A 72089-nucleotide genomic window follows, 5' to 3' on the forward strand; every position below is an offset into this window, starting at 1 on the left:
AAGGTTAAAGGCCTTGTTCAAAGTCATATAGCTAATTTGTAAGGATGATGATTCTACATGGGACAGAACATATAAGCAATGTGGGTCCTTTATTTGTCTACTCATTTATGCTCTCTACAAACATGAATTGATCACCACTTTTATGCCAACCACCATGCCCTGTGCTGAACTGTGCCCTTTACCATTTCTGTTAACTCAAGGCGTTCTTGCATCCTCGTTTATGTTGGCTTGCTCTATTGCTGGTCTAGGTGTAGACATAAGTAAAGCCAGGCTCATAAGCATAATTTTCAGGGGCTCACATCACTACTTTTTCTGCACAATGACATCATCCAACAGGTAGGTTATTATAACAAGTACAACATAGCATCTAACGGTACACTGGAGGCAAGACCAAGTTTGAATATCCAAAGTAGAAAGACATATTGAGAAATTTAGAAGTATCTATACTGCTTTAATTAAGAAGAAAGTACTCTTTAATGGTGTTAGTTTTTTACATTGTTATGAAACTTAGAAGACATTTCTTCAGGTGTTACCTCCACTTGGTGGCTCAGGCAGTAAAGATTCTGCCTGCAATGCAGAAGATCTGGGTTTGATCCCTGGGTCAGAAAGATCCCTTGGAGAAGAGAATGGCTATCCACTACACTACACGCGGTGGCTGCGGCGGAGAGAGCGGCTGAGAAGAGCTATTCCAGGCCGGAGGTCAGGGGCGGCGGCTGAGAGGATCTACCCCACGCCCGAGGTCAGGAGTGGTGGCCGAGTGGAGCTACCACGCGTTGGAGGTAAGGGACGGTGGCTGTGCTTTGCTGGAGCAGCTGTGAAGAGAGAACCTGTGTCCAAGGTAAGAGAAACCCAGGTAAGACGGTGGGCACTGAGAGAGGGGATCAGGGGGCAGACAGGCTGAAACTACAGTCGTGGACAACCAGCCAATCTGATCACATGGACCACAGCCTTGTCTAACTCAATGAAACTAAGCCATGCCGTGTGGGATCACCCAAGATGTACAGGTCATGGTGGAGAGGTCTGACAGAATGTGATCCACTAGAGAAGGGAATGGCAAACCACTTCAGTATTTTTGCCTTGAGAACCCCATGAACAGTATGAAAAGGCAAAAAGATAGGACACTGAAAGATGAACTCCCCAGGTCAGTAGGTGCCCAATATGCTACTGGAGGTCAGTAGAGAAATAACTCCAGAAAGAATGAAAGGATGGAGCCAAAGCAAAAACAACACGCAGTTGTGAATGGGAATGGTGATAGGAGCAAGATTCGATGCTTTAAGAGCAATATTGCATAGGGACCTGAAATGTTAGGTCCATTGAATCAGGGCAAATTGGAAGTGGTCAAACAGGAGATGACAAGAGTGAACATCTACATTCTAGGAATCAGTGAACTAAGATGGACTGGAATGGGTGAATTTAACTCAGATGACCATTATATCTACTACTGTGGGCAGGAATCCCTTAGAAGAAATGCAGTAGCCATCATAGTCAACAAAAGAGTCTGAAACGCAGTACTTGATGCAATCTCAAAAATGACAAAATGATCTCTGTTCGTTTCCAAGACAAACGATTCAATATCATGGTAATTCAAGTCTATGCCCCAACCAGTAACACCGAAGAAGCTGAAGTTGAACAGTTCTATGAAGACCTACAAGACCTTCTAGAACTAACACCCAAAAAAGATGTCCTTTTCATTATAGGGGACTGGAATGCAAAAGTAGGAAGTCAAGAAACCCCTGGAGTAACATGCAAATATGGCCTTGGAGTACAGAATGAAGCAGGGCAAAAGCTAATAGAGTTTTGCCAAGAGAATGCACTGGTCATAGCAAACACCCTCTTCCAACAACACAAGATAAGACTCTATACATGGACATCGCCAGATGGTCAACACCGAAATCAGATTGATTATATTCTTTGCAGCCAAAGATGGAGAAGCTCTATACAGTCAGCAAAAACAAGACTGGGAGCTGACTGTGGATCAGATCATGAACTCCTTACTGCCAAATTAAGATTGAAATTGAAGAAAGTGGAGAAAACCACTAAACCAATCAGGTATGACGTAAATCAAATCCCCTATGACTATACAGTAGAAGTGAGAAATAGATTTAAAGGACTAGATCTGATAGACAGACTACCTGAAGAACTATGGATGGAGGTTCATGACATTGTACAGGAGACAGGAATCAAGACCATCCTCAAGAAAAAGAAATGCAAAAAAGCAAAATGGCTGTCTGAGGAGGCCTTACAAACAGCTGTGAAAAGACGAGAAGCGCAAAGCAAAGGAGAAAAGGAAAGGTATACCCATTTGAATGCAGATTTCAAAAGAACAGCAAGGAGATAAGAGAAAGCCTTCCTCAGCTATCAATGCAAAGAAATAGAGGAAAACAATAGAATGGGAAAGACTGGAGATTTTTTCAAGCAAATTAGAGATACCAAGGGAACATTTCATGTGAAAATAGGCTCAATAAAGGACAGAATGGTATGGACCTAACATAAGCAGAAGATATTAAGAAGAGGTGGCAAGAATACACAGAAGAATTGTACAAAAAAGGTCTTCATGACCTAGACAATCACGATGGTGTGATCACTCACCTAGAGCCAGACATCCTGGAATGTGAAGTCAAGTGGGCCTTAGGAAGCATCACTATGAACAAAGGTAGTGGAGGTGATGGAATTCCAGTTGAGCTATTTCAAATCCTGAAAGATGATGCTGTGAAAGTGCTGCACTCAATATGCCAGCAAATTTGGAAAACTCAGCAGTGGGCACAGGGCTGGAAAAGGTCAGTTTTCATTCCAATCCCAAAGAAAGGCAGTGCCAAAGAATGCTCAAACTACTGCACAAATTCACTCATCTCACACACTAGTAAAGTAATGCTTGAAATTCTCTAAGCCAGGCTTCAGCAATACGTGAACCGTGAACTTCCAGATGTTCAAGCTGGTTTTAAAAAGGTAGAGGAACCAGAGATCAAATTGCCAACATCCACTGGATCATTGAAAAAGCAAGAGAGCACCAGAAAAACATGATTTCTGCTTTATTGACTATGCCAAAGCCTTTGAATGTGTGGATCACAATAAACTGTGGAAAATCCTGAAAGAGATGGGAATACCAGACCACCTGACCTGCCTCTTGAGAAACCTGTATGCAGGTCAGGAAGCAACAGTTAGAACTGGACATGGAACAACAGACTGTTTCCAAATAGGAAAAGGAGTCCATCAAGGCTGTATATTGTCACCCTGCTTATTTAACTTATATGCAGAGTACATCATGAGAAACTCTGGGCTGGAAGAAGCACAAGCTGGAATCAAGATTGCCGGGAGAAATATCAATAACCTCAGATATGCAGATGACACCACCCTCTGGCAGAAAGTGAAGAAGAATTAAAGAGCTTCTTGATGAAAGTGAAAGTGGAGAGTGAAAAAGTTGGCTAAAAGCTCAACATTCAGAAAACGAAGATCATGGCATCTGGTCCCATCACTTCATGGCAGATAGATGGCGAAACAGTGGAAACAGTGGCTGACTTTATTTTTCTAGGCTCCAAAATCACTGCAGATGGTGACTGCAGCCATGAAATTAAGATGCTTACTCCTTGGAAGGAAAGTTATGACCAAGCTAGATAGCATATTAAAAAGCAGAGACATTACTTTGCCAACAAAGGTCTGTCTAGTCAAGGCTATGGTTTTTCCAGTGGTCATGTATGGATGTGAGAGTTGGACTATAAAGAAAACTGAGCACTGAAGAATTGATGCTTTTGAACTGTGGTGTTGGAGAAGACTCTTGAGAGCCCCTTGGACTGCAAGGAGATCCAACCAGTACATCCCAAAGGGGATCAGTCCTGGGTGTTCATTGGAAGGACTGATGTTGAAGCTGAAACTCCAATATTTTGGTTACCTGATGCGAAGAGCTGACTCATTTGAAAAGACCTTGATGCTGGGAAAGATTGAGGGCAGGAGGAGAAGGGGACGACAGCAGATGAAATGGCTGGATGGCATCATCGACTCAATGGACATGGGTTTGGGTGGACTCAGGGAGTTGGTGATGGGCAGGGAGGCCTGGCGTGCTGCGGTTCATGGGGTTGCAAAGAGTCGGACATGACTGAGCTACTGAACTGAACTGAACTGAACACTATTTTTGCTTGTACATCCCATGGATAGTGGAACTCTCAGGCTACAGTTGATGAGGTCTCAAAGAGACATGACTGATCGACTAATACTCTCTGTCAACCCCCACCAAAATTCATGCTGATATTAGTGGGTTGTTGGAATATTAAAATAAGAACAGTGCCCATGGGATGTGGGAAAGAACAATGCTGAGTCTAGTTTAGTTGTTACATCAGACTTCATAATTCCCAATTCTGGCTGTATGTTAGAACCTTCTGGGAGCTTTAAAAAATACAAATGCTAGGGTTCCCCATCGAGAGATTCCAATGTAATTGGTTTGAAGTAAGGTTTGGATGTCAGAATTTTTTTAAGTCTAACGTGTAGCTGTATTAGAATGCACAGGTTGAAGATACTATTAGATGTAAGTTTAGAAAGAAGAAAATGAAACTCTTTCATCTATGGTAGAAGAATTTGACTTTGTAGCCAAAGGGGAGTACCATATTGAACTAGGGTTTAATTAAGATTAAGCCGATGACGGGGTATAGAGTGGAGGGAGTGTGTGTGGGGGGCATGCGTGTAGATACAGACTGAAGGCAGAGAACTGCTTATCAGACTCTTACAACAGAGCAACTGGAGGTGATAAAGGTCTGAAATGAGGTTAAAATAGGGAAATAAATGCAAGGGAAAGAAAATATTTCCTTTCCAATAGGAATAGGAAGTAAACAGAAAAGAGTATGTCTTTTCTCCCTCTTACATCTTCCTCTAAACTCAATTAAATGTTGTCTTTCAAATTGCTTTTGATATATTTATATTTTTTCAATGCAAAAAGAATACTTTAGTTATTCATATGAAGTGACTATTACTTCCCCCAAATCATCTCTAAAAGAATACATTTTGTACATATTTTAATGAATGGTTGGAATTTTTCAAAATATATGCTAACTTATCTAAATCTTAATGAAATCAACATGTATTTTCTCATATCAAAGCTTCTTTTGGAATAGATTGCAGAATCTATACCTGCATAATTAAAGATCCCTGAAGGGAGTTCATATCAGGAAAAGATCTTAAAAAAAAATAAATGAAAATGTGTATTTCTGGTGTGTCGTTTCTGTGCATCAAACTCAGGCAGCCCAGAAACAGAAGATTATCTCATAAAATTAAAAAGTTTAGTACAGCTTGTAGTTGTGAAGCTTAAGTACAAATTTCTTCATCTTAAAATAAAGAAAAGGAAGTTAAATTATTCTCTGACTCTCAGACTGGCTGTATGTCAGCTCCTCCCTTCTGTTATGGTCCCTCCCTTCTTTCCTCCAGAATATTGACCTGTACATTTACAGGGGTGGGTCTCTTTTGGGGTGGCTTCTCTAGTGGGAAGCCTTCTATGACCACATAGCTCCCCAAAACCTCTGAGCTCCTGCTACCAGATGCATTTTTCCTCAATGTCACTATCACTGTCTGTAATTACACTACCATTTTGTAACCAATTGACTAGGGTCCATCTCTCAGACTAGACCATAAGCTCTGTGATGGTAGGAAATGAGTCTGCTTTGCTTACTTCTGTATTTTTAGCACCCAGAGAAGTGATGGACACAGAGCAGATGCACTAGGGTCTGACATTTAAGAAAACAGAAACCACACCAGTTTCTGTTTTATAACATGGATAATTTAACATGGAAAGACATCATAGCACACAACAGAGTGCAGAAAAGTGTATCTGAAGCTGAGAGTCAATAGCCGGTAACTAGCACACCTAGAAAAGTGCCTAATATATCGGGATCATTGAATACATATCTGTAGAATAAATGAATGAAAGAGTTAGGATACATCAAATTAAAGAATAAGCTCAAAATAAGATAATAAAAATGGAATGTACATGACACATCTCATGAGATAACATACAAATTTGAAATGAAGAGTCTGAAATCTGAATTTTAACCCCAGGGCCATACCCATTTAGCTATGTGTCCTTGAGGAAGTCACTTAACATCTCTGTGTCTTGAATGCCTTCTATTTACAATGTGGTATTGGACAACACATCCCCAATGTCTTTTCTAGCTTTGAAGCTGCAATCTCTTTTAATTGATTCCCTAAGATCTCTGAGCTGTAGTAAGAAAAATTGCAATATTGGGAAATGTGAATGAAGAGTAAATCAAATTTGAAGACACTTATTCCTATCCCAAGGAATATGTGAATGTTCCCTTTTCTGGATTTGCCCTGGCAATTTATACATTCCCACATTTATACACAACTTATCACTTTGTATTTAAGAGATCAATTTAATTACCTTTTGGTTTCCCTGTTATTCTTTGAAGTCTAAGACTCCGATATTTTTAATTTTTGAACTCCTAGTAGGATCTGATACATGATAGTGCTTAATGGAACAGTAGAATTTAGTGAGGGCTTCCTTGGTAGCTCACCTGATAAAGAATCCATCTGCAATGCAGGAGACCTCAATTTGATTCCTGGGTTTGGAAGATCCCCTGGAGAAGGGGTAGGCTGTCCACTCCAGTATTCTTGGATTTCCTTGGTGGCTCAGATGGTAAAGAATCTGTCTGCAGTATGGGAGACCTGGGTTCGATCCCTGGGTTGGGAAGATCACCTGGAGGAGGGCATGGCAACCCATTCCAGCATTCTTGCCTGGAGAATCCCCATGGACAGAGGAGCCTGGCAGGCTAAAGTACATGGGTTTTTCAAAGAGTTAGACCCGATTGAGCGACTAAGCACAGGACACAGTACAGAATTTAGTGAAAAGCATTAGCTAGGGAGGTAATTCTCTTCAGGATTAGGTCAAATTTCAGGCTTCTCAATGAATCTATCAATACTTAGGTTATGTTTTCTATTTACTACTACCAATAACAATAGTTTTATACCGAAGCATTAACAGTGTCTTCTTTGAAATCAAGAAGCCTTACATAGATGAAAGAAGGGAGAATATGGGAGGGAAGAAAATCTTGAATGAATTAATCCATCCATCAGAGGCTCTTTATACCTCTCTCAGACCATGTCCAATATAGGATTTATAAAATAGCCAAGAGAAACTGCAATGCATAACACTGAAGAGACTTATAGTCTAGCTGGGAAGGTCACCACAAACAGTACAAGACAGAATCTAAGTATGTCAGAATTCTGTTTTTTCTATCTTCAAAATGATTTGGAACCTAACCACCAATCATCACCACCACTGGCTAGTTCAAGCCTCCATCATCTCTTGGCCTCCTCACTGACCTGGCTGCAACCACCCTTGATTCATTTCAGTCTGTTCTCAGCTCAGTAGCAGAATGATCCTGTTAAAGTCATATCAGATCATTTGTACTTCTCTGTATAAATCCACCAACACCTCACATCTCATTAAGAGGAAAAGCCACCATGTTTACAATGCCTTTTCAGTAACTTCTGAGGACCTATTTCTCCAACCACCTTGGCTATTGCTCTTTTTCGCCCTTACTATTGAGAGCTTCCCTGATAGCTCAGTTGGTAAAGAATCCCTCTGTAATTCAAGAGACCCTGGTTTGATTCCTGGGTCAGGAAGATCTGCTGGAGAAGGGATAGGCTACCCACTCCAGTATTCTTGGGCTTCTCTTGTGGCTCAGCTAATAAAGAATCCGCCCGCAATGTGGGAGACCTGGGTTTGATCCCTGGGCTGGGAAGATCGCCTGAAGAAGGGAAAGGCTACCTACTCCAGTATTCTGGCCTCAAGAATTCCCTGGACTGTATAGTCCATGGGGTCGCAAAGAGTCAGACACAACAGAACGACTTTCGCATTGAAAACCAAGAGTCTCGCTCAGAGATGTACAACCTCTCTGTTAAAATTGGAAATTTTGCAGATGGCAGACAAATAGTTCAAGGCTCAAGAATGCTTGGAATTTGATGTGTGTGTGTGTGTGTATTTCTGCCTTTGTCTAAGGGGAGCTGTGTGCATGGCATTAGAGTCAGACACATATGAGTGACAATCTTATTTTGCTACTTACTAGATGTGTGACTAGTTATCAATATCTCTGAGCCTCAGTTTCCTTTTCTATCTAATGGGTATGATCACATCTCCTCTTGGGTCTTTCTGCATCTTAAATGATACCATGACCATTAAAAGGATTTAGCTCTTCATTCACCACAGTAGATGTACAGTTATTACTAGCTGTTTCAGTTTGATGTGTGTCAAGATTGACCCTTAAAGTACAAAACGGGGATGGAGTTGGGGGGGTGGTAAATGTTCAACGTAGGCTCATTAGAATGGTAGCTCTGATCAAGGGAAGGGCCTGGCCCAGTGGAGGTGGGCTGGGTAGGAATGGGTTAAAAGAGTTAACAGGCTGACCAGCTGCACAGTTCTCAATCAAGGGCCTGCATAAAAAGCCTGCAGGGGCAGAAGAGGGGGCTGGCCATGCTGAGTGCCTTCGGAGGCCAGCAGCTGAGAAGTTGCTCATCTCTTGGTTCAGCCTGTTGTCAAACCGTGGAGTGGGGGTTTGGGTGGGTGGGGGAGTCTGGCCGGCCTTTGTTATAACCCTGAGAGCGAGCGGGCAGTGTTTTATATTGAGCCTGACAAATAAAAGGCCAACCTGAACCATCTGGTTCTGGAACATATGGGAAACACAGATTTCTATTGTCAATGACCAAAATATTAGTCTATTGAATCTTAAGGCATTTGACTATCAGGGAGAATTTGAATAATGGAATAAGTAGTTCTTAGAATAATCACTCTGTTGAGGGGAAGAATAGAAGAAAAGGTTTAGATGTCGCACACAAAGTGATTATTGATTTTGGTACAGTGCATCTCATTGCAGGGCTCCCAATTGTTTAGAAATATTAACTCACTGATCCTTAGAGTCTCGCTGAGTGGGAGGGCCGATTGCTCCAGCGGGAAACGAGTGATGCTGAGAAGTTGGGAGACTGCTATTCTTGAGCAGGGTGGATCAGGAGTGATGGTGGGACTAAAGCCCGGCCCCCTATTCCTCTTTTTATAGTATGTCTTTGGCTCATTGTGAAACAAAGATTAAACACAATAATCAGAGCCTGTTTTTAATTGTGCCCAAACAAGAGCCCTTGAAAGGCCTGCTGGTATGTAGGCAATTAGTTTAAAAATGTATCAAATCCTTTGACAATCATTCAGGGATTTTTATTAACAAAAATTTTTTTCTGTTGCTTTTGAGGTCAGATTCTTCAATGCTTAGGAACAAGATGGGACAAAATGAGTTCAAAATTCAACTATAAAAGCAGTCTGACAGAAAAATAGCATAGGTTGATCTTTCTGGCTTTAAACATAAAACTTTGGACCCAAGTTTGTAGTTGAAGAGGAGAACACAAGAATAACTGATGAGAAGCCCATTGGATATACTACAGCTTGATTTTAGCAACACATTTGGAAATTCTTTAAACGTACCCTTCAGTCTAACCTAAATTAACTTGGACAGGCTCGAACATGGCATAAGGCTTTACAAAATCGATTTTTAAACAGTGGGGGCAAATTCTAACATATCCAAAAGTGAGGTGGCACACAGAGGGCAAAGCTGGATCTTCAGTGTGGCTTAATTGTGTTGCTAATTGATAAAGAGTGCGAAGTGACATCTGCAAAGACAGAAGGGTGACAAGTGCCAATACTAACCAAGTGTTTAAATAAAGAGGCCCAGAATAATCAGAAATATTAGCAAGAAGTTAATGGGCAACAGCTTGAAAGAGTACAAATACATTTGTGAGGGTCCTCTAACATTGCAGATGTTCAACCTGGGCAGACTTTGTCATGACCGGGAGCAGTCAAGGAGATAATAATAATGTCTGGTATTCATAAAGCATCTGTCTTTGGGGATTTCAAAGCGCTTTGGGTGTGTATTATCTCATTCAGCCCTGCTCCCTTTTGTCTGGAGTAGCCCACATAGTGGCCATAGGGGATGCGGCCAGCACGCCGGCTGGAGACTTTATCTTGTGTTTAATGACATTGAGGCAAAGTGTCTGGGGCAAAGGGCATTTCAGGGAACTGAGAGGCCCAGCAGTTTTGTACTGGGAAATCTCAGACACTGGATGGTGGCCATTCACATCTTAGTTCTTTGCACATAATTTGGATAGGGGATGAGGAGGTGAGGGGAGTTGAGAAGCCGAGGATATGTATTATCTTGAAGATACGTATTATCTTGATGAAACTGAGGCTCAGAGAAGATGGCAGTCAAAGCGGGGGGGGGGGGTCATGGAATGGAACAGAGGAGACAGTCAACTCTGGCAGACTGTCCTGGAGAGTGGCAATGTAATTGAGTCCTGCATTACCAGGAAGATGGTGATAAGTTGGAATCAGAGTGGGACTAAAGGGACTGACTTGTGACTAATTGAGCTGGTTGTGGGGGGACATACTAAGCCCACAGGCAGACGAAGGATTATCGAGAATGATGCATGAGTTAATCTGGGAGTAATGGGAGGGAATAAAGAATGCTTTCCAACAAAAGAAACCTGCTGGGTGGTGGGGCTGCTCTAAGTCCATATCCTGTTTTTGATTGAAAATAGCATGTATAATAAGACCTAGCCTTGTTTTCTGATTGAGGCAACCCATCCTGCAGTCTATGATCATGATACAATCAACAAACACCTTGCAAAGGTTTGTGTGTGTTGTTCCTTACCATACAGCATCCAACAATAATGAAGAAAGATCACACTCTACATGATCCTTGTGAAATGCAGGCTCTAGCTGGTGCTTTTCATAGAAAGGATGAGAACAACGTCACAAAACCAATAATCATTTTTTGTCTGGCGTAGAGTCAAACCTTAGCCTCCTGATTTTGTATTTTCCCTGAAGCTCTCAGGGGAAGGATAACTGACACATAGAGAAGTAGAGACTCTGGTGATGCTGAAAAAAGTTGAGCAGTTTTGCCCTAAAATTATATAAAGTCTCTTGATTCAGGCAGAGCTGGTAAAAAAATTTCAGAAATAAACACTCTTATGATTCTTTCAGGAAATGGTGTCTATAGACGATATAAGTCACTTCCTATAAGATTCTGCAGCGGTCTGGCATACATCCTTCCTCTTTGTACTCATAGGAAAAGCAACTGATTAGAGTAGGGGAAACAACCGTCAAACAGCCTGTTACACAGAGAATGCACAGAGACAATTAATGAAACGTGATCAGTCTGGACATTTTTCATATTGCAAGTGGAAACGTGCATAGGATCTTATTACCTAATAAACTCCTGAGTACACTGACAAATTCTGAACACACTGCTAACTATCCTGGTGCATACACATTTGTTTCTTTTTCAAATTTTTGTTAAAGACATACAAAAAAGTGCCCCTAAACAATAAGGAGGGTTCCTCACAGGCCAAACCCCATGAATAATGTATTATAATGGTTCTCTTATGATGCAGTTTTTCATCACTGACCTTGCAGATTTTATCCAAAGTATGCCTGACCTCCCAGGGTCGTGCCAGGGAGTCTGTGCTCAATTTCTAAACATCAACAGGACTGCTCAGACATGAAATCGCTATGTCCAAAGAAGTAAAGCCAGTTCCTGGCTGTTTGAAAAGAATCCCCTTCTGTGTTGTAATTTTTTTTATTTTTTTGGTATTAGAGTTATGATTTGATAAATTTAAAAAATGAGCAAGTCATAATGTGTAAACCATTTCTTCAGTTCTCTTGCTCCATCCTACTCAAATGAGTTGGCAGTCTTTCTAGGCTGGTTCAGACTTCAACAATTACAGCCTTCCAAACTAATTAGGAGCACAACGTTATTGGACTGGCGGAATTTGGCCGCGATGGATAAAAATAAGAGTTCAGAACTATCTGCTACGAAAATGACTGGAAGTTTTCAAGGAATCGCAGTCATAAACCATCAGCATGGCCCTGAGCAAGCAACCCGGCTTTCGTTTCTGCACCTTTCTTCATTTTTCATGCTGGTTTGCTAGAAGAAGCTTTCTGGGCCAAGACAATGCCACCTGCACTTGGTCTAATTTACAGAATCAATGCATCAATACCTTTATTATTTCCACTATAAAGAATCTTCAAAATTTGTGAAAGTTCTGAAGTTAAAACATTATTACAGTTGTCTCTATTCCATTGTGATGCCAGATTCCTTTTTTCCCTAAAGAACTGCTTTGATATAATTTCTGAAAGGACAGATTTACCCTGAATAAAAGCTTCCCAGGAACAGTTCATAGACTGAAGAGAGTCCATACCCACTCATTCATATTAATAATTCTGGAGTAAACTTTAATCAGGAATTGACAAACACAGCCAAATAGAAGTAAAATATTAGGTAAAGTGTTGTGTTTATGAAGAAAGTGAGGGCTCAAAAAGTTGAGTGATTGTCTCCAAGTTTCCATAACTGCAAGTAATAAAATTTGGCAGAGAAGATGACTTTTTCCTTCTAGCTTGTCATCCACACAAAAATAAGAACACCAAGGCCTTTTACTACACAAAACAGAAACCCTGGACCTGCCTATAAGTGTGGGAACGAGCATGAACTGATTCATTTTAGTTCTTGTAGCACAAGATTTCATCACTGAACAGTGGGAAACACCATTGCCTGATTCGTAATGCGATCTTGACATGCCCACAGGATGGAGGTAGACTGAGGCCACGATGCATCTATACTCATGCAGGTACTATTTTCTCTAGTACATCTTTTCACTCTCCTGGGTACTAACTGAAATTGTAAAAGTGAACACAACAATGGTGTAGGAAACATGCGGTCATGACACATTCGAGGATTTAGTCCTTTAGCAAAAACATTCTGTAGCTAATATGGAAACAAACAAACAAAAAACCTAAGCACAAAACTTAGCACACAGAGATTCTTGATAAACATTTGTTGATGGGTAGAATTTTAGTCAGGTTGAAGGACTATACAGTTCTCATACACAGTTGGAAAATACTGCTATACCTTTCTCTCTCTCTTTCTCCTCTGATTATAACAGCACATAATTGAATCATTTGACTGCCAGGATCGGGGGTGAACTTTGTAGTTCCTAGAATAGATCTCCATTGACTGGCCTACATGGGAGTTAAGCTTGTCTTAATTTCAATAACAATGTTTGTGTTTAGACAAGGGTGATCTTGTATACTTGGAGAAGGAAATGGCAACCCACTCCAGTATTCTTGCCTGGAGAATACCAGGGATGGGGGAGCCATCTATGGGGTCACACAGAGTCGGGCACAACTGAAGCGTCTTAGAAGCAGGAGCAGCAGATCTTGTATAAGGGCTTCCTTGGTGGCTCAGACAGAAAAGAATCCACCTGCATTGCAGGAGATCCGGGTTTGATCCTTGGATCTGGAGAAGGGAATGGCAACCCACTCCAGTATTCTTGCCTGGGGAATTCCATGCAGAAGAATGTGATATTCTTTCTTCCCTTTTGACCTCCCCTACTTCATCCAGTCTTCCCTATCTTTCACAGTTTAATGTCTCAAAATAGCCATGTACACTTTTACTTCTAGCTACTTTTACATCTTTATATATTTTTTCAAAACCTTTCAATTTTGCTTTACTCCTATCCCTCCTCCAACCCAGCCAAGGCCTCGGCCTATATGTCTACCCTAAATGCCATCACATTATACCCCACCTAATTGTCCTTTGACCCCCTGGCTGGTTTCTTTAGAATGCTCCCCCCCAAAACCAAGGTTTCCACTTTAACTTTTCTTCTCTTCTCGTTACTCCCTGTGTGCTGAGATCAACCTTTATTGTTGGTTGAGATCTTTGCTCCGAATTGCATATCTATGTGCTTAACACTTAACTGGGCATCACCACTGAGTTATCCATCTCAACATATTCCTATCCTCACCCTTCACCTCTATAACTCCTCTCTCCACCTTGTCTTTTATTCTCATCACAGTTAACGATTCTGTCATCCAGTTGATTATCAAGGAAAGAAATGTGACTTCTCTTACTCCCTCTCTCCCTTCACTTTTCTTATTCAAATGCTTAAGTTACACCAATGCACCTTGAAAAATTCACTCAAATCTGTCTCTCCCATGTTGGTGACACTCTCCACATCCTTGCTATCTTTTTATAGATTAATGACACATTTTCTCCTCTGGGCTTCCTTTGGCAGAAACTATTCCCTTCTCATCAGTCTCCACCTTGTTGCTAGTTTCTAAAATACAAACTTAATCATATTAATTTCCCCTTTAGAATTCTGCAGTGGCTTTCCATCATCTTCAGGGTAAATTCTTGTATTATTTATGTAGCTAATAAATAAGAAAAAGAAATGCAAAAAAGCAAAATGGCTGTCTGAGGAGGCCTTACAAATAGCTGTGAAAAGAAGAGAAGTGAAAAGCAAAGGAGAAAAGGAAAGATATACCCATTTCAGTGCAGAGTTCCAGAGAATAGCAAGGAGAGATAAGAAAGCCTCCTTCATGATCAGTGCAAAGAAACAGAGGTAAATTATACAATGGGAAAGACTAGAGATCTCTTCAAGAAAATTAGAGATACCAAGGGGACATTTCATGCAAAGATGGGCACAATAAAGGACAGAAATGGTATGGACCTAACAGAAGCAGAAGATATTAAGAAGAGCTGGAAAGAATACACAGAAGAACAATACAAAAAAAAATCTTCATGACCCAGATAGTCACGATGGTGTGATCACTCACCTAGAGCCAGACATCCTGGAAATGCGAAGTCAAGTGGGCCTTAGGAAGCATCACTACAAACAAAGCTAGTGAAGGTGATGGAATTCTAGTTGAGCTATTTCAAATCCTAAAATATGATGCTGTGAAAGTGCTTCACTCAATATGCCAGCAAATTTGGAAAACTCAGCAGTGCCCACAGGATTGGAAAAAGTCAGTTTTCATTCCAGTCCCAAAGAATGCTCAAACTACTGCACAATTGCACTCATCTCACACGCTAGCAAAGTAATTCTCAAAATTCTCCAAGCCAGACTTCAACAGTACATGAACCATGAACTTTCAGATGTTCAAGCTGGATTTAGAAAAGGCAGAGGAACCAGAGATCAAATTGCCAACATCCGCTGGATCATCGAAAACCAAGAGAGTTTCAGAAAAACATCTATTTCTGCTTTAATGACTATGCCACAGCCTTTAACTGTGTGGCTCACAACAAACTGTGGAAAATTCTTCAAGAGATGGGAATACCAGACCACCTGACCTGCCTTTTGAGAAATCTCTATGAAGGTCAGGAAACAACAGTTAGAACTGGACATGGAATTACAGCCTGGTTCCAAATCAGGAAAGGAGTACGTCAAGGTTGTATATTGTCACTCTGCTTATTTAACTTATATGCAGAGTACATCATGAGAAATGTTGGGCTGGATGAAGCACAAGGTGGAATCAAGTTTGTTGAGAGAAATACCAATAATCTCAGATATGCAGATGACACCACCCTTATGGCAGAAAGCGAAGAAGAACTAAAGAGCCTCTTGATGAAAGTGAAAGCGGAGAGTGAAAAAGTTGGCTTAAAGTGCAACATTCAGAAAACTAAGGTCATGCATCTGGTTCTATCACTTCATGGCAAATAGATGGGGAAGCAATGGAAACAGTAACAGACTTTCTTTTCTTGGGCTCCAAAATCACTACAGATGGTGACTGCAGCCATGAAATTAAAAGATGTTTAATCCTTACAAGAAAAGCTATGACCAACCTAGACAGCATATTTAGAGAAGGCAATGGCAACCCACTCCAGTACTCTTGCCTGGAAAATCCCATGGACGGAGGAGCTTGGTAGGCTGCAGTCCATGGTGTCGCAAAGAGTCGGACAGGACAGAGCAACTTCGCTTTCACTTTTCACTTTCATGCATTGGAGAAGGAAATGGCAACCCACTCCAGTGTTCTTGCCTGGAGAATCCCAGGGACAGCGGAGCCTGGTGGGCTGCCGTCTATGGGGTCACACAGGGTCAGACACGACTGAAGCGACTTAGCAGCAGCAGCAGCAGACAGCATATTACAAAGCAGAGATGTTACTTTGCCAACAAAAGTCTGTCTAGTCAAAGCTATGGTTTTTCCAGTTGTCATGTATGGATGTGAGAGTTGGAGTATAAAGAAAGCTGAGCACCAAAGAACTGATGCTTTTGAACCGTGGTGTTGGAAAAGACTCTTGAGAGTCCCTTGGACTGAAAGGAGATCCAACCAGTCCATCCTTAAGGAAATCAGTCCTGAATATTCATTGGAAGGACTGATTCTGAAGCTGAAACTCCAATACTTTGGCCACCTGATGCGAAGAACTGACTCATTTGAAAAGACCCTGATGCTGGGAAAGATTGAAGGCGGGAGGAGAAGGGGACGACAGAGGATGAGAGGGTTGGATGGCATCACCGACTCAATGGACATGAGTTTGAGTAAATTCTGGAGTTGGTGATGGACAGGGAGGCCTGGCATGCTGCAGTCCATGGGGTCTCAAAGAGTTGGACACGACTGAGTGACTGACCTGAACTGAACTATGAGACCCTCTGTGATCTAGCCACTAGTTAGCTCTATGCTTTCACATTTTAACATGCTTTTGTAATGGGCTCATTTGTTAGATGTGTAATACACAGCTCAGACTTCACATACTCTAAAGAAACACCTGATATTCTTCTTAAATCCCAGCTCTCTCATCGTCTTGCTCATATCAAGACATGACAACTTCTAATTTCTGATTATTCAAGCCAAAAAAAACCCCAAACCATTCAAGTCATTCTTGATGCCTCTCCCCTTCTCTCATACTTCATATGAAAGTCACAAGTGAGTTCTGCCAACACTACCTTCAAAATATATCTAAAGTCTGAGTTGCAAGTGTGGTCTAAGTTACCATCATTTTTGCTGGTTTGCTATAACTTCCTAACTGATCTTCCCGACACATCCTTGTCACCTTTCAGTCTATTCTCATCAAAGCAGTCATTATGATCTATTAAAGCACATGTCAGATCATTTCACTCTTCTGTTTCAGAAGTCTGCATTGCTTCCCATCTCACTCTGTGAAAATCAGGGCTTTCTTCAGTTGCTTTTTCCCACCATGGATTGTTCATTTTCTTAATTCCCGTTGAGAAGTTTATATACATTGGTCTCTGCGTTAATTAGAATCCTCTGCTACTTTCTATATCTTAAATTTTTCAGGACTCAACTGATTTATCAATTCTTTGTGTAATAGTTTTCTTTGCACACTGTTACACAGAACAGCTTTTATTATTTAACCTTTAATGTGCTTATCTGCAACCAAACTGTACAGTATTTAAAGTAAAGGAGTATATCGTACATTTCCTTTGTATCTTTTTCAGCATAGTCCATAGTATAAGATCCAGAAATATTTGCTCACATTTTTATTGTATTAACATTACAAAATAACTGGTGCTAAACCACAGGATTTTAAATATATAAATATATTTTCTTTGGTAGAAGCTTTAATTTGGGGGACCCAAGTCTCCTGGACCTTGTTAATCTATGAATGAGAAATAGTTTGATGTATATCTTATTAACAACAGCCGCAAAGCTGACCTCAAGGAACCAAGTGTTAAATCTGTCTCTTCTGTCAATATTGGTGTCAGAATCCTGAAAAGTATTTCTGATCTGTAGCCATCTAAATTATATACCTCCCCAAGGTCAGATGTATATGCTACTCAGAATTGAACTAGCTCTTGGAGAGCTTTCTTTTGGTTCTTAACCTTTCGGATGTCACAGACTGCTCAAGTTTTTGATGAAAGCTGTGACTCTGCTCCTCCCCAAATGACCATACACATTGTCACTTAATGTTTCCATAACTAAACGACTCAGGTTATTAAAGCCCATCCATGGAATGTCTTAGAGAAGGGAATGGCAACCCACTCCAGTATTCTTTCCTGGAGAATCCCATGGACAAAGGAGCCTGGCAGGCTATGGTCCATAGGGTTACACAGAGTTGGACATGACTGAAGTGACTTAGCACTCATGGGATGTCTAGGACTTCATAGATCCCAGGCTAAGGATCACAGCTCAAGCACTGAAATTATATATTTTTTTCTACTACCCTAAATGTCCTAATGATTTTAGGTAAAGCATGGACAAGGCATACCTTGTTTTATTTAATTCACCCTTATGAAGTGAAGTGAAGTCGCTCAGTCGTGTCCGACTCTTTGTGACCCCATGGACTGTAGCCTACCAGGCTCCTCCGTCCATCAGTTTTTCCAGGCAAGAGTACTGGAGTGGGTTGCCATTTCCTTCTCCAGGGGATCTTCCCAACCCAGGGATCGAACCCAGGCCTTCCCGCATTGTGGGCAGATGCTCACCCTTATAGCCCTTTGCAAATATTGCTTTTTTTTTTTTTTTTACACATTGAAGTTTTGTGGGAACTCTCTCTCAAGCAAGTCTACTGGTACCATATTCCCAGTAGCATTTGTCACTTCCTGTCTCTGTGTCACATTTTGATAATTCTTGCAGTATTTCAAACTTTTTCATTATTATTTTGTCATGGTAATCTGTGATCAGTAATTATTTTTAAATTAGGGTATGTACATTTTTCAGATATAATGTTATTGCAAACTTTATATGCTACTGTACATTGTAAACATAATTTTTACGTGCCCTGGGAAACCAAAAATTTCATATGATTCACTTTATTGCAGTATTTGCCTATTGTGGGGGTCTGAAATCAAACCCAAAATATCTCTGAGGTTTGCCTGACCATATTTATACCTCAATTTAGGCTTCCCAGATGGCTCAGTTGAAAATAACCTGCCTGCTAATGCAGGAGACACAAGAGACATGGGTTCAAGCCCTGGGTCAGGAAGATCCCCTGGAGGAGGGCATGGCAATCCATCCAGTATTCTTGCTGGAGAACCACATGGACAGAGGAGGTAGGCGGGCTACAATCATAGGGTCGCAAAGAGTCAGACATGACTGAAGAGACTTAACATGCATGTGAAACTTTACAAAGCAGTAACTCACCTTGCTAAATAGCCATGGGAAATGGAGCCCTGGACCTTATTAATGCAATATGGATACTGGATTAATATCCACTGGATATGGATAGATGCAATATGGAATATCACCAAAAGGGAGAATTAACTTATCTCAGTAAATGCTTCACTTGAAAGTAAATAACTCTAGTTCTCTGAGCCAGCCAGTCCTTGTTCTACTTTTCTTAATCTGTAAAACAGCTCTTAACATCAATCTCTCTTTATCCTATGATTAATTAAGCAATCATCTCTTTTAAAGATTTATTTCTTTTGTTGTGAAAACTGATGGCATGTTTTTAATGAAATTGTAAAATCTGATCAATGTCCTCCAATTTCACAGAAAAAGAATACAGCATGGTGTGCAGAGCAATGACTTTTTGGAATCAATCCATATTTTATTTTTTACATATTCATTTCTCTCCAACCACAAAAATAATTAAAAACAAAAAGATCTCAAGGCAGCAACAAACAGCAATGTCTTAAAGACAGTCGCCTAGGTGTCCTGGCACATGAGAGGGCTCAGTGGGGGTAATGTGGCCCCAGGAAGGGCTAACTGATTACTTTTTTTCCCTAAAGGGTGGCTTCTCATTGTATAGCTTTGCTGAATCCAGCAATACATGACACGCTCATCATGCTGAGTACATACTCAGGCTGGTTCTACAGTCTCTAGATTGCTGTGTCACCTGTGTCTCTTGTGAATCTTGCATATGCAAATCCATCACATTATAGTGCCATCTCATCTTCATCCCACTCTTCTTCCTCCTTCTCCTCATCCCTACAATTTACTGAGTTCCTAATAGGAGACTGGCACTGGTTATTTTTCTACATTGTTAGATTATCAGCACAACCTAGCAAAATAGTTATTAATCAAATGTCACATTTGTGGAAACTGGGGCTCAGAGGAGTTAAATAATTTTTCGTTGGTTTTCAGTAAAGGGTGGCAAATAAACTGGTGAGAAGTTAAAGGGAAATATGCAAGGGCAAGCACAAATTAGGAAAGTGGAAGGAAGACCATGAGAGAATTCAAAAGTGTCTTATGAAGTGGGGGCAAATACGATGACAGTCAATAGAAACCTTACAAGTAGAAAAGAAAATAGATGAGTACTGACGTTGTTTGAAAAAGAGAAACTTTAGGATAGAGTTCAATGCCATGGGAAGAAATGAGAGCTAACAGTTTCTCCTCTTTTTTACCTTAAGCACAAGAGGGTTGAAGTTTTCCACCTATTTAGACAGAGTGAACTCTGACAGAGGGTGTAATGCAGCAGGACAGCTGGTGGAAGGGGTCAGCTATTCCACCCCTGTCCAGAGTAAGTCTCTGCTTGTCTCCTATTTCATTTCCTACTTTCTAAAGTTGCCTTGTAGGTAACCAAACCCATGTCCTTGATGGCCTCCTTTTGTTCTTCAAGCTTACCCCTTTAGAAGGGGACAGCCTGCCCTTCACCACCTTGACTCCTGTCTTTGAGAAGTGTTCTGATCATCGAAATTGATTCATCTCATCTCAGTGATGTCCTAGCACCCCATAGATTGACAATCTGGGTACATTCGCAGAAGCCTGCCCCTTAGATCTATTTCTGCTTTCAGACAATGGCTAACACAGCCATTCATTTCACAATTATTGGAGAAGGGCACAGCAACCCACTCTAGTATTCTTGCCTGGAGAATCCCATGGACAGAAGAGCCAGGTGGGCTATATATAGTCCATACCCTAGAGTCGCAAAGACATCACTGAAGCGACTTAGCAAGCACACATATTGTGTGAGTAGCTGTCCCTGTTCTAGTCTCTAGGGACACATAGATATGTGTTCAATCACATGAATAAAATAGGCATTGCCCCCTCACATGTGAACCTTAGACACATACACACATATCAAAGTTGAAGAACAATGGGAAAAGAGAAAGCAAATACTCATTGTATGTAGATCAAAGGCATACTTGCCATATATATTTATTTTTTTCAGGGCTTCCCAGGTGGCACAATGGTAAATAATCCACCTGCCAGGAGACAAGAGTTCGATCCTTGGGTCAGAAATATCCCCTGGAGGAGGGCATGGCAACCCACTGCAGTATTCTTGCCTGGGAAATCCCATGGACAGAGGGGCCTGGTGGGCTACAGTCCATGGGCTTGCAAAAGAATTGGACACGGCTGAGTGACTGAGTGCACACACACACACACACACACACACACACACACACACACACACACATATATATATTCACATCATAAATATGTTGTTTCTTTTAATCATTGGATTTATCACTTAAATTAGAAATTGTAGCTTTCTGTACTATATCAACAGGAAGAAAGAAATGATCATGATGCTTTCTCTCCTCAAAAATCCTTGCTGGGATGGAGTGCATATAAGCTACCTGTACAGCAAAGACAATAATATTGCATCTCTCCTCCCTGTGTTGCTTGGATGAAATTCACTCTTGAGTCTCTAGGGCTCAGGGGAGTTCAGTGGGCTAATAGGCAATCCCAGCTGAATCTTGGCAGACCTTCCCACCAAACCTCAGGGGTTACTGGATTTGTAATGCAACCCCAAAGGCATCTATGAATCAGCTGCAGTGGAAGTGCTTGCCTGTGGCATCTTGCCAAGACCCTATTAGAAGTCTTTCAGAAGAGCCTGACAACAGATATTAAAAGGGCTGCAAAAGGATGCTTATGGTCTGTCATTTGAAGGGTCTACACATTGACTACACGTTGTTTTATTCTTTACAGATGAAAATGCTCCTAAGTATAAACTGTCTAGTACCATCTACTGTATACTGGCTGCAAATACAGTGAAGATGCTTTCAAATAGCTCAACTCTTTCTTGGAATATTGGTAAACTTAAAGATTGGAAAGCTTGTAATTTTGGTGTTCACTTGGTATCTTCTGCATATTAAATCCTGTTTGAATGCATCATCTTTAATTAAATAGTATGGCTAATCACTGAGAAAGAATATCATCTGGGACTGGCACTTGTTCCTAGAGTCAGACATACTCTATCCAGGTTAAGAAGCTTGAATGTGAGGATGAACATGCTGACAGAGTGCTGCTTGGAAAAGAAAGAGAGAGAGAAGGAAAACTGTTCCTTATAAAGACTGATGGAGAGTTTCAACACATACATAAGAGGGAACAAGATAGTGGAAAAAGACACAAAATTATGCTAGTGTGGTGCTCGAATTAAACAAAAAGCTTTGGGAAAAGCATTCTTTTCAAGCTTCAACACGTTTTTACACTAGACTTTAATTATAGACAAACATTTTTTTTTAAATTTAAAAGTTGTATAAATAGCTATTTTTCCCCGTTGCTGCATAGAGTATACAAAGAAAACAATCCCTTTCTGAGATGGTACATCTGTTGCAAAGATGATACAAAATGAAACTAATCCGATCTTTTGTAGGGAATGCCCTAAATTTGGTTTATCTCATCTCTAGTATCAGGCTGATTTTAGGCACAAAATAATTCCTGTTCCTTGTGCTCAATTTCAGGTCTGTTTCATCAGAGTCACAGAAAGGTGGCGGAGGGGAAGGAAAAGTTATTTGATAACATAACTAAGGGGGAAAGATAATGAAGCTGAGTCTAAGCACACATATTGAAACTGTTTAAGGAAAGAGAGCTTGATACATTTGAAATAGCTCATAGTAAAGGGACAAAAATTAAAATTATTGGATAAAAAAATCATTTGTTCAATCGTTTACTCTTAAAAAAACAAGATTTTCTCTCCTCCCAGAGAGTCACTCCTCTGAACTCTTATTTTGCATTTCCAATACCCTCTGGTACCTAATCTTCACTTGCTGTTTAATTATCACTTTAAAATTAATTTGATTCATTCATTCACTCATTCACTTGACATTTATTGGTGACTTACTATAGGCTGGGAAAGGGAAATGGAAGCTCCTGTGTGTCTAATGTATCAGCTCAGAGTTATGTATTGGGGTCTGGAGGCCATTCCCGTCCCCCATGTTCAACATCTCAACTGTCTTTGGTTACCACCCAAAATATAACCCCTCTGGTGACCATTATTCCTATTTCCTCTGTGCTTTCTATCTCCCGACTCAGCTTCTCTTCTCTCCTCTCCCTCTACCTCTTTTTGCTTTTCCCTCTAGAATCTCTGTTCCATGGAAAGCCAACTATCCTTAACATTAACTTTTCCATCCAACACTTTGTTTTATCTGGCTGGAATTAAACCTTAGTTTTTATCTAGGTTATTGCCTGTCCAGGAACTTCAATTAAATAGTCTTCCATTGGGATCAGGCAGTTGGGTCTACTTTCACCCGAGTCCCAAAACAGATTCCAGGTCATACAACATGTTTTTTCCCTGAGATTCGTACCATTTCACTCTGCCACCTTCTTTTTCAGTATCATTTAACCATGCCTAGTCACCACTTTATATTCACTGGAAGCCCTGCTCACAGTCTTCCGTTATTTTCCATGATTTGCCAACAACCTAGGTGATTTCAGTGTCCAGGCTAGGGCTTCTGATATCTAGAAATTAGAACATTTATTTCCCTCTATCCAGTATCTTAAAAAAAAAAGCTTCTAGAGCAATTTTATGTTCTCAGCACAACTGAGAGGAAGATTCAGAGATTACTCATATACCCTTTGTGCTAATATGCAGAGCCTCCCCCAGTTATCAGCGTTCCTCATCAGAGTGGTAGATGTGTTGCCATTGATTAACTTACATTGACACATCATTATGACCCCAAGTTCACAGCTTACATGAGGGCTCACTCTTGGTGCAGTATTCCAATATCTTTCGATCTTCTCTCTTCTTGAACAATCCACCCCTGTGGTCATACCTGGATCTTGTTACCACCCACTTTGATTTCTCATTTGAGAGCTTTCACTCCAATATCTCACTCTGAGTGCCATCCTCATTCTTTATCTCCTACACCTGCTACAAGTCTTCTTCAACATCATAGACATTTCCCAGACTTTGGGTTCTCCATTTTCTTTCCATTGCTTCTCTAAGTATCCTGGAATCTTTGTTGATCATTTATTCTTAGAACTTCTAGTATTTTACCTCTTCCTCATTCTGCTTATATGTCAAGCAGGATTATTCAGGACTTCAGTCTCTTCTGCCCAGTCTTCTGAGAGCAGCTGGAGGGAATGCCACCCCCACAGTTGCTCACGTTACAGTTCCCAGCCTTGGTCCTGTGTCCTGAATGCGCTTACTTGTTCATAGTCAACAGCCTTAGGTAAACACAGGTGTTTACACTCTCAGTCATTAAAAAGTACACAAACTCACTCAGTCTCTGATTCCCGCCCTCCACACATGTACATAATGTACCTATATTGCTACATTTCTTACTCCTTTCTTCTTTCCATGTCCCTAATTCTGTACTTTGACCACCTCTGGGACACTAATCCAGTGCTTTATCTCTTTTCTTGTACAGTCAATGATCCCTCACTAGAGGCTTCTTTCCACTAAAGCTAAAAAATATACACTAAATTTAAACCTTCAAGAACAGTCATGGACATATATATATACAATATGAGGATAAGTGAAAAAGGATACAGATCTGTATAGGTAGAATGAAATCAACTTCATAATAATAATAATATAGAACAAATCCTGGAAGAAAATAGGCCAAAGTTTTACTGTAATAATCTCTTAGTCATGGGATTCAAGATTATTTTGATTCTATTGTTAACCCTTTTTAATAGCCTCCAAACTTTCTGCTGTTAACATACATTATTTTATTATTTACAGAAATAATTTTTTTGAAAAAATACACTTTTGAAGACTTATAATCAAACCTTTGATCCTGTGTCCCATCCTAGCTTTATTTTATTTATGCCATATTTATTCAGCCAAGGAAATCTCTACATTCATTCCATTTCTTCAGTTCTTATTCATTCCCTAACATATTGACATAAAAATTCTGCCTTGTTAGTTTCACTGAGAGTCTCTGGTATTTTCAAGATGACTTTCAATATCACCAAATCAAAGAACTATCAGTTCTTTTTAAAAAAGTATATATATTTTAAACTTGTTTTACATTGGAGTATAGCTGATTAACAATATTGTGATAGTTTCAGGTGGGTAACAAAGGATTCAGCCATACATGTACATGTATCCATTCTTCCACAGACTCTGCCCCCCCAATCCAGGGTGCTACATAACATTGAGTAGAGTTCCCTGTGCTACACAGTAGGTCCTTATTGGTTATCCATTTTAAATATAGCAGTGTGGACATGTGGATCCCAAACTCTAACTATCCCTTCCCCCATCTTTCCTTCCTGGCAACCATAAGTTCCTTTTCTAAGCCTGTGAGTCTATTTCTGTTTAGTAAATTAGCTCATTTGTATCACTTCTTTTTAGATTCTGCATCTAAGGGATGTCATACAATATTTCTCCTTCTCTAGGATTATCACTTCTTGTCATGCTGAACCTCAATGCTGCATTTGCCTCTATTGCCATTTCCCTTCACCTAAAACACCTTCCTCAATTTCCACTAAAGCCTTTGGTTTCATTTTCATCATGCTAACATCTTTCTCCTTCTGTTCCTTAAATGCTAGGATTCCCTAGGGTTTGGTCAGCAGTTTGCTGCTTTTTGCCCTCTTTTTGCCCTCCTTGCGCTATACCTTTCACACAAATGCATTTAACCAACGCACATCTCCTGGCCATTCTGAAATCTCTACTTCTCGCTCTGGTCTAAAGTGTTTACAAACTTAGGGGACATAAATGTACGTGATGTACTGTAGTAAACAAAATAATAGTCCTTTTAAAGAACACATTTAATAGATTTTACACTATAGTATGTTTTATGTTTCAAGTAGAAGTTGGACTTTTACATATAGGATAGTTCTCATTATAGCCTACTGGGAATAATATACTCAAATACAATCACATAACAAAAACTCAAAGCAGGTGTGTACTTTCACATTTGATTTTATTGCTGCTTATGTGGTAGATTTTACATTTCAATAAAACTATAAAGTAAAACTGTAAGTAAAAGCAAAAGAAATAAAATTCAATACACACAATAAAAATACTCCAAAATAAAAGTGAACATTTGCAGTATCATTTGAAAATAGAGTTATTATGACAAATGTTATGAATACCTGATTATTTCATTGGTCTCAATCTCACAGTAAGGGATAATCTGACATTCTAAATTATTTGAAATTTTATAAATGGTAGTAGAAAAAATAGTTTTGATTTTTGTGTGTGTGCTGTTGCTGCTCTCAAGGATGTCAAAGAGATCATTAGAAAATTCAAATAATAATATACAGACACTCACTTGGGCAAATGGCTAATATGAAGCAAAGAACTATAGGGAAGCCCTGACATATCAGTGAGACAGAGGAAGAATGAATGAAGACATTAGATTCCCACTTGGTGTAATTCATCTTCACATTGCTCTTGTTTGAGATGAGTGTGGCCTTCCTTTTCAGGGGCCTATACCATTCACAGAGGCCTAGATTCTGAGTCAGTGGACCTGGTTCAAAACTGAGCTCTGCCAGATGGTGGTGGTGGTGGTGGTGGTGGTTTAGTCACTAAGTTGTATTCAACTATTGCATCCCCATGGACTTTAGCTTGCCAGGCTCCTCTGTCCATGGGATTTCCCAGGCAAGAATACTGGACTGGGTTGCCATTTCTTTCTCCAGGGGATCTTCCTGACCCGGGGATGGAACATGGGTCTCCAGCATTGCAGGCAGATTCCTTACTGACTGAGCCACCAGGGAAGCCTTTGCCATTTGGACTTTGTGTGAATTCTGATCATTTTTCTAAGTCCATTTTGTCCATCTATGATGGAATTACACACATAGGGTTGTTGCGAGCCAGGCGTATGGCAGCAGGAGTCCTCTGTTGAGCACAGTACTCTCAATGTCTTTTGAATTTCTTGAAATAATAATTGAGTCTTCAGACTTCAAAAAATTCTTAATGGAAAAGAAATAGAGATGAACACTACATTTTATTATTTACTCTTCCATGAACTAATTGGTTGACCCTGGGCAAGTCACTTAAACTCTCTGGGTCTAAGTTTCCTCAGCCTTAAAATAAAAAGCATGGATGAGAAAAATTTCCACCCTTATGCTAGAACCCTAAACCATTTAGGAGGTGAGATACTTTCTAAAACATTAAAGTAAGCATAGTCCTTTAATATTTATTCTGCTTCTTCGTATATAACTAATTTAAAAAATGTTTTGGAAAACATTTGGAAGTCAATATTAAATTTAACAGACTATTTTGAAATCTTAAAATGAAAACTAAAAGATAGTATGAGTTTTCTTTTGCTTTTCACAAGTTTCTTTTGGAAGTAAGTGTGTAAGTAATGAATAAAACATCTAGCTGCATATGTGTGCAGAGGCAAATAAAATTAGGCATTTCATAGCTGGTTGGAGCAAGAATTCCTATTCTAAATCTTTCTCTTCACTTATGCTGCTGCTTAGAAAAAGCAGGCAGAGAGAGGCAGTTCACATCCATGGTTAGTCATAAAGTGTCTATGCTATCTGGGGGTAGGAAGGCAGAAATGACATCTTTAAAACTGGAAAACTTTACATCCAGACATTTGAAGTCTGAGATGATCTGGGGCAGGCTGCAGAATTAGCACAAGTTCCCAGAGCTGTCCCTGAAGCAGCTGGGGATTACCAGAAGAACCCAGAGTGCTTCTATCTACCTGCAAAGAACAGCCTTCCAAGAATGAATCCCCCATTGTCACCTTGGGTGATAGCCCCAAACAACCAGGGCAAGCTGAGAAGTTTCCCAGGCCTCACTACCCAGAAGCAGACGAGATGACAGAATTAATAAAAGTAAAAACATAGTATCTTTCACTGCAACTGATAAATTATAAGTAATCTGTGTAGTCTATGGAAACCTGGATTTGTGTCATTGACATCTTCTCATTTCTGGTGATCCTTAATACTAAATGAGGGCTAAATTCAAAATGTTTAAAAATTATATTTTAAAATATATAAAAATAATTAAAAAATAAAAATCCCAGCATTTCTATGGTTGTAAATTTTTAAAAGCTAGAGTTGAAAATAGCCGTTAAGATGAAATAGGCATCTATGTATGTTTCAACAATTCTCTAGGAGAAATTTGTTTACTAAAACCTTTTTTTTAGCAGGGAGACAGACCTAAAAGAGATAACAAGAATTAGCAATGGAAAGGGAGAAACCCAATATCTAGTTTCTAATTTTTTGAGTTTATGAGTGATCTGCTAATATAGTTACACTGCAAATTTACTAAAGCCATTGCCCACCGTAGCCTGTGCGTCTCATTTTTAAAACAATCATTTATGGATGTTAGAGGAGGCCTAGGAAAGCAGAAGGGTTCTGTGTCAATCAAAGCTAATCACTGGTACAGGCAGAGGGCTTTTGTTGGCCTCCATGCTCTAAGCCGTGCTTCCACATCTGTGTTTGAAGAGATTAGAGAGGTGCTTCATACAAGAACTGTATTAGTTAAAGCTGATCGACAGTATTTGGAATAAATCATGAAAAAGTTGAGTGCCAGAAGGGAAGGCATGGCAAGTGGGAGATTGAAACTGACGAGGGCAAATTCCACCCTCCTCGGTCCCCTCCAACCTTCCCCCCTCCCACCCCGCACTTTTATATTTCGGTTTTGCTGCTGAAGAGCATTACCAGGTGCCATGCTCATCACCTCCCAGCAAACATGCGGAGACTCAGCCAAGAAGCCCCGACGCCAATATTTTCAGTGGCATGCTTGCCACACTTGGGTGAAGGGCTCCAGTTTTATTGGAGGTGCTTCATGGAAAACAGATTAGCCCAAGTGGGTAAGTGGGATTTGAGGACCAAGGATGGCAAAGAATGAAAAGTGAAAAAGATCCCAACAAATATGAACACCGAAACCCCCTCCCCACTTATAGCCGTGTTCTCGCTGCATGAAGGCCATACACTGGCAAATAAATTATGAGTGACAAGTATTTGAACCAATAAAGAGGGCACTATATTTTATATGCAGTAAATTTAATTCCAGATTGTGTTTCACCTCAGCAGGATGACATGTTTATTGCCAGTGAAAGATGAAAGCCGAGGGAGTTAGAGGCAAGCGTCAGCAGTTCTAGTGGGCACCCGCAAAATGAAGATTTGACAGACCGGTGGCTGAGCCCTTGAAATGAAATGCCAGATCAAATTTTACCCCAAAGGGGTCAGATGTACTGTCGTGCCCCCAAACTCGCAATACCAGCTGAATAAATGAGCCCGGTTCAGCAGACAACAGGAGGCCAAGAGCATGCTCTAAGAATTCCTGCTCATAGGCTCATCAGCTTGTCCAAGTGCAGGGAGGCTGGGAGGACCAGCGTGAGGTGCCTCCGAGGGAGGATGTGCTAGAAGGATGTGAAGTGTCACTGCTTCTGTGGGGCTCTAAGTGTCGTTTTAAAAATCTATTAAACAGATCGAAAAGTAGAAGTGAGTCTAAATTGATCTGCCCGTCTCTCAATTTCATCCTACAAGCGCTCAGCTCAGGTGTTCAATTTATTGAACCATAACCCCTTTTTAAACAATCAACATCAACATGCAATAAATATGCCGAGCAAGGGCAATATTTACATGCACAACTCATTGTTTTAGAAGATTTATTTATGGGGAAATGGACTGGCAATTACTTCCTTTGGCAGACAGTGGCCCAGTGGCATGTGGGCATGGCGCTGGTTATTGTGAAATTTAAGCACATTGAAGGGGTGAGCTCTGCTTTTGTCCACAGAATTATCACAGCAAGAATACTGGAGTGAGTTTCCGTTTCTTCTTCAGGGTTCTTCCCTACCCAGGAATCAAATCCATGTCTCCTGTGACTCCTGCATTGGCAGCTGGATTCTTTACCACTGAGACAGCTGGGAAGCCCATGAAATAGGTGCTGTACCCTAATTGCAAAGGTGGGGAGGCATTTTTGTTATAATCTCCATGTAACTTCACTCATCATATCAGAGAGAGAGGAGAAAAACAATGGGATGTAGGAGGGAGAGAGAGAGCAAAAGAAAGAAAGGAAAAAAAAACAAAGGGAGGGAGGGAGGGAGAAAGAAGAAAAAAGAAAAAAGAAAAGTTGCTGGTCTCAGGAAAGCATGGCCACAAAGAGTGTAGAATTCCTACAGTGATGTGGATAATTCATGTAAACTGATAGTCTTTCCACTCTGAACTCAGGAAATAGGTCCTGTTACCCAATATATGGATTGGACTAGTCACATGATTTCAAACTCATTTGTGTAGACATAGTGTCATCAACTCTTGAATCAATCAGAAGGGTTAACATTTTAATTAGTTCCTTTCACTAACTCTGTTCTGCAGGGCTATCAGTAGAAACTTCCATGTATTTAACTTCGCAAAAACATATTTTAAAGATGATGCTTCTCCTAGTTCAATGTCATTAAGATGAAGGTGATGGAAAATCTCTGGACCCTGTAATCTAGGATTGCTTCCTCTCTTACTTTGTGCAACTTTTCTCAACTTTATACATCTTTTCCATATATCCATAGATGTTATAGGCAACGTGTACTCTTGTGTCTGCACGGAGGATGAAGGGTCTGAATAATGTTACAATCACCACCTAACTGATCTTTGGATCTTTCTAGGGCCTATTTGTTTCCTGTAAAAAATACACTCACATTTGGTGAACAGAGCTCTGAAACAGAAGGAACAGAACCTGGCATCCTTCTGGTGACACCTGGAAATACAAGAACACCTGTGATGTAAGTAAGTACATCTACCATAAATAGTTGTCTCTCTGTTACTCACTTACTCTTTAAGGATATTTTAAGGGTGACTGCTGGTTGGAATGTATGCAATTTCTTGGTATGACCTTTAGATATGAGTTGTTGTGTGAAAGACACTGTCATACATAGATGAAAGGAACCTAGCTGTCACCATTGCTAAGACCGTGGTCCAGCACTGTTTGTAGATCATCGCTTTACTGTGCTCATTCTACATTTCTCCCATGGAACACAGAAATGAAGCATTTTTTAAGATCATAGTCTCTGTGCCTCTCCAAGTATTCCAGAAGTCTCTCTTTCATCACCTCACCTGCACCCCCTCCTCTTGGGTTCCGTATGCCCTGACTTTCCCTAGCTCTATGTTCCCTGCCATTCTCTCCATTTTTCTCACCAGCTTCCTTGGTCTGCTTTTTTCCAGACCTCTTACGTGAGCTACAGTTGGAACAGAATCTCATTTGTCTGGCATATGCCCTTCCTCTTGGCCAAAGAGTTCCCAAAGACTCCACAGACTTTCAAAACCATATAGCAAGGGTTCTTGCCAAATTAATCTGTTCAATTTGTTTCCTATTTTCTCAGATCATAATTGCTGGTCTTACTTACTATTTGTTATAAGTTCTAGGGATACAAGAATCAAGTAATGGGGTCAGAGGGCTGGTAGTTGCCAGACAACTGAAAATATTAATAATGTTAGAAGAGAAATGATATTTAACTTGACAGTGGTCAAATTCAATATAATCACTTAATGTGCCAGACTTCCAGTACATTTTATGGTTATAATAAAATACATTTTACATCATGTACACATGATAAACCTTTTATTCCCATCCTTTTATGTTTGTCTATTATTCTTTGAATCCTAAAATACTGTTATCAAGTAGTTTTCATGCCTTCCCACAAGTTCCTCTTAGATTCACTGCTGTTTTCCAATTCTACAGCCAACACCAACAATTAGGCATTTTTCACTCAAACCCAGTCCACCTTAGAGACTTCCTAGCCAGGGCATTGGAGGCTTTCTCTGCTTCCTTTGTTTCATGGCTTCCTAAAAGCTGTTTCCTTTGAGAATCGCCTATAAAATTAAATTCATATTCCTCATAATTCCATTTAGAGCTCTCCATTCTCTGACCCTTCTAAACCCACCAATCTGACACTGTGTATATATTATTGGATCCTGTTTTCTCCTAAACATTTGCCTTGCCAGGTTATTCTTAAGACAAAACTAGGCATTGACAGTACTGACCACTATGCTTAGCACATGATAGTTGCTCAATAAACAGTACCTCATTATTTATTGTGGCAAGTGGCCCCTCTGCTTTGGCCAGGCTAATCTGACCCTCGTTCCTAGAAAATGGCTTCATCCTCCCTAGTTTTCTCATGCTTTTCACTACACTCAGATGTTTTCTTCCATTCTTCTCCATCCATACAACTTGGCTCAAATGTCTCCTCCTGCCAGAAACCTCTCTCACCAAGCGTTTTCAGAGTCTGCTTGCCAGGAAGAGAGATTTAATAGACACCAGCATGGCTGTGAGGGTTCCATTTAGGGTTATTCTGTGTTGCTTATGTAATTTAGGATTATAATTTGTCATAATTGTTATAATTATAAATTGTTATAATTGTTATTATTCTGTTGAATAACAACTTCTGCTTCACTATGCTAAATAATTTAAGTTTAAACTGTGTATGCATTCACAGTTCTAACCATCCTCTGGGGTCCAATTTAAATGCCTTCTCCCCTTCCCCAGGTTAAGTTACTCAGTGGTCTTCATACCTCAATGAAGAGATTCTCTGTTTTTTAAGGTTGACTTTTCTAATGGCAAGAATGACATAGAATCAGATATGGTGGTTGAACCTGCACATGTCATATCTGCCTGAGTGGAGGAGGAGGAGGGGGTGAGCCCCTGGAGGAAAGGAAGAGGAGGTTCCATCTGACACAGGTTTACTGGGGACCCAGAAGAAAGCCACTGACCTCAGTGGCACAGGCAGAAAAACATGGCATTGCGCCCAGCCTTCAGCTCATAAGCAATTACGTTTCAGAGTCACTGGGAACAGCTGGGGGAAGAGGAGGACAAAAGGTACAAGGCCAACAAGAATAAGATATTGTATCAGTGCTACCTGGTAGTAGTCAAGGCTTCATGGACAACCAGTGGAAACTTAAGGAAAAAATCTGATTTGGCTCTACTTTGCATTTGGCGTTAGGATTCATGCAAAATTTTTAAATAAGCAAGATTATTTTTTAGTATTTAGGCATGTCTCCAAATAGTATACAGTGAGTGACTCTTTCTGAATAAATAGAAAAGTAAATGACATACTGTTCCACTCTTTCCATATAATTGGATTTTTTTTCACTTTTCCTGATTTGAGAAGCTGTGGTAGCATCTGAGTTCTATAGGATATTTTGATCTCCTAAGGTGAGGTTCCCTTGTATGGTCACCTGCAGACTTTCTCTTGAAACTGACGATACATGAATTAAAGTTGAATTGAGTTCAAATGGACAGTGGTTGTGTTGAGATCGAGGAAATAAACAAGAGAAAAAAGATGCAATTTCAGTGCATAAACAGTTATTTTAGAGCAATGTTAAATAAAAATATTGCCTGGGATAGAAAAGTTCAATTGTGCTTACACTGCTAAGATTTCTTTGGCCCTTCTTCCATCTATTGTTCCCCCAGAAGCAGTTAATAGAAGTTGGCATTGAATCTTTTGAAGCGGTGGGAATTCATACTTTAAAATGTCCAATTAGCACCAAAAATGAGTGATGGGATGGGTCATTGAAGATTTTTAAAGGCTGAGAAGCACCATCATTTGAGGGCATCTAAAACAGTGCCCCGAGTCAGCCTCTGAGGAGCATTGCTTCAACTTTTGCTTTATCTCTTTGTACAGAGGCTAGGACAGCACAGACAGACCCCCAAAGGAGAATCCTCACCACTTTCTTCAGAATACCAAGTGTTATAGTGAACGATAAATAACCTTTCTGTAACAAGCAGCCCTTTTTTCCCCCGCTGGAACAAACTGTTCAACTCTATTTGAATAAAAAGCCCACACATATATCAAATTAAACAAAATAGCATTGTTCCAAATACAGATCAGGCAGTCTTCCCAGACTCGTGTCAGTAAAATTTCATAGCACTCCACACCATTGTATAGTAGCTCTCTTTCTCCCCTTCTTTATGTGCTGAGTACAGAATCACTCTTCTTAGACAAAGGAATGCAGACACTGGCCGCATCCCCCATGCAGTTGAAGAAAATAAAGATCCAACGAAGATGGACTTTCTTTGATGACAGGAAACAAAAAGAATGTACTGCGGAAAATATAGGTGGAGATAGTACTACACATCTGTATTAGGGATAACTGATCAACAAGGAGTTATTCTGCCTACTGCCAGCACAAATATTTTCCCATTTGATGAAGCATAGCTCTGGATTGGAGTTCATGAACCAGGGAGCTAATTGTGTGGTATTTTGTGCTGAGATGGGATGGAGTGTGAGAGACCGCTTTGCACTAACTCAAAAGGGCCAGTTCAATTTTCAGGATTTTGCAAGCTTTTTATGACACACAGTTATGAAAAACTGATAGAAAAGTATGAAAACTTAAAAATCAACACATTATATCAAGAGGAAAGATAATACCCCAAAGGTATAACTGCTTATTTCACTACATTTTACTATGCTCTGTGCTCTTGAGGTTATATATATATGTGATGTCTATATGATGGAAACAGTATGGAATGGTGTGATGTTTTGTGTTTGCTCCCACGATGCACTGGTAGCTTGCAATTGACTCACATTACAAGTCTGAGTGACTGCTTTTTTGTTTTTGTTTTCCAGAGAGCTCACTGTTAATTAGCACACCATTGAGTAGAAATTCTTTGAGAACAGACCTAACTTGCCATGTGATCTTAGCTGCTGAAGTGAAGAGGACTTTCAGCTAGGACTGCCTTTACTCCCTTAAGGTTAAGAGCCATGTCTGTGTACGTGCGTGAGTGTGGAGTTTGAGGGATTAAAGTCACTTCCCCCAATCTGACATCTCCACTTGCTTTTTGAACACTATACCTCAATCTGGGAAGATATTTATTATTAAGATAAGTTGGTTTATTAAGAAAAGTGTATGTTCGTTCTCACCAAGTGTAACATTTTGCCAATCTTAGCAAATGTGGTATCAGTTTAGCCTAAATTGGCAGTAACTGAACATCAGAATAGTATGAAAGTGGGCCTGTCAGCCAGCACTTTTTTTACTCTCCTTACCCCTTCCAAGCTTCCTGTTCAAGTTAAACTGAGGAGGTGAACCAGGAAAATGTGATCAAGGTTGGACGATATAGAGGCAGAATTTAGAAGTGGTGATGAATTAGGAATCTTTCCATACTGTGACTTTTATGTCACATATACCTCTCGAAGATAAAGACTAAAAGTGACATAATTTTTTACGGTATTTGTAGCAAATTTGAACTCATTAGGGGTTCTATAATTATTTTACTTTTAATTCAACCTCTATGGCACATTAAGCCAAATTATAATAATTTATAATTTACTTAAATAATTATAATAAAATATTTCACAGGATTTCCAGGGTAATACATACAGAGTATTATACAATATACACATACACACCTATTTTTGTGTATGTATACTCAATATGCATACATATATAAACCATATATATACAAAATATATAACACAATATTTTATTTTATTCAAATAAAATACATGATATATATATATATAAATATATATATTTAAATACATATTCAAATAAAAACATGTTTTAACCTGGAGTATCTACCTACAACCTCTTGGATAATATGTAGGGCAAAGGCAGCATTTTTCTTCAGAGTAAACATATTTTGTAAACCAAGCAATTATACATATAAACAAATAAGCATTTCTAACAGTTACCGTACTACTGTTTCATGATTGTATGCTTTAAGAGGCAAGTAGCTAGTATAATATTTCACAACCAAATGTCCTCTTTTAACATTCAAGTAAATTCCACTAAGAATGTCATGTGATCTTGCTATTTGGTCCTATGCACAGAGTAATCTCTCTCAATGTTTAAACTGCACAACTGTCAGATACAGTATACCTTGAGGATCAAATCCCTTATGTCACAATATTAAACAATTATTTCTGGCCACACCATTGAATTTCCACTGCCTGAGGTGTCTCTTGTGTTCCAAATCAAGTCAAATTAAGAATGTATACACTATTAAATTGAAGAAACAGATAAACAGACACAGGGAAAAAAAAAACCCAATAGGAAGATTATCCTTGTAATGTTTCATTAAGCAACTTACATTAGGAAATAAAAAAAATCATTAATGTTAACCCACGTTTGAACTTAAAACACAAAATTCAAACTGATTCACACGTTGCATTTTTACACATAACTTATGCATTTAACAGTCACTCTTTGATACATGACAAATATCATCTTGAATTTTATGTGAACTGATTCACGGAAATCATTCAGCAAATTAATGTAGTTTTGGAAAATTAACAGCAAAATAGGCATGCAGCCAAATGTCTAATGACAAATTGAAGGGTTTGGAGATGTGTCTGTCTATTTGCAGTATTGGAACTGTTTTCAAAACAAAAATACACTGAAAATGGTACTGGCATGACAGGAGATGCAGTTATTATGCAATTTTAATTGACAAATAATTCCATTTTTATGTGAATAAATTCACCTAGCCAATAGCTGCATTACCATCTATCATGTGCTGGTTTCCCTTCCCATCTCAGGCACCCTCTAATTTTGATGAATTTGATCAAATGTATCTGGCAATATAGCTGAATCTGACAAGTCAAGGAAAGACCACAGTGTGTTGGGGGAGGGGAAGGGGCCAGTAGGAGGATGGTGATTTGTCACAGGGATGGAGATTGTCTTTAGCATTACCTGTTGTGCAGATAGTATTATCCTCCATTTATCTTCCAGTTTGAATATTCAGACTGGGATGTGACCCATTCTTTCAACAAGGTATTAAGTATCTCCCTAATTTAACTCAGGTATCCAAGGGGTATATCTGTTGGGGTGGAGATTGGGAAAATTAGAAATCTTTATCAATCTACATATAATTAATCTTCAGACATTGACTTTAAGCTCCAGCATAACAGCTTCAGTATATAGCCCACTTTCACATAAGGAACAGCTGAAATGCAAAATGATCACAAATATGAACATACTCTAGCTAAGGGCAGGTATTCCAATGGTGGCATTAAATATAAATACAATAGAGTATTGACATAATGTAGTAAGGTTCCCTGGCTATTAAAAGGCTTTGTTCTAAAGCGTATCTGTGTACACAATGAGATGATGAACACAGAGCATCACATAGCTAAATTTAATATATGCAGGGGTATGATGTTTGCAATGCATGCATTTCAGCAGGTCCCATTAGTGCGCCTTTCCCCTCCAGTGAAAACAGAATGAACCACAGCCCCTTCTGGTTTGCATAAAGCAAACAAAATTAGATTTGCTTTGCTGAATTGAAACCCGCTTGGGATTGTGAGCCTCTCTCGGGGACAAATTACTTCAAACAATCCCTTTGTACCATAACAAAATCAAAAAATTCAGGCCAATCAACATGGCTCAAAACCCTTAACACAAGAATTAATAATACAACCTAGTCTATTTTTATTGCTTCTGCGCTACAGCTCCTTGTTTTAATGTAATTATACTTATTTGCCATCCACATGTTAAGTAAGCTTGCATATGTTAACTAATGCGACATAAAACAACTTTCCTAATTTTACCATTGCTACAAGCATTGCTCCCCCTGGAATAAGATCTGAGCATTGGACAAGTTGAACACACTAATGTTATTAAATTAAATCTATTTTTAGACCCTTGATAAATGAATATAGGCAAAATGTCAAACGTTTCTTCAGATAGGTGCAAAAGCTGATTGACAATCAGATTAGTCTATTAAGAATATTGGTTTATGGAGTGTTACTCACTTGATATCTCTTGACTTTTTAAAGTCTACTTCCCTGCAGAAGAGAGGACACATACATCTGTAAATATGGAATCTCTTAAATCAGGTATCTGGTCAATGACCATTTAAATTCAGCAGCTTGAGTTAGTTTCAAGATGATATATATTCCTATTGCTTTATCACCCGACAATCAGCAGAGGCTATGTGCCACTAAAACTTTCATCTGAACCACAAGTTTACTGACTTTTCAGATTTGAAATTTAGAATCCAGGATAACTTTTTGCTCACAGCTTTTTAAAATGTATAAATCAGTTAGAATACTTGAATTCACAAAATCGTGGTCTTTTGGGATCAAAAGCCCCTTCTGTCACTGCCTAAAGTAAAAAGTAAAGTGTTAGTCTCTCAGTCGTGCCCAACTCTTTGGAACCCCATGGACTGCAGTCCACCAGGCTTCTCTGTTCATGGGATTTTCCAGGCAAGGATACTGGAGTGGGTTGCCATTTCCTTCTCCAGGGGATCTTCCCGACCCAGGGATCAAACCCGTGTCTCCTGTACTGCAGGCAGATTCTTTACCAACTGAGCTATGCCTAATCCATCACAAACATAATCTTATCCTTAGGGAGGAAGAGTATGTCAAACATTTATATATTGAGGAAGGTTTTATCTAATTGTTAAGAAGTAGTTAATTCTATGGAGAAGGCAACAGCACCCCACTCCAGTACTCTTGCCTGGAAAATCCCATGGACGGAAGAGCCTGGTAGGCTACAGTCCATGGGGTCGCTAAGAGTCGGACACGACTGAGTGACTTCACTTTCACTTTTCCCTCTCATGCACTGGAGAAGGAAATGGCAATCCACTCCAGTATTCTTGCCTGGAGAATCCTAGGGACGGCGGAGCCTGGTGAGCTGCCGTCTATGGGGTCGCACAGGGTTGGACATGACTGAAGCGACTTAGCAGCAGCAGCAGCAGCAGCAGCAGCAGTTAATTCTATATGACTTGAGTAAGCTTCACCTAATACTGACCAAATGTCTGAATGACTAGTTGGAAAAGATCTGTCTCTAAGCATGGCTTTATCTATGTAGCTATTGGGTCATTTAGACACATGTCCCCTTAACAATTTGGTTCAGCAACTTGTCAATTGGCCCCAAAGATCATTTTGCCTCACTGCTCTTGAATAGATAAATAAATATGATTGACATACATCTCCTCCTTTTTACTAGTTATGCAGATTCAATCTGAGTTTCTAATACAAAACATATCTACAATTATGTAATTGAATCATTTGGTAAAGGTCTCCTTACGGTAAATCTTTCAAATTAGACATTTCCTGTTAAATATGACAGACAGTTGATCAAAACAGTTAACCTTGCCCAAAGGTCTCAAATTGGGTCTCTAAGTGTGTTTTATTTAGAAAACACACTCTTTAAAAGAAGTAAAGTTATATATGGCACAACAGCTGCATTTCCCTACCAACTTCTTGTAATTAGCCCATGTCTGACCTCTGAAAGCACTTTTATTGGAGAACCTCTGATCCAGACTGCCTGATTAGTCACTTATATTAAAATAACTTATATACTATACAAGTGTCTGAGATAAGGGTATAAAAAGTAAAATCAAGACATGGAGGTTTCTCGGTATAAACAAAATTTAACCCTGAAAGCTACACAAGACTGTCTGTGTGTGTGTGTGTGTGTGTGTATTTGTAATTTCATTTAATCCTCCTTTAGAACCTGCTACAGGACAGATGGGCTTCCCAGGTGATCCTAGTGGTAAAGAACCCACCTGCCAATGCAGGTGACACAGCAGAAGCAGGTTTGATTCCTGGGTCAGGAAGATCCCCTGGAAGAGGAAATGACAACCCACTCCAGTATTCTTGCCTAAAGAATCCCATGGACAGAGGAGCCTGATGGGGTACAGTCCATAGTGTTGCAGAGACACTTAGCATGCAGGCACACCTGGGACAGATAGAGGTGGGGAAAGTGGGTACCATCCCATGAGAAGACCCAAGGTCTGTTGATCATACTGATGTCCTGCTTTGAAAGACCATTATCCACTTCTTCAAGTCAAAATGTTAGCAGTGTTATTCTTTTAAAGAACAAGAGGTGATGTCATTATTGTAGTTTTATTCATAAGACATGGGAATGCAAACTAGCTCAGTTTTCTGCTATTTTTGTTTTCTATTATTTAGGTCTTATATTAAGTCCTTGGATCAGTTCCCAACCTATTGTGATTCTAATTTGATTTGTATACCCTAGTCTTTCTCAGAGGTACTTTAAAATCTTAGATAAAAGAAAATGTATTAGTTGTAAGTACATGCCAGAGCAGCAAGAGCTGGGATACAAGATCGGTGAACTGAGTTCAGCTTCAAAAAGAACAATTAAGTGATCTCACATCTCCTCTCTCTGCTCCTTGCTCCCTCACCTCACAAATCACTCTCTTGTTCTCCGAGGTTACCTTGGTGCCCCACAGCTTTCTAGTATCAGTGCCAAGTGTCCAGTTTAGCCTTCTAGTCCTTTCTCTGCAACTTGTAAGATTTTGGCTAAATGCATTAGCTTCTCAGATCTTTGCTTTCTCTATCTCTGACGTAATAATACCTGCCCTCAGTGGATTTTCTTAAAGTATAAGATTATCTCCTGTGAGCACTATATTGCATATTACATATGTCACTATTATCTCCTTGCTCATCTTCTCGTCTCCCCTTAGATTCTCTCCTGTGTCTCATGCTTAATAAGTTAGATGAAGACCATTAGCCTAGCAAACATGAAGGCATACTTTCTCAGATTACATTCTGTTAGCTCTCAGCTCATTGTTTTTCTTCTGATTCTGAGGAATAGGAAACTGACATTGATTGAGAGTACTTGGGAAAAAGCTGATGTGTTTGTTTGAAGTGCTCAAACTACCAGTTGAACTTTAGATTTTGCCCTGTCATTCATGTAACATATAGATGCTGTCATAGGACATGTGACTGTAACATAGAAAGTGGGAAGATCCTTGGTTTAGAGGCCAGATTAAACAAGTTAGGGCATTTTCCACTGCTTCCTATTAGGGCAAGTAACTTGGCTCGAGTGGCCTTACATGTACAATGGGAATAGTATTTATCTTGCAAGATTGTTACAGGAATTAATTGGGATAATTTCATAGCATAATAGCCACTCAATAAACTGCAGCAATTACATACAGTTGACTCATGAATAACATGGGTGTTAGGGCTGCTGTCCCTCTGAAAAGTCAAAATTCTGCATGTAACTCATAGTTGGTTTTCAGTATACATGGTCCCTCAGCCAATCTTGGATTGTGTAGAATTGTATTGAAAAAAATCTGCCTATAAGTAGACCCCCACAGTCCAAACCTATGGTGTTCAAACCTACGGGTCAATTGTATTTTATTGTCATGCAAAACACATAGTTTAGCACCTGGTGAATACTACAGGATCAATAAAGTTCCAGTCACTCATCTCTTACTCAGTTTAACCAAAATATATTTTTTTTAAATTTTAGTAGTGCTTTAAATTTATAGTATAAATTACTTCATCAAAAAACTTCACATTCTAAACAGCATCTCATATTAGAAAAATATTTTATCTCATCATGAAAATGCTAACTAATTGATTTAATCAATCCTAACAGATGTTCAAGCTGGTTTTAGAAAAGGCAGAGGAACCAGAGATCAAATTGCCAACATCTGCTGGATCATCAAAAAGCAAGAGAGTTCCAGAAAACCATCTATTTCTACTTTATTGACTATGCCAAAGCCTTTGACTGTGTGGGTCACAATAAACTGGAAAATTCTTCAAGAGATGGGAATACCAGACCACCTGACCTGCCTCCTAAGAAATCTGTATGCAGATCAGGAAGCAACAGTTAGAACTGGACATGGAACAACAGACTGGTTCCAAATAGGAAAAGGAGTACGTCAAGGCTGTACATTGTCACCCTGCTTATTTAACTTACATGCAGAGTACATCATGAGAAACGCTGGGCTGGAGGAAGCACAAGCTGGAACCAAGATTGCCGGGAGAAATATCAATAACCTCAGATATGCAGAGGACACCACCCGTATGGCAGAAAGTGAAGAAGAACTAAAATGCCTCTTGGTGAAAGTGAAAGAGGAGAGTGAAAAAGTTGGCTTAAAGCTCAACATTCAGAAAACAAAGATCATGGCATCCGGTCCCATCACTTCATGGTAAATAGATGGGGAACCAGTGGAAACAGTGTCAGACTTTATTTTTCTGGGCTCCAGGATCACTGCAGATGGTGACTGAAGCCATGAAATTAAAAGACACTTACTCCTTGGAAGGAAAGTTATGACCATCTTAGACAGCATATTAAAAAGCAGAGACATTACTTTGCCAACAAAGGTCCGTCTAGTCAAGGCTATGGTTTTTCCAGTGGTCATGTATGGATGTGAGAGTTGGACGGTGAAGAAAGCTGAGCGCCGAAGAATTGATGCTTTTGAACTGTGGTGTTGGAGAAAACTCTTGAGAGTCCCTTGGACTGCAAGGAGATCCAACCAGTCCATCCTAAAGGAAATCAGTCCTGGGTGTTCATTGGAAGGACTGATGTTGAAACTCCAATGCTTTGGCCACCTGATGCGAAGAGCTGACTCATTTGAAAAGACCCTGATGCTGGGAAAGATTGAGGGCAGGAGGAGAAAGGGATGACGGAGGATGAGATGGTTGGATGGCATCACCAACTCAATGGACATGGGTTTGGGTAGACTCTGGGAGCTGGTGATGGACAGGGAGGCCTGGCGTGCTGTGGTTCATAGGGTCACAAAGAGTCGGACACGACTGAGCGACCGAACTGTACTGAACTGAACTGAAGAAAAGACCACAAAGAAGCGAGCAACAGGATCTAGTTACTTGTATGACAACAGGGGTAAGTAAACACATTCATACTGTGTCCAGCATGTATGCTGCATACATAGTGCTCATCAATATATGACTAATTAAAAACAGTAAAAGTTGTTTTGAATCTTATTGTTCCAAATTATGGCTATTTTTACTTTTATCATGTGGAAACTAGCACCATTTTCTGTCAGAAAAGTCCCTCTTCCTGTTTCCTTCCTCCCTTGTATGCAACCTCTCTCCTTCCTTCACACTGTCCTATAAAAATGCAGTAGTCAAGACAGTATGGTGAGGAGTTTGGTATGAACAGATACATGCTACTATATATACAAGAGATGAACAACAAGGACTTACTGTATAGCACAGGGAAAATCATATCCATATCTTGTAATAATCAATAATGGAAAAGGATCCAAAAAAGATATAAAAAGATACATGTATAATGTATATGTGTATAATGTATAACTGAATCACTTTGCTGTGTACCCCAAACAAACACAACACTGTAGCTCAACTATACTTCAATAAAAATGACAGAGTGTTTAGCATGAGAGTGGATATATAGAATAACAAAAGAGTCCAGAAATAGAACCATATATATATGGTCAATTGAATTTTGACAAAGATACCAAAGCAATTCAACAGAGGAAAGAGCAGCTTTTTCAATGTATTGTACTGTAATAGCTGGATATTCTTATGGGGAAAAAATGAATGTTGACTTCACACTATATATAAGCTTAACTTGTAACTGATTATAGACATAAATGTAAGAGTTGAAATGATAAAACGTTTAGAAGAAAAGACAGAAAATCTTTGTGTCTTTGCGAGGAAGATTTCCTAGAGATGACATAAAAACCACAAACTATAAACTAAACAAGCATGTACAGTTGACTTTTGAACAACATGGGTTGAACTGCATGGACTCACTTACATGCAGATTTTTTTTTTAAAATACATACTACAAAATCCATGGTTGGTTGTACCTGTAAATGTGAAACCCAGATACAGAGGGCTGATTATAAAGTTTATAGACAAGAGTTTGGACTATGTATGGAGAGGTGGGGTTGGCTTTCCTAACCCTGTGTTGTGCAAGGTCGACTGTATTGTGTTTCATTATACGTTCTGCTTTTCCAAATATAAAATTTAGAAAATAAAAAGGCAAAGCATGAACTAGGCTCTGAAATCCATATATTTTCAGTATATATATCTGATAAAAGACTTTATTGTTTTATAAGAACTATCCCTACAACTCAGTAAGAAGAAGATGAACAACCCAAATAGAAAATGGGCAAAAGATTTAACAGAGTTTTCACAAAGGGAGATATACAAATGACCAGTGAGCATATGAAAAGATGCTCAATAACAATAGTTATCAGGGAAATGAAGATTAAAAGCACAGTGAGAAACCACTACACTCTTATTAAAATGACTAAAATTAAAAAAAAAAACTAAAATGCTAAATACTGGTGAAGTTATAGAGCACCTGGAACTTTCGTATATGCCGCTGCTGGGAATGTAAAAAGGCATCACTTTGGAGACTGTGGCAATTAAATAAGTTAAAAGTGCACTTAATAAATATGATGTCACAATTTTGCTATCATCAACTACAGCCATGAAATTAAAAGACACCTGCTCCTTGGAAGAAAACTATGACAAATCTAGACAGTATATTGAAAAGCAAAGATATCACTTTGCCGACAAAGATATGTATAGTCAAAGCTATGGTTTTTCCAGTAGTCATGTACAGATGTGAGAATTAGACCATAAAGAAACCTGAGCACTGAAGAACTGATGCCTTCAAACTGTGGTCCTAGAGAAGACTCTTGAGAGTCCCTTAGCGAGAACATCAAACCAGTCAATCCAAAAGGAAATTGAGCCTGAGTAGTCATTGGAAAGACTGATGCTGAAGCAGAAGCTCAATACTTTGGCCACCTGATGCAAAGAGCTTACTCATTGGAAAAGACTATGATGCTTGTAAAGATTGAGGGCAGGAGGAGAAGGCGGCAACCCAGGATGAGACGGTTGGATGGCATCACCAATTCAATGAACATGAATTTGAGCAAACTCCAGGAGATACTGAAGGGACAGGGAAGGCTGGCATACTGCAGTCCATGGGGTCACAAAGAGTTGGACACGACTTAGCCAATAAAAACAACAACTTGCTTAGGAAAATGAGAACAGTGTCCATATACAAAGGTTGATAAGAGCTTTAACCATAATCACCCAAATCTGAAAATAACTTTAAATGTCCATTAACATGTGAATGGAGAGACCGATTTGGTATATCCGTAAAACAGAACACCACTCATCAAGAAAAAGAAACACACACGGGTGAATTTCAACAATATTATGTTTAGCAAAAGATGCCACACAAAATATCATATGATTCCATGAATATGAAATTCTAGAATAGGCAACTCTAATCTATGTGATGGAAAGCTTGGGGCTGGGGTGGGAGAGGGGGAATTGACAGTAAAGAGGCAAGAGGGAATTTTGGATCATGATGGAAATGTTTAAATCTTCTTTGGGGTGGTGGTTACAGATGTGTATACCTTTCTAAAATATTAAATTTCATAACTGAAAAGGGTGCATCTTATTCCATGCAAATAATACTTCAAAAAGGTGATTGTTTTTAAGTAGCTAATATTTAAATGCAAGTTACATTGGACTGTTGGGCTACTACTATAATACCATTCATTGTGAAACCAGTTGCATGTGTAATCACAGATGGCAGAAAGTCTTTCCCTTGAGAAAAAAATCATAATTTGAAATTTTAACTGCTAAAATCATGATTTGGGATTTTTATGTTTGTTTTATAAATTAGATTCTAAATGCAGGCTCTTGTCCTGGTCCTACAGTTTATTTCTTTGACAAGTCAGTTAACTTTGCCAGATCTTTACTGTAGCCCACCAGACTCCTCTGTCCATGGGATTCTCCAGGTAAGAATACTGGAGTGGGTTGCCCTTCTTCAAGGGATCTTCCCCACCCAGGGACTGATTCCAAGTCTCCTGTGACTCCTGCATTGCAGGCAGTTTCTTTACCACTAAGCCATAGGGCAAGCCTTTGTTTCCTCCACTTGGAATGAAAGACCTGGACAACATTCAGTTTTAATAAAAAATTATTTAAGCATCTTCTCTGAGTCAGGTACTCTGCCAGGTGGCTCCATATACTTCCTCTCTTTCAACTATTGCTCTCACAGGTCTCTTGACATTAAACTATAAAATTTTAGAATTTTGGACTTCTCCATTTTCAAAGAAAATTACTCTACCCCAACATGTTAATTTGTATTATGTACATGCATGTTAATTTGCTTCAGTCGTGTCCAACTCTTTGTGACCCTGTGGACTGTAGCCTGCTAGGTTCCTCTGTCCATAGAATTTTCCAGACAAGAAAACTAGAGTACACTGCCTTATCCTATGCCAAGGGATCTTCCTGAGCCAGGGTTGAACTCAAGTCTCCTATGTTTTCTGCATTGTAGGTGGATTCTTTACTGCTGAGCCACTGGGGAAATCCTAATTTGTATCAGTTCCGTTCAGTTTAATCGCTCAGTCATGTCCAACTCTTTGTGACCCCATGGACTGTAGCACGCCAGGCCTCCCTGTCCATCACCAACTCCCGGAGTTTACTCAAACTCATGTCCATTGAGTTGGTGATGCCATCCAACCATCTCATCCTCTGTCATCCCCTTCTCCTCCCACCTTCAATCTTTCCCAGCATCAGGGTCTTTTCAAGTGAATAAGTTCTTCACATCAGGTGGCCAAAGTATTGGAGTTTCAGCCTCAGCATCAGTCCTTCCAATGAATATTCAGGACTGATTTCCTTTAGGATAGACTGATTGGATCTCCTTGCAGTCCATGGGACTCTCAAGAGTCTTCTCCAACACCACAGTTCAAAAGCATCAATTCTTTGGTGCCCAGTTTTCTTTATAGTCCAACTCTCATTTGTATCATATTACCTACAAATTAATTAGCCAACGAATACCTTCTAAACTTTATTGTGAAGTGCAATCTGATTCAACATGCTTAGAAGAACATTTACTTTATTTTCTTTTGAATTAATCTCCGATAGTTTGTGTGGATACATGTTTACGCTTTTAACCTGGATCCCTATAAGCTTTCATTGTATGAACCATAGCATTCTTCTACTGACAGAATTTGAGTATTAATGTATTCAACTCCAGGGTCTAGGGCAGGAGAACCTTACTCAGCAAGCCCAGGGCATGGGAGAACGTCTTCCAGAAGTGTCTAATTGTTGTAGCAAAGAAGGATAGTAACCACACGAGGTAAAAATGCAAATATAACTCAGTTGCTCTGCCAAGAATTTCTTTCAGGGAGAGGAAATTAGAGCAGAACTCCTGAAAAGAGAACCATTTAATAGAAAAAAATTCTCTACTGGAGTCAGTGCATGTAATACAGTGATTATAATACAGAACATCCACTCTCAGGGCATCCAAGGAGATGACAAGTAGGAATATCAGCTTTTGTTAATTCCGGACACTAGACTTACTCACATGTTTCTTTTTAGATTCATATCTGATGTTTCTGTCTCTTTCTGTCTCTATTTTCCCAGAGGACTCACAGTTTCCCTCTTGCACTAATTATTCCTCAGTTTGTTCTTTTTAAAGTTTGGGAAGGTCATGTACACTCTGCTATATTTAAAATGGATAACAGACAAGGACCTATTGTGTAGCACATGGAACTTTGCTCAATGTTATGTACCAGCCTAGATGGGAGGGGTTTGGAGGAGAATGGATACATGTATATGTATGGCAGAGTCCCTTCATTGTTCACCTGAAAGTACCACAACATTGCTAATAAGCTATACCCCAATAAAAAAATGTTTTGGAAGTTAAAAACTAAAAATTAAATTTAAAAATAAAGCTTTTATTTATAATGCTTTCTATTAAAGTAATAGTATCTGTTCATTGAGACAATAAGAAAATACAGATCAGCAGAAGCAAAACCTTACACTCACAATAATTAGCAACCCATCCATAAACCTACTACCCAGATATCATTATTCCCCAGCTGGGATAAAGTTTCAGAATTGTGCTATGGCCAAGAGCTTTTCCTGGAGAGCAGGCTTTTGTTACAGAGAAAGTTCTGGGTATAATTCACAATCTTTCTCAGATCTTCCCTGTGAGAACCTGGAGGAGTTCCTGAAGGAAAAGCTTAGGAAAGTGTGGAACTCCCTTAAGACTGGAATGCAGGAATTTCTCACTTTTATCCCAGTTTGCAGTCAACCTTCAGCAATTTGGGAAGATTACCCTAAACATTCCTACTGGATTATGACTCTGGCTCTCCTCTCCCAGGTAAGCAGATCTCAGTTCACTATTCCTCAGGATGTCTCTCCAGATTTTGATGCACAATTTACCCTGGGATTTCAGTTCTCTAATGGATCCAGTAAAAGTTACTGACTTTCAGGTTGTCTAGCTTTTGTGTTGCTGTAAGGATGAAAGTAAAAACTCTTCATTATGTTGGAACTGAAAGTGGAAGCCTCTCTCAACTCAACCTCTAATTGTAAAAGTATAATGTAATTAAGAAAGGCAATATCCAGACAAGAAAAAAATTACTGATAATTTATTCACTTATTATGTAGGTGAGTAATCCTTTGCCACCTCACCACAGCACTCTGGGAATTGCTTGTTGACATCTGTATACACAGAGTTCCCAGGTTCTGCCCAGTGGACCATTTCTCAGCTAGACCTTGTCTCACTGAGTGGTGATGGTCATGGTCCTGGATGTAGTTAGAAAGGAAGTATGGCCCCTGAGCATGTAAGTCTCTTTATTTTTGCTGACATAATGGTGGCTTCCCTTGTAGCTCAGTCGGTAAAGAATCTGCCTGCAATGCAGGAGACCTGGGTTCGATTCCTGGGTTGGGGAGATTTTCTGGAGAAGGAAATGGCAACCCACTCTAGTATTCTTGCCTAGACAGAGAAACCTGGAGGGCTATAGTCCATGGGGTCGGGTCGGAAGAGTCGGACACGACTTAGTGACTAAACCACCACCAATGTGAAAGAGACAGATGTTTGAAAAAAGTCTAAATATTAACTAATATGTTTCTCCAGTTTATATCTAGATATTTGACCTTAACTTTTCTCTTAACCCTCACAGTTTTCTTCTAATATTAAATAGAGGTCCTAATATATTTTTCTACAAGGAGCAAATAAACATTCATGTATGAATGAATAAATATGTTAGCTACTATTATACCAGTAGCTCCACTTTGCTATTTTTACATAAAAACTTGAATGCTGATATTGCTATAAATAGCTGCTACAAATGAATTTTGGGTGCATCGCTGGCAGATTTCTGGTATACAAATGAACATGACTTGCAAATAGCAATTTTACAGTTTCTACATATGGAAATTCAGTTCTGTGTATAATATTCTGCTTCAAGGTTTAGAACAAGTATGCAGAGCAGTGTTCATTCACACAACTTTGAAAAATGTGTTTGCTTAGCTATTTCAGTTTCTCTTATGGAAGAGTCCCAGTTACATCGAGCATTACTGTGTTCTGAGTTCAAGGGTGCTGTGCTCAAAGAGGTCAGGGCAAATTTGGATCCAATTCAGTTCTATGAGGGCTTTTCTGATGGCCCCTCATTACAGAGTTCAAAGTGGACTGAAGTTTTACGTGTGATTTCAAAGCTTGGAGTCCCATATCTTTGAGTCTTGGCTGGAAAGAAACTTTCCAGCCTCAAACCACATTTCTAAGCCCCTATTATTTCTAAATGGTGTCAGATGGCTGTACCTGACAATGCAATGTGAGCAAAAGTGATATGGGTGTCTTCTGAACCAAGTGGATTTTCTCTCTCATTTTCTTTCATTTTAAACTACCCGGGTACATGAAGCACTATTAAGACAGCTGTGTCAATAGATGGTGGAAATGTCACTCTCAGAAAACAACAAATGGGAGAAAGCTACCCACCAACTAGAAGCACTATATTGCTCTTTTATGTGAGTGTGAATAAGCTTCACTATACTGAGCCTCTGAAATTTTGTAGCTTATACGCTAGAAGCTAGTATTACCCTATAGAGATTATTACTAGAAGTAATAAGCTGCTTTAGCAGATACTGGAAGTATCCCGCCTGTACTGCATTGGAACAAACCATTTTTGTGATATAAATGAAAAAGAAAAAAATTATTTAAAAAAGATATAAGTGATATGCATCACCCTCTAAGTGTAAGGGGTACAGATTAATAGTTTGACTAACGTATATTGTGAAATTAATACTTCAATAAATTTAGTTAGCATCCGTCATCTTATATAAATATAATAAAAAGAAAAAACAGCCTTTTTCCCCTTTTGATGCGAATTCTGAGGATTTACTCTCTAAACAGTGTTCATATCCGCCATACAGTGTGCACGCATGCTCAGTCGCTCAGTCACGTCTGACTCTGCAACCCCATAGACTGCAGCCAGTTAGGTTCCTTTGTCCATGCAATGTCCCAGGCAAGAATACTGGAGTGGGTTGCCATTTCCTCCTCCAGGGGATCTTCCTGACCCAGGGATCAGTGTTAACACCATAAAACAGTATTAACTAAATTAATATAGAGGTAAACAAAAGAGCCTGTTTTCAAGGAGTACCACCAATGAGCCAGAAAAGCATGTCTAATAATCATCAAGCAATGAGAGCAAACATGAGGATCCAAGTTACTAGAAAGAAGACAGGGTTGGAGAGTCATGGAAAATGAGAGCCAGCACACAGCAGGTCAGAGAAGAGGAGCAGAAATAGGTTTGAACTAATGCCAGCTGTGGGAGTCATGTGTGTGCTGGGTGTTGGTGTTCACCTACCCCGGGATATTGTGAATAACCTGTTTGTGTCAAGGGGCTGGGGATGTACTGTTTGCCTAGGATCTTACTTCTGTGGATTTTTCAAGAGAGGTGATTAGAAAAAGAATGACAGGGGTATGCCATTCCCATAAAATCTACATAGTAATTTAGTGTTATTAGAAATTCAATACAAACCATAAAAAGACAAAAAGATTTGCTTTGAGGTCACTAGGACTAAATTGCTAGTCCTAGCAATTAGCAGTGGTAATTGATGTTGCTCAATATAAGAACCTCTTCAGGAGTTCCCTGGTGGCTGAGTGGTTAGGACTTGGTGCTTTGGCTGGGCCCAGGTTACAAACTAAAATCCCACAAGCTGCACGGTGCTGCAAAAAAAAAGAATAGAAAAAGAAAAAAATACCTCCTCTGTGATATTACAGAAGATTAGGTAGTGTTACTTGAAGATTTCCAATGATTAGAGAACTAAGTCTCTCATGAAGCACCTTGTTCTATGGTTGTGTGTGTGAAAGTCGCTCAGTTGTGTCCGACTCTTTGCAATCCCATAGACTGTAGCCCACCAGGCTCCTCTGTCCATGGGATTCTCCAGGCAAGAATACAGGAGTGTGTTGCCATTTCCTCCTCCAGGGGATCTTCCCAAACCAGGGATTAAACCCAGGTCTCCCACATTGCAGGCAGATTCTTTACTATCTAAGCCATCAGGGAAGCCCCTGTTCTATGGTCGGGCAGGACTAATTGCTAAACATTACTGAAATGTTAGTTTACTCTGATTATGTGACCTCTTGTTTTCCTTTGACTCCCCATTCTTCTCTGGTAAGTTCTCTTCTTCCTCTAGTCCCCTACAAAGTTGATATTATTCAGTAATCTAGGAAGGCTGTTTTTATATAGTCGTAAGTAAGTCTTCTAATAGAGTCATCCTAAGTGAACTTGGAGTCCTGCGGCAGTCCACGTACTGATGATTTCAAACAACTGTGACTAGTTAGACATCTCCTGAATTTTGTATTTGTTCATTGTCCATTTCCAAGCAGATGTACTCTAGACAATAAGCTCTGTGTATCCAACTACATTCCTCAGCTCCTCTTGAAAAACTGTCCTCTTTTGGGTGCTTTAGAACCCAGTTGTCAATGCAGGAGACATAAGAGTCATAGGTTCAATCCCTGGGTCAGGAAGATTCTTAGAAGAGGGCATGGCAACCTACTCCTGTATTCTTGCCTGGAGAATCACATGGACAGAGGAGTGCTATGATCCATAGAGTCACAAAGAGTCAGACACGACTGAAGAGACTTGGTACACATGCATCTCAGTGAATAACTTATAGTTCTATCTCCGAAATCATTGGAAAGCTTTAAATGACACTATCTAATCCTCTGTAATATCACAGAAGTGATTCTTATATCAGCAACAATTTAGGCTTGGTGATCTCAAAATGATTTTTTTTCCTTTTATGATTTTTACTGAATCTCTGTATGATTAGAAAAAGAACTACAGGGGTCTGCCATTTCCATATACTCTACATAGTTATTTGGTAGTATAGACATTTTCAAACCTGGGGTATATGTCAGCTTCAAATATAGGGTTGTGGTTTGTTAACTTTTTTGACTTCCCAATGGGCATGTGAAGTCTTGAGTTCAACACATCTTCTTATGTCTGGATTTCAGCCATCTGTAGTTTCCTAAAGACTTATTTCAATCTAGAATTAGCCTCATTTAATCCAGACCTAATGATTTTCCATTGACCTACCCTGAGTCTCTGAGACCAGCTCAAATCAGTTCCGGGTATGGGTGGGGTTGAATTGTGAGGAATAGAGTGATGCAAGTACACATGCAGAAATTCATTAAAAGGTAAATAGAAGGTCTTTCTAGTCTCTACACTTCTCTGTTCTGTATTCAAGGAACTTATAATCTATATGGGATGCTGTAAGATGTGTGCCTAAAATGATAATTCATCTTACAGAAAATTAATGATGTGGTAAAGAACTCACCAGCCTCACGAAAGAAGAGTGTACTTTAAGTCCAGATATTTGGGAAAAGTTCAATAGTGTAATGGTTTAGAGAAAGATGGTATTTAGTACAAAGAAGAAATGGTTTAGGCTTCATTAACAATCTTCAAACACCTGAAATGTTCTCAGAGTTTGTTAGCTTCAGGCAATAATTTTTTTCCTGGCTGTTATTATCTATTTTCTTAATCTTAGTGAAACCTCTAAGAATATGCCACTGAATATTTTTGTGTCTGTCAAAATTGTGATTACAAATCATTAACAATGCATTAGATTGCAGCATACTTAATTTGTATATTTACCATGTAAAGGTGCTAAGTTAATGTATACTAGATATCAGTTTCAAGTGACATCTGATGAAATTATTATTCTGTATTCTACTTGTCTAGTTGCAGTTTCAATTATTAGGCAGAATGGTTTCTTTTCATTCTCTCCTTCTTAATTCTGATCAACTAGGAGGCAATCTCCAGGCAAGTTTCATGATTGGTGATACTAGACTGAATTTGAGCAGTTTCCTAATTTACAATCAATAATACAGAAAGAAAAATCATGTTGATCAAGTAGTGCTTAACTGGAAAATTTTTCTCTAATTTTAATAAGTGCCAAAAATCAAATTGCATGTGTATGATATTTAACCAAATCATAACTCCCATAGGGAATTGGATTTTATGTGGCTTTTTGACTCTTTTGTTTTGAGTTTTATGAATCACTTTAGTATAACTACAATGATCTAAGTATTTCAGTTAAATCATCCTGTTTAAGCATTTACATTATGTACATTTGCAGATAATTAATTGACAGTCCCCAAAGACTGCACTTTGCACTACATCAACCTGATTTCTTTAGAATTTCAGTTAGTTCTTTTCCAGTTTTCAGAGCAGTCCCATCTAACTTCCATGTATGAATTTCTAAGCTAAAAATTTCTAGATTAAGCATCATTTTTATGATCAATGAGACACTTCAAACAAATAGCTGATTAAATGCCCTAGATGTGCATATACTGAGAAACATACTCCTATAGCCCTAGGACAGACACTGAATATCTTACCACTTCTGCCAAATATGAAAGATAATGAATCTGCTCTGAAAGCCAGACCCACAGGTAAGCTGCAAGGCATGCTTCTCAAGGGTTAATTCTCAAGTGAATGCAAGGGTGTATTCAGCCTCCAATAAGAAGTCTGTGCATTTAGCCCTTACATAGACACTCTTCAGTCTTTGGAAAGGTGAAACTGGGTTGAGAGCATGTCACACACTACTGTTTGAGCAGGATGGAAGGCAGGACGGGTCTTTTCAAGTGTGTGCTATAGGCCTGGAGGAAGAATAGAAACGTCCTTGGAGCCTGCCAAGGAGAGGCGAGCCTGGCTGAATAATCAGTGAGCAGAAACCAAAACCCTGCAACTTATCAGGCAAAGGGACATGAAGGCTAGAGTTGCTGTGATGATGCAAATGAAGGGCAAAATGGTACAAATTCCTGTCTCCCAGAAGGTGTAATTAGAGAGGGAATGTAGAAAAACAGCTATCTCTAGAAATGCAGAGCAGATGCTTATGCAGACTACCTCAGGCCTGGGTTAACAGTTAAAAGATATTGACGATTTTCATTTCTAGCCTTCATTTTATATAAAAGTTTGCCTGAGTTTCAATTGATACTACTAATAACAGATCACAAAATAGACATAGCACAATGTGAATGCAAGAAGCCAGGCACACAAAGCACTCAAAACATCTGAGCCAAAGGAAACCTGGGCCAAATATGAAAAACACATCTATGATAATCAATCTAAAATTATGCACATAAAATGTAATCTGAATCATGTGAACTATTTGACGTTCTAGCCATAAGAAACGCCAAGTTCTTTCTAAATGCTTGAGTTTGATAATACAAAAATATATTTTATTTCTCTCCCACTTCTCTTTAATTGGTATTTATGTTCTGTATCACTTCTAAATCAGCGTATACAATGCATACACTTTGGACAGCTGGCATGGTATTTCTCCTTACCATTTGACATTATTCAAGTAGCTTCAGTATAGAGGCCGAGTATACTTTGTTTCACAGAGATACCAGAATCAGAATACTTTTCTCATGTACAAAGGCAGGGAACCTTTTTAGCTGTTTTATGAGTCTGCATTAGCCCATAAAACTCTTAATTTAGCCTTGTGTGTTGGTGAGACGTCTTATCTCCTCTTGATACTGCTTAAGTTGCCTTCAGTTTTCTTCATGTTAGTTGATGGTTTTCCTCTTTACACATTTGGCTAATTAAAATAACAAATCTTCAAGCCGTCTTTTTGGGATGCCTTCTTATCACTCTAAACTAATTAAACTGGAGGGGGAAAAAAAAGAACCTGCTACAACTTAGTAGCAAATCTTCATGCATCAACTATATTTAGTATCTTTTATAAAATAAAAATATTTTATCTTGGACAACTCTCTTTTTCATGGCTAATCTAAAGTCTCTATGATAGTCAATCTTTTTCTATTCTTCTGTCCAATCAAAGAAACTTCTGTGCCTCTGCTACCAAGTGGACAACAGGAAGAACAGAATGAATTTTGCAGAAATCCCAGGGAATGGAAGTAATCCCAAATCCACTGTCGACATTCCCCAGTGCTAATTGCTATGAGGGCAATGAAATATTGAATGGCTGACAGAAAAATTTAGCCTGTGGATCTCTTGGGCAGTCAAGATTTCTTATAAAAATTGAAGAACCATTGTCTAATGGAATGATGGCATTCTCTTATTCTGGTTGTAGAGATATGGTTCAACTTTAATAGTTAAGATTCATGTATACTTTCATTTGCCTGAGATGTTTTTAGTATGGCCTAAAATAACTTCTCAAACAACCTTCTTCTTCTCAAGCAACCATTTGATATTGTGATGTTCAGCAACTTTGAAAACATAATTTTTTTTAACTCTCTGGGACCTCAAGTTATAATTCTATGTCGAAGAATTTGAATAGAGAGATGAGGTTAAGTTTCACATTAGATATATTATCAAGGAATTTTTCTATCTACTTGAACCACATACAACACTTGACTGTATCTTAATTTTTTATTATGTTGCATTTTCTTATAGAATTTTCCTAATGAATACTCTGAATTAACCAGACTGATCTGGAGCCTTTCTTAGTTTTGTTTCTGAAGAGTTTAAGATTAGGCACAACTAATATGAACAATAAAGCTTAACTAAATAGTTTGGGATTAAGTATATGAATTGCTGGCTCTAAAATACAATGAACAATGAATTTTTCTACTGTACAACTTCTTCCCTGAGACTTTCAGAGAGGAATCCATAAAGGAGTTAATTTTTAAGGATTCTGGCGCCTAGAGCATCTGAGAGCTAAATGATTAGCATGAGGCACATTGAATAGGAGAATGGGCCGAATGATGGATTACCGTCTGAGGACATTTTTGAATAGAGTAAAGTAGCAAACTAAAAAGGAAAACTAAAGCAAATGTAGTCTGGCATATTTCTTAGGATCCCTAACTGAGGTTCATCTGAGGCTGCGCAGGACACAGCGTCTAGCACCACTCCAGTGGTTCTCACCTTAAAAGCTACTCACAGTTACTGATTTACCATGGGAAGGTGGGATTGATAATACAGGCATACCTTGTTTTCTTGCACTTTGCTTTATTGTGCTTCAGAGATAGTGTTTCTTTTTTTCTTTTTACAAGTTGAAGGTTTGTGACAATCCTATGGTTAGCAAGTCTGTCAGTGCCATTTTCCCAACAGTACCTGCTCATTTTGTTGGTCTGTGTCACATTTTGGTAATTCTTGCACTGTTTCACACTTTTTATTATCATTATATTTGTTGTGGTGACTGGTAATCAGCCAACTTTGATGTCACTATTGTATTAATAATTGTTTCGGGGCACCATGAATCCCACCCAGAAAAGACCATGAATATAATTGATAAATGTATGTGATTTGACCGTTCTACCAGCCAACAGATTCTCTTTCTTCCTCTCCTGACCATCCCTGTTCTCTGAGATACAATAGTAGTGATATTAGTCCAATTAATAGCCCTCAATGGCCTCTAGATATTTAAGTGAAAGGAGGAATCTCATGTCTCTGTTAATTGTTTTGTCTTCCAGGTTTAATGAGATATAATTGTCATATAGCACTGTATAAAGTTCAGGTGTACAGCATAATGATTTGACTTACATATATGATGAAACTTATTACCACAAGAAGTTTAGCGAACCTCGATCATACAAAATAAAATAAAATAAATTAAATAAATAGAAAAAATATTTTTCCCTGTGATGAGAACTCTTAGGATTTACTCCCTTAACAACTTTCATATATAACATACAGCAGTGTTAATTATATTAATCATGCTGTACATTGCATCCCCGATACTTAATTATCTAATAACTGGAAATTTGTACATTTCAACTACCTCCATCCAATTCCCCCTCCCTGCCTCTGGTAACCACAAATCTGATCTCTTTTTCTATGAATTTATTTGCTTGTTTTTGAAATGTACAACACAATGTTAGTTCCCATTACACAACATAATGACTTAGTATTTCTATACATTTTAAAATGATCATCACAGTAGGTTTAGTTTTAGTTACCATCTATCACTATACAAAAATAGTACATGATTATTGACTATATTTCCCATACTGTACATTTCATACTCATTACTTACATATTTTGTAACTGGTACCTCTTAATCTCCCTTACCTATTTCTCTCTTCTACTTTCCTTCTTCCCCTCTGGCACAGCCATCTGTTTGTTGTCTGTATCTATGACACTGTTTCTGTTGTGTTATATTTGTTCATTTACCTCACGTATACTTCTTGACAACTTCCTGCCTAAGGGTTTATTACTGAGAAAACTAGCTACCAACGAGTAACATCAGCATATTGACCAGCCCCAAACTCTTCAGAAGTTCACAGTCATTCTTAAGTCCAATCTACTGTGTAGCTGAGAGAAGTGTGCCATTGATGTTATATCTGTATTCTTTAAAACTTTCTTTGTCTACGTAAACCTAAGCAACAAAACCAAAAATGAACATCCCCAGACACAGATGATGAAACCGTCTGTGCTGGGTTAACTCCGTTGCTCAAAAAGATGAGTCTTGACAGTTAGAAGTGAGAAGGGTTAAGAAGGTAGAGCACATTGTCAAGAATTTCAGTGCATCTATCTATAGCTTGGAGTTGGTAACTGCTGGCTCTAGCTGACACAGATAAGGTGACTGGAGATGAACTGTTTGTTTGAAAACAGTGGCATCATTCAGCTTGAATGCAAGGGGGTACAGTCAGAAATAGAGATAATCCTGCAATGGCTGTAGCAATATGCACACTAAGAAAATAATGGCTTCTGGTTGGTTGTGCTTAAGTTCCATGTGTAATATACACACAGTTTTGTGATCCTTTTGGTCTATTTTTATGAATGACAACTCTGTAAAGCAAAAGAACTTTTTAAGATCTAGACATCATTGTGAAATGTGGAGGGCATATTAATGGGTCTCAATTCAGCGGGATGAATCCATTTAAGATGTGAGTAGAGTGAGAGGATCTTGTCTGTCCTCACCTGTTTGAAAGTAATTTTGAATGAATTGATAAATTGATATTTGCTAGGTATTCTGGGAAGGTTTTGAGGTGAAAGAGAATATGAAAAGGAAGTGGAACTATTGTTATATTCTTCCATTATAGTTTCATAAAGTAGATTACAAATTGCTTTATATTTACTAGTACAGGAAATACTGTTTATTATTTCTTTGAAGGTGGGTACATCTGATTACTCAATTTCAGTGTCTATAGTTCACTATCTTCAAACTATGATCAATTTCCCTTCAACTTTAAATGTTCTCTTGGCTCTAATGTCAACTTAAATTTTATTTTTATATTCTTTGCTCATAATTAAATCACCATTTTGGAAGTCAAGTTAAGAAGTAAGATTACGTTTTAGCATCTGTAGCACAAATTTTTGATGAATGACATTTCTTTTAATTTTTAAAAAATATATTTAAAATACATATACAAGTATATTTTAAAATTAATAATTACTTTTTAAAGAATAAATATACAGTAAAATTAATTTGCATTTGCTTACTAATCTAGCACATTTCTGGCTCTGCTACTAATTTATTAGCCCTCTGACCCTGTGGGAGGTATTTCATGTCCAACAAGCATACAGTCCCTTATCTATAAAATGGGAATAATGTGATTACAGTGTGTTAAGGCTCTTCTGTGGTACATTTTGTTAAGAAATCTTTTAAAACATTTTGATAACACATCATTAATTTATACATTTTAAATATGGAAAATAGATAGAGTTTTTCCTGAATAATACTTTATACTATTTATTCCCAAATCATGAAAATGTTGTATGGAAGGTTTGTGAGATGTCAGTAGGTATGCAGGTCAGGTATCTTTTGAGTTTCTTACATTAAAACCCAATGGTTCTAATATGATAAAGCAGTACAGGTCCAGTGAACTTTTAAGAAAATGGTCTCATACTAATGAGAAATTCATGTAGACACAAACTGAAAGAGACCAAATTACATCTCATTCCATATGTTTTCTTTATAGCAAAGAAATGACATTCTGTTAAATACAACAGTGGCATTATATAATATAGAATCAAATTATTTTTTATGTCAGGGGACTTTTAATGCATTTTCTTCAGCTATTATACTTACCTGAGTTATACTGTTGTAAAATCGAGGATTGTGATGGTTAATTTTATGTGTCAACTTGACTAGGCCATAGGATGCCCAGATATTTGATTAAACATTATGTTGAGTATGTCTGCGAGAGTGTTTCTAGATGAGATTTATGTTTGAATTAATAGATTAAGGAAAACATATCTCTCTGGATGTGGGTGAGCCTCATCTAATCTGTTGAAGCTGAATAGAATAAGAAAGAATTCTTTCTCTCTGCCTCATTGTCTCTTTCTGCCTTTCTTAGAGTCTCTCTCTCTGTCTCCTATTGATTCTGTTTCTATAGAGAACTCACAGTAATATGTGTTTAGTGTTAGATTGGCAATTTACAAAATCCCTTGGGAACTATTTTAAAAAGTGGTCAGATAAATCATTGGTATGACAGTAACTTTATAAACCCTTTGTTACTCTTTAGAATAAAACTTCTATATCTCAATAATAATAATTTTGAAGAATATTTAATCATACCTCTGTAGTTCTTTTCTCATTGTCTTGTTTGCTATTTTGAGAAATCTATATTGTCTAAATAGCTTCATAGCATTTTTTCTGAAGTAGTTCATTATGTGAAATTAAGATTGATTTCAATGCCAGGCTGGATGAAGCACAAGCTGGAATCAAGATTGCCAGAAGAAGTATCAATACCTCAGATACACAGATGACACCACCCTTATGGCAGAAAGTGGAGAGGAACTAAAGAGCCTCTTGATGATAGTGAAAGAGGAGAGTGAAAAATCTGGCTTAAAACTCAACATTCAACAAATGAAGATCACGGCATCTGGTCCCATCAATTCACAACAAATAGATGGGGAAACAATGGAAACAGTGACAGACTTTATTTTCTTGGACTCAAAAATCACTGCAGATGGGGACTGCAGCCATGAAATAAAAAGATGCTTATTCCTTGGAAGAAAAGCTATGACTGACATAGACAGCATATTAAAAAGCAGAGACATTACTTTGTCGACAAAGCTCTGTCTAGACAAAGCTATGGTTTTGCCAGTAGTCATGTATGGATGTGAAATTTGGACTGTAAAGAAAGCTGAGCGCTGAAGAATTGATGCTTTTGAACTGTGGTGTTGGAGAAGACTCTTGAGGGTTCCTTGGACTGCAAGGAGATCCAACCAGCCCATCCTAAAGGAAATCAGTCCTGAATATTCATTGGAAGGACTGATGTTGAAGCTGAAACTCCAATACTTTGGCCACCTCATGCGAAGAGCTGACTCATTCGAAAAGACCCTGATGCCGGGAAAGATTGAAGGCAGGAGGAGAAGGGGACGACAGAGGATGAGATGGTTGGATGGCATCACCGACTCAATGGATATGAGTTTGAGCAAGCTCCGGGAGTTGGTGATGGACAGGGAATCCTGGCATTCTGCAGTCCATGGAGTTGCAAAGAGTCTGACACGACTGAGCAACTGCACTGAACTCAAGATTGAAGTTTCCAATCATCTGACTGAAGGCATTTTACTTTACTTTTGTTTCCTTTATAAAATAGGATTGAAATGTTCTAGAACAGAATGAACAAAACTACTGATTTGTTTCTCTGAGCTTTTTCCTCACTTGAAGATGCTGAATGGTCTTAGATTTCTACTTAACAGGCAACCACAAAATCACTCTTTATTGTCTCCAAACTTTCCAATAAATTACCTATGAAGGCAGAAAAAATGCAAATTCAGAGAAACTTAAAAATTATGACTGGAAGAGGGTGCTTGTAGTGCATGAGTTAGGCATGGTTAGGACAGGTTTCTACTGAATAGCAAAGCAATGGAAAATTATAATAAAAATAATTAATAGTCTCCTTCCACTTCTTCCTTACAATAAATGTGTCCTGTTTTCGAAAACACAGTAGGGAAACATCTCATCTCTTCCTCACGACATGCACAGCAGTGAAGACACTCTGGGTTAGTATCTAACAGAACACAGGGGCAGTCATCCTTATGATGTGAAATTGTCTCTTCTTCAGGTATCAGGCTACTCTCATCACTGCCCTTCCCCTACACATCCCTTAGGTGTTTTTTTTTTTTTAATTGCAAGAGATTTATTGGAGGTAATGCCTGTGAAAATTGAAGGGGGGTCAGCAGGAGACAAAGAAAGCTTTCAGACAGCAATATGGACCTGACACCACAAACTTAGTGGCTTTCATCAGTACAGAGAAAGGATCTTCCAATTTAGGCAAGTCAAAAGTCCCAGCACTGTGCATAAGAGCAGCTTCTCTGCTGAAGTTCTTCCAGGAACAAACCAAGGTGTTGGCAGAACCCACTTTTTTAGTGGTTATAAGTCCTGCTTCCTTGCTGGCTATCAGCTGAGGGTCACTCTTAGCTCCTGTGGTCTCTCTCTGGTCCTTATGTCTCAGAGCCACCCCCATCATGTATATCTTTGAACATCCATATACACAGAACACAATTCTAATAAGTCAACTGCACGGGTGGTGTAGGGTTGAACACTTGGAGTTACACCTCAGAGAACGTCAATCTGCAGGTATGGAATCGTAAATGGTCTATAGGCAGAAACTCCCACAGTAACGCAGTATAGAATTCCCCATCCTCTGGCACCCATCTAGGGTGCCAGAGATTCAGGCAATGCACTTGAAAATTGGTCCCATTTCAGTCCAGAAGAACTGAACCAGATAAACTTATACTAGACACAGATATATGCTGACAATCATAGGTGTTAAGTACCTTTCCATCTACACAGATATGAAAAGGTGATTCAGCTAGCACCTGTTAGATCAGCTTCAAAGAAAATTGGTACCTTGTCTGATGGCCAACACTGGTAACTGCAAGACTCTGATTTAAGAATGGCAAAGAGGAAAAAACAAAAACAATGACACAAGGTCTAATAACAATAACCAAAAAAAAGGTAAAGAGGACATTATCCCAAGGCTCAAGGAAAATATAAAAATAATTTATTACAAAAATCTGAAGCCACATAAGAAAATTGTGTGGCAGTCTCAGCATTAGGCACTAAGACACAGCCTGTATGAAGCCACTTTATTTTACAACCAGAGAGAATTTAGCACAGAAAAGCCAGTCTTTTTAGTAACACTAGACATACATGTTTGTATGTAGTTGTATATATGACATATTCAAATATATATAAATATGTTAATTTGTGATATATATATATACATGTGTGAATAGACAAATATATGTAAGAAGAAATTTCATTGGATTTCTTTTTTTGTTATTTGTTGGTAAAAATTTCTTCAATAGCATTCAACATTCATTTCTAATTTTAAAAATAAAATCCTACAGCATTATGAATAAAATGATCATTAATATATTTTTAAAAGATTCAAAATTATATTTAATTATAAACAAGAATGCTTGCATAGACTTCTTTGCCAAGGCAATAAAATATAAGACTGAAATGAGAAAGGACAAGTTTGTGCTATTATTTGCAGACAATATGACTCTTTAAATAGAAAACTCAAGGGAATCATTGACAAAACTCTGAGATTTAATATTAAAGTTCATTACAGTGATTGGATACAAATTAAATGGCAAAAGTTGATAGTTTTTCTGCATAGCAGAAATAACCAATTAGAGTGCATAATGAGGAAAGGTACCATTCATATAATAGTAATATCTTAGTAAGAAATGCACATAATCTGTATGAGAAGTATTAAAATACTTTCCTAAGTAATATAAATGAAAACTTCAATTCAGTAGGAACAGACACTGCATTTCCATAACCGAGCACTGGATTTTATAAAACATGCAAATTGTTTCCAAATTAATTATAATATCAATAAAATGTTATTTGGGCTCATGATAAAAATAATTTTAAAGTTTATTTGGACAAATAAATAGGTAAAGATATCTATGAATATTCTGGGGAAAATAAATCACATAGTCAAATATAGTTAAAGAAATGTTTAAATATATTGCGATGCTAAAACAATCTGTGGTTCTGGATCATAAAATTATAGTCAGATTGATAGAATACATAGTACCTCAACACACCAGTAATATACATACTAATTATATCATTTAAAAGATGTAGGTTTTTAAACAAAAGTTATTCAGAGAACTGATCACTGGGTGAAAAAATAAAGTCCCACCTTCAATGTATATAATTAAATAAAGACCTTATAGGAAAGGATAGTTAAATAAATGAAAAATGAAGCTTTGGAAACTAAAAGAAAGTATGGCTTAACTTTTAAAAAATGATCTTGAAACAGGCAAATATTTTCTTCATAGGGTCCCCTACAGTGTGTGCTGAGGAGCATTAGCCCCCTGGAACTCTCTATGAGCAAAGCAGTCCATAGTCAAGTATGTTCAATAAATGCTGTACTCTCTATTCCCTCATTGGAAACTCAATGCATGTGTGTTTGTGTGTGTGTGTGTGTGTGTGTGTGTATGTGTGTGTGTGTGTTAAGTCGCTTCAGTCATGTCCGACTCTTTGCAACCCTATGGACTATAGCCCACCAGTCTCCTCTGACCATGGGATTCTCCATGCAAGAATACTGGAGTGGGTTGCCATTTCATCCTCCAGGGGATCTTCCCAACCCAAGGAGCAAACTCATGTCTCTTATGTCTCCTGCACTGGCAGGTGAATTCTTTACTACTAGCACCACCTGGGTAGCCCTCATTTTGAAGATTACGCTTTGGGAAAGCTATTCTAAATATAAAAATAATGGTAGATACAATAATTTTAAGAACATCAGTGTATTTCATCAACGTTAAAATATTTTGGTTAAAAAACTCATAAGGCAGTTGTTGAAAATATTTAAAACAAAAATGACAATAATAATGAAATTATTACTACCATTAAAAGTATTTTAAAATGTGGATAAAAAGAGAAATACACCAATAAAAAATAAATAAAAGACATAATAAGAAAATCTATGGAAAAAATGTAAAGGATCAACAAATATAGGATATTTTTACTCACTGATGATGAAACAAAGAAAAATTTAAGCATCCAAGAAACAGAATGCCATTAGTTTTTCAAGTACCTGGACAAATATATATATGATTGCTAGTAACAAAATTTATAATACCATTGTATATAGTACTTCACTATTTATAAGACATTATTAAAAGTACTTTAAATGAAATAACTTGAAAGAAATAAGAATGCAAAAATGCCAAAGGTTAAGGGAAAGGAGAACATACATTTGGATATGCTACTGTAATTGTTTAAACTTTCTAAGGATTTTTGGTAACCAGTAGAAAGATTAGAATAATTTACATACTTAAATACAGTAAAAATTTAACATAAGACTAGATACAAAATAATAACAGAATAAAATTTATAAACAAGGTTAATGAAGAAGATATTGTGCATGCTATTGTAAGAGATAGAATCACACTCAGTTCAGTTAGTTCAGTCGCTCAGTCGTGTCCGACTCTCTGCGACCCCATGAATTGCAGCACGCCAGGCCTCTCTGTCCATCACCAATTCCCGGAGTCTACCCAAACCCGTGTTCATCAAGTCGGTGATGCCATCCAACCATCTCATCCTCTGTCGTCCCCTTCTCCTCCTGCCCCCAATCCTACCCAGCATCAGGGTCTTTTCCAATGAGTCAACCCTTCGCATGAGGTGGCCAAAGTACTGGAGTTTCAGCTTCAACATCAGAACTTTCAATGAACACCCAGGATTGATCTCTTTTAGGATGGATTGATTGGATCTCCTTGCAGTCCAACGGACTCTCAAGAGTCTTCTCCAACACCACAGTTCAAAAGCATCAATTATGCGGTGCTCAGCTTTCTTCACCGTCCAACTCTCACATCCATACATGACTACTGGAAAAACCATAGCCTTGACTAGATGGACTTTTGTTGGCAAAGTAATGTCTCTGCTTTTGAACATGCTATCTAGGTTGGCCATAACCTTCCTTCCAAGGAGTAAGCGTCTTTTAATTTCATGGCTGCAGTCACCATCAGCAGTGATTCTGGAGCCCAAAAAAGTAAAGTCTGACACTGTTTCCACTGTTTCCCCATCTATTTCCCATGGAGTGATGGGACCAGATGCCATGATCTTAGTTTTCTGAACGTTGAGCTTTAAGCCAACTTTTTCACTCTCCTCCTTCACCTTCATCAAGAGGCTCTTTAGTTCTTCTTCACTTTCTGCCATAAGGGTGGTGTCATCTGCATATCTGAGGTTATTGATATTTCTCCCGGCAATCTTGATTCCAGCTTGTGTTTCTTCCAGCCCAGCGTTTCTCATGATGTACTCTGCATATAAGTTAAATAAGCAGGGTGACAATATACAGCCTTGACGTACTCCTTTTCCTATCTGGAACCAGTCTGTTGTTCCATGTCCAGTCCTAACTGTTGCTTCCTGACCTGCATACAGGTTTCTCAAGAGACAGGTCAGATGGTCTGGTATTCCCATCTCTTTCAGAATTTTCCACAGTTTATTGTGATCCACACAGTCAAAGGCTTTGGCATAGTCAATAAAGCAGAAATAGGTGTTTTTCCGGAACTCTCTTGCTTTTTCAATGATCCAGCGGATATTGGCAATTTGATCTCTGGTTCCTTTGCCTTTTCTAAAACCAGCTTGAACATCTGGAAGTTCACGGTTCACGTATTGCTGAAGCCTGGCTTGGAGAATTTTGAGCATTACTTTACTAGCATGTGAGATGAGCGCAATTGAGCAATATTGCATAGAAACCTGGAATGTTAGGTCCATGAATCAAGGCAAACTGGAAGTGGTCAAACAAGGAGATGGCAAGGGTGAACGTTGACATTCTAGGAATCAGCGAACTAAGATGGACTGGAATGGGTGAATTTAACTCAGATGACCATTATATCTACTACTGTGGGCAAGAATCCCTTAGAAGAAATGGAGTAGCCATCATGGTCAACAAAAGAGTCCGAAATGCAGTACTTGGATGCAATCTCAAAAACGACAGAATGATCTCTGTTCGTTTCCAAGGCAAACCATTCAATATCACGGTAATCCAAGTCTATGCCCCGACCAGTAACGCTGAAGAAGCTGAAGTTGAACGGTTCTATGAAGACCTACAAGATCTTCTAGAACTAACACCCAAAAAAGATGTCCTTTTCATTATAGGGGACTGGAATGCAAAAGTAGGAAGTCAAGAAACACCTGGCGTAACAGGCAAGTTTGGCCTTGGAGTACAGAATGAAGCAGGGCAAAGGCTAATAGAGTTTTGCCACGAGAACGCACTGGTAATAGCAAACACCTTATTCCAACAACACAAGAGAAGACTCTACACGTGGACATCACCAGATGGTCAACACCGAAATCAGATTGATTATATTCTTTGCAGCCAAAGATGGAGAAGCTCTATACAGTCAGCAAAAGCAAGACCAGGAGCAGACTGTGGCTCAGATCATGAACTGCTTATTGCCAAATTCAGACTTAAATTGAAGAAAGTAGGGAAAACCACTAGACCATTCAGGTATGACCTAGATCAGATCCCTTATGAGTATACCGTGGAAGTGACAAATAGATTTAAGGGACTAGACCTGATAGACAGAGTGCCTGATGAACTATGGACAGAGGTTCGTGACATTGTACAGGAGACAGGGATCAAGAAAATCCCCATGGAAAAGAAATGCAAAAAAGCAAAATGGCTGTCTGAGGAGGTCTTACAGATAGCTGGGAAGAGAAGAGAAGCGAAAAGCAAAGGAGAAAAGGAAAGATATTCTCATCTGAATGCAGAGTTCCAAAGAATAGCAAGGAGAGATAAGAAAGCCTTCCTCAGCGATCGGTGCAAACAAATAGAGGAAAACAACAGATTGGGAAAGACTAGAGACCTCTTCAAGAAAATTAGAGATACCAAAGGAACATTTCATGCAAAGATAGGCTCGATAAAGGACAGAAATGGTATGGACCTAACAGAAGCAGAAGATATTAAGAAGAGGTGGCAAGAATACACAGAAGAACTGTACAAAAAAGATCTTCACGACCCAGATAGTCACGATGGTGTGATCACTCACCTAGAGCCAGACATCCTGGAATGTGAAGTTAAGTGGGCCTTAGAAAGCATCACTACGAACAAAGCTAGTGGAGGTGATGGAATTCCAGTTGAGCTATTTCAAATCCTCAAAGGTGATGCTGTGAAAGTGCTGCACTCGATATGCCAGCAAATTTGGACAACTCAGCAGTGGCCACAGGACTGGAAAAGGTCGGTTTTCGTTCCAATCCCAAAGAAAGGCAATGCCAAAGAATGCTCAAACTACTGAACAATTGCACTCATCTCACATGCTAGTAAAGTAATGCTCAAAATTCTCCAAGCCAGAATCACACTAGTTGTATGCTAATAAAGAAATGATTGGATAAATCACAATACATTCACTTTCTAGAATATTCTTTAGTCATTACAATTATGTTTTCATAGAGTATTGGCAATAAAAAGTAGTGAAACAAAGGAAAAAAATAGAAATGATGAAAATAGTGACTCCATCTAATCACCAATATTCCAATCTTTCACAGATTTATTTAGCAAATATTCAATATCTTCATTATATTTTTCCTGTTGGATTTAGATATTGTTGAAGATATGGTCCCCATATTGTATTCTTCTATAGACAGATACTCAGTGGATAAAGAAACCGCCTGCAATGCAGGAGAACCAGGAGATGCAGATTTGATCCCTGGGTTGGGAAGATGCTCTGGAGGAGGGAGCAGGAAATGGCAACCCACTCCAGTATTCTTACCTGGGAAACCCACGGACGGAGGAGCCTGTCCAGCTATAGTCCATGGTGTCATAAAGAGTCAGAGAATATTTAACAACTAACCAACAACAGACAGATAAACCAGCTTAGAAGCTAAGCTCAAGGAATCAAGGAGAAACCCTGAACTCCAGCAGTGAGTGAGTGAAAGTTGCTCAGTCGTGTCTGACTCTTTGCGACACCATGGACTGTAGCCTGCCAGGCTCCTCCGTCCAGGCCAGAATACCGCAGTGGGCAGCCATTCCCTTCTCCAGGGGATCTTTCCAACCCAGGGATCGAACCCAGATCTCCTGAATTGAAGGCGAATTCTTTACCATCTGAGCCACCAGGGAAGTAGGGGGAAAATCAAATTGTAATGATGACAGCACCCAATCTTTTGTGTAATTATGAGGGCATAGAGATTAATCTGTTTTTCTCATGAGCTATAGTATCCTTTGAATAGGGAATAGTTTCACTCTTAATGGTTAGGGACCCACCTCACCTTAGCTGGTATTGCCCCAGTGTTTTTCCGCAATGGTGTTCCATGGGATAAGTGTTGAGAATGGACAGCAGCTGAGCATCCAGATGACTCCTGCAGAGTCAACAGAAACGAAGTGAGAAGAAAATATAATCTTTTTAATATACTCTGAGAGTATATTCTAAACTGATAGAGCAGAGTTCTTGGAAGCTAAAATAGATAAGCCCTGAAAGGGAGGAAGAGATGGATTGGCTTGGTATTTTATGACATAGAGTTTTATTGAAATATAATTGATATAGTATAAAATTTACAATTTAAAGTGCACAATTTTATGGTTTTTGTGTATTCACAAAGTTGTGCAACTATCATCACATTCTAAGTTTAGAACAGTTCTATTGTTGGGAATTAAAAAAAAAATAGTTTACAGGGGTTATTTTTCAGAATCAAAGTCTTCAAAAGCTGGTGCTATGGACAAATCACAAACAATTTGGTAAGTACATACCATTTTCAGTACCTGAGCAGACAAAAGTAATCTTTGTTCCTTTTTGTATTTCTTCAACATATTTATAAGATAGAATATGACTTAATTATACATTAACCTCCCACAGTGGTGTTAGTGCAATTCTCACTCTTATTTCAAATCCTGTTCCCTCAGACAGTATGTAAGATCCAAGGGGCTGAGAATTTACAAATAAGTATATATAAAAATATGATCATTGACCTTATTAATTTTCCAAAGAGAAAGAAAAGAAAAAATTGTCCTAAAATTTCTGCTCTTTTCCATAACGTGTTTCCAACTCTTCTTTAAAACCTGGGTGACTTCTAAAGGTAAGCAGCAGTCATACCAAAAATAAGCAATCTACTAAATTGTTTTCATGCTGAGAATTGTTTTTTTGGTGACATTCTACACCTTCAACAATAATTTGGGGATTCAGGAGAATTATCAAGAGAGTTAACTAGTAGAAAAGAATAAAAGAGTAAAATCTACATATTTTTTCTTTCACACACTACAGGATTTTGAAATTGCCAACAATTATTGCCCATCAGAAATGAGGAGTTGTCATAATTTTAAATGAAGCCCATCGATATGATTTGCAACTTTAACGTAAAATAAAACCTGAGTTCTCAATGCCTTGCCACCAGGTAACATTGACTATAAAGGCCCTTGTCACCTAATCATTCAGAAAAGGCATTCTTTGGGGATAATTGTAGAGACTGAAGAATGAATGAGACAAATAAAGAAACAGTGAACGGGAGTTATACTGTATCATTTTAATTTATTGGGAAATCAGTGTGAACTGAATGACAGGTTAACCTTCTTTTCAAAAAGAAAGACATTCAGCACTAAAAGCCTCATTGTTTTGGTTCAAAGAATGCTGGTCCCTTTATCCATGTTAAGACTGAGTCCCTAGACCTTAATCTGGTTGATTCTGTTTATTTCCAATAGCCTTAGGCAAAAATACTTAACCGCCCCATGCCTCATTTTCTCCATCTGTAGAATGGCAGTAATGATCCTTACCTGTCTTTCAGGAGTGTTATGAGGCTTAATTAGTTGTTTGTAAAGTACTTTGAAGATGAAGAACTCAGTGTAAATGCTAAGCACCATTATTATTATGGCAATCTTATGTTCTGTGCATCATTACAGTTTTTCTTTTCAAAATACCGCAGTTTTCCATCTGTCATTTGCATTTCATCAAACAAAAGCTAAATTCTTGAATATTCTCAAATTAACCTGCTATGAAATGTATATGGGTAAAAGTCTCAAGACCATTTATTTACGCACGGCAGCACCCAAGTGCCTTGAGGCACTCTCTCAAAATTCATCACAAAGCAACAGTGTTATACAGTCCATGTACGACTATTTTCAGAAATGCTCCTGGTCCAGTAAATATTATAATACCAAAAATAAACAAAAATCAGTAATGACTTGGTCTCCAAGTATGATCAGAGCTAGATTTTGATCCCGTAAAGTGAAGGCCATTGGAGTGGTGGGGAGTTTTCCTCCTTTCCCTCCTCACTTCCTCCCTTGGTTTCCTCTTTCCTTGCCTTCAGTCTTCAAAATAAGGTCACACAAAGCTATTTAGTAAGAACTGGATCTGAATTCACAAATACTTCTTTTTGTCTCACGTCTGGGTCACGGCTCACTGTGTCTTCTTGCGTTTTTTTTTTTACATAGCTTTTCCAATCCTGTTTAGGCCTACTTCACCACAGCCGACAATAAATGGTGAGCAACAAATAAAGACACATTACAGTGGGTCTAAGCACAATCGTCTCCCCAATCCATGCGTTTGATAAATGTCCTGTTTCAGCTAAAAAAGATGTATAACGTTTCCCTTATACTAAATTTAGTGGTGAAAATCTTTAATAACTAAAACTGACTATAATTTCCTCCTTTCGACTGTTCTATTTCAAGGCCTCATAAATCCTTTTTATTGATTAGTTCTACACAGAATGCTATAGAGCTCTAAACACAAGAAATTAAACTGAATGGCAGGTGGATTTTTTTTTCATGGTATTTCAGCTCACCCAGCAAAAAAGAATTTCAATGTGATGGTTGACTTTGTGAGCATTTCTTTTTTTAAATTTTTTTCTTGTAATTCTTCTGTGTGTAGGTTCACGTCATTTAGTTTTACTCTGAATTTAATCACAGAAAAGAATAACAAACACCTTAAAAAACTGGCTCTCTCTTATTTTTGCGTCTTTGAAGTGCATCATCTGTGTTCACATGTTGATATACATAATCTCCTAAGAAGAAATAATGAAATTACTCATCAAAATGACTGGCATATAATTATGAAACTGGCTTCAGAATGGAATGTCAGGAAAGTCTTTATGGAAGTTTGGGAATAGACTGGCCACTTCTCTTGTATATGGGAAAAATGTTAACATTTGATTTAGGTAATTAATACATAATTCAAGTAATAATCTTGGATAGGAAAAATACTTTATACTAAAGAAGTGATCAATATAACATAGGTAATTACAAGTTTTTAGACAGATAAAAAAGGGATTTCACCATAAAACTCTTACAGGGAAACATAGGCAGAACACTATGACATAAATCACAGCAAGATCCTCTATGACCTACCTCCTAGAGTAATGGAAATAAAAACAAAAATAAACAAGTGGGACCTAATTAAACTTAAAAGCTTTTGCTCAGCAAAGGAAACTATAAACAAGGTGAAAAGACAACACTCAGAATGGGAGAAAATAATAGCAAATAAAACAACTGACAAAGGATTAACTTAAAAAATATACAAGCAGCTCATACAAATCAATACCAGAAAAACAAACCATCCAATCAAAAAATGGACAAAAGACCTAAACAGACATTTCTCCAAAGAAGACATACAGATGCTTAGTAAACACATGAAAAGATGCTCAACATTGCTCATTATTAGAGAAATGCATATCAAAACTATAATGAGATATTACCTCACACAGTTCAGAATGCCCATCATCAAAAAATCTGCAAACAGTAAATGCTGGAAAGGGTGTGGAGAAAAAGGAACCCTCGTGTATTGTTGGTGGGAATGTAATTTGACTCAGCCACTATGGAAGATGGTATGGAGACTCTTTAAAAAAAACTAGGAATAAAATCATCATATGAGCTGGCAATCCCACTGGTAGGCATATACCCTGAGGAAACCAAAATTGAAAAAGACACATGAACCCCAATGTTCATTGCAGCACTATTTACAATAACTAGGATATGGAAGCAACCTAGATGTCCATCGACAGATCAATGGATAAAGAAGTTGTGGTACATATATACAGTGGAATACTACTCATCCATAAAAGGAACACATTTGAGTCAGTCCTAATGAGGTAGTTGAATCTAGAGCCTATTATACAGAGTGAAGTAAGTCAGAAAGAGAAAAACAAATATTGTATACTAATGCACGTATATGAAATCTAGAAAGATGGTACCAATTAACCTATTTTCAGGCAGCAGTGGAGACACAGACATAGAGAACAGGTTTATAGACTTGGAGTGGGGGTAGGGGGAAGGAGAGGGTGGGATGTATGGAGAGAGTGACATGGAAATATACATTACCATATGTAAAATAGATAGCCAGTGGGAATTTGCTGTATGACTCGGGGAACTCAAACCTGGGCTCTGTATCAACCTAGAGGGGTGGGATGTGGAGGGAGGAGGGAAGGGTGTTCAAGAG

This window comes from Giraffa tippelskirchi, chromosome 9, assembly GCF_054371585.1.
Source record: "Giraffa tippelskirchi isolate mGirTip1 chromosome 9, T2T-mGirTip1v1.2.pri, whole genome shotgun sequence".
NCBI lineage: Eukaryota > Metazoa > Chordata > Mammalia > Artiodactyla > Giraffidae > Giraffa > Giraffa tippelskirchi.